At 38.2% G+C, this 58,680-nt stretch overlaps 1 protein-coding gene across 4 annotated transcripts; it reads left to right on the forward strand.

The window, feature by feature from the left end:
* The first annotated feature begins 17,094 nt into the window (after nucleotides 1–17,094).
* On the forward strand, nucleotides 17,095–52,448 carry slc7a14 (solute carrier family 7 member 14). 4 transcript variants are annotated; one of them, XM_012963403.3, is made up of 8 exons: nucleotides 17,095–17,375; nucleotides 32,031–32,501; nucleotides 37,926–38,162; nucleotides 39,485–39,699; nucleotides 40,144–40,290; nucleotides 41,242–41,450; nucleotides 42,454–43,331; nucleotides 48,869–52,448. In XM_012963403.3, the coding sequence occupies exons 2-8, from the start codon at nucleotides 32,198–32,200 to the stop codon at nucleotides 49,183–49,185; spliced, it is 2,307 nt and encodes a 768-aa protein (XP_012818857.1). In that variant the 5' UTR covers nucleotides 17,095–17,375; nucleotides 32,031–32,197; the 3' UTR covers nucleotides 49,186–52,448. The 4 variants fall into 4 exon arrangements, with proteins under 4 accessions (XP_012818857.1, XP_012818858.1, XP_002931595.1 ...); XM_012963404.3 differs by lacking the exon at nucleotides 17,095–17,375 and adding an exon at nucleotides 17,443–17,694; XM_002931549.5 differs by lacking the exon at nucleotides 17,095–17,375 and adding an exon at nucleotides 17,712–18,133.
* Nucleotides 52,449–58,680: the final 6,232 nt, after the last annotated feature.

Below are 58,680 nucleotides of genomic sequence, written 5' to 3' on the forward strand. Positions count from 1 at the left end.
ATAATGTTTGTGCCATAACTACAAAGCGAGACTTTTTAAAGATATTTCCCTGTATTTTGTCCTGGTGACTTTGCCCTGGTAAAGTCTAAAGTGGCCATACATGTACCGATAAAATTGTACAAAACCTAGTTTCATACGATTTTAGGATGGGCTCAGAATTATTATTCTGTTAATTTTAATGGCTATTGGTCATTTAGTTGATTGGCCAGATTAGAAATGTTTGGTCGGATAATGATAAAATCTGCACATGTAGTGTGTACTGGACGATATGCTGGGGGGACCTACAGTCGAAGTCACTTTCTTATGATTGGTGTCTGCCAACAATTTCATATGCAGAACATCCTCCGATTTGTATTTATAATACTGTATCCTACCATTTTAGTCTGAATGTTAGTTTTTGCATTTAAACGCACAACCGATATCCGAATGTTCAAAGGAAGAAGACTAAAATCTGAATCTATGGCCACCTTAAGAAACAGGGAAAAGACTCAGAGTGCCCTGTGTGCCTTTTAATGACACAAAAATCTGTGGAAGATAAAACAGGGTTAGGAGTTTGGAGGTCACTGAAGCATAAATATCTCTTTAAAGGTAATGGACTTATAGCAGTATTGCCTATGTAGTCACGCTACATGGGATTTTTTTGTGTCAAAACAGATTTACTATATGTCCAAATGACTAAAAATCCAAAACCAACAATTGGTCCAGCTAAAACACACACAGAAATCAATGGCAGATGTCCCTTCCCTTCCCTGGAGGATCCTTCTTTTGCTTTAAAATTTCAGAGGTTTTTGTTTTTTTGTGCAACAAATCAAAAAGATACAGTTTTGCGAATTTTCTGCAACTTTTTCCTGCATAGACTTTTTCAGTTCATTTTCGTTCAGACATTCGTGGAAATTTTTTTTTTTAAATCTGCCTCCACGTCATAAGGGTTGGGATCATAACCCTGGGACATATGCTGCATATTGTTGATCAGTTCTGATTTGTGTAGGATATTTTACAATTAAATATGGAGTTGTACATAACTGTTGATGATGGAAAAAAACAGCAGCACTCCGGTTATGTTGAAAAATAGTGTATTTTACTCATGTACACAAGGCATGTGCACTTGAGTAAAAGTCACTTTTTTCAAAATAACCAGAGTGCTGCTGTTTTTTTCATCATTGATACTGTTTTACCTGGGAAGAGGGTTCAGCGTGCATCTGGGGCTACAATAAGCCGTTTTGTCCACCGTGTAGCACACCTCAATTGATTTCATACATAACTGTTTGGAGACTTCTATTAGAATAGTCTCAAAAACAGATACACAAATATATTTATCTTTTTGACCGCTATGTGGCTAAACCAGGAGAGATTACAGGTTGACCATTTATAAACCTTTTGGATGGCCACAGTCCTCTCAATAAGAACCAGGGTGATCAAAATACCTCTCCCTGAATTTAGCTGATTGCCTGTTACTTGAATAGGAAATGTGTTGTCCATAGCACAGACAGATACAGGTAGGTGGATATCTCCTAGGAAGTCACACACCCTAGTAATATCTACTATTTTCCTAGTTTTTTTATTTATTTAAAGTGCAGTATGAATTTGCTTTGTCCTTTTTATTTAAAGGCAGCCCCTACCTTGGGCAGGGCTGGGGTGCATCTCCAGACACTTCTCTCTGCACTAAGCACTTGCGCCCTTTAGTGCTTCCCCTGGGGCTTGTAAATGATCCCTACTGTTTCAAGTCAAGTAACTTTACCGATAGTCTGTGATCTCTGCCTGATTCATTGCACATCAGATGATTAGCTGTTGCTCAGTGAAAGGTTTTCAGTGTGAGTTTTGGCCAGAGAAACTGACTGTATAGAATAGTTATCCAAAATACAGAAGATGGACTTACTCAGTTCTAGGGGTAATGGGGGAAGCATCGCCTGTCACTACTGGGAGCCTAGGAGTATAGAGAGCATGCTGTAATATTTTTGATAAAAACTTGAAATCTATGGGGCCCATTAACTTTTAATTACACCTCTGCTTAAGTACATACGTTCAGTGCTTTCCAATATCAGTTGAATGAAGTTTGCAGTTTGCTTAGCAAATTCTGGCAAAGAGCATTAATGTCTAAATGAGACACCATGTTTTCATTATTCAGGATGCAAGATTGATGAGGAGATTTAGGGGAACAGATGTTTGCCAATGGCCTGAGCAATTTCTTTCTTCTATTTTAATACATGTCTGTCATGGGTAAATGCTGAGACATCTGGGTCAAGTAATGTGATATATTACAATACCTGATTGCGTCATTCATTGCAGGAAATAGACCTAGGAATGATCATTGGAAATATATCAAGCAGTGGTTAATTATACTAGATTTAAAGATCTTTCACAGTGATTATGGAGATGAATAATCTGGTTATGGAACATCAGCATATCACTTTTAATGATGGATTGGTTACCAATAGCAGTTTTTGCATAGGGCAGAGAGGGCACTTTCTCTGGGCCCTAGCACTAGAGGGGCCCCCGTTAGGGAAAAGTTAATATTAAAAGTACAAAAGACATATTGTCAAAGAATAATTTTTCAGTACATACATTAGGGATTTCAGACCTCAGGCCCTACAGTCCGTCTCCTCACACAGCCCACACACATTCTGTATATTTTAAGAAGCAGGAAACTAAATGCAGTGGTTGAAATTTATTGCAGAAAGACAGGTTTAATAACATAAATGTAATAAATATATAGTGAGTAGAGATGGAGGGGTATCCAGCCATGAGGCATGAATGAACAGGCAATTTATATTGTCTGTAGAGGCCTCCGATATCTCCCTTGCCTAGGGGCCAGTGCTTTCTTCATACAACTGATGGAAACTCAGCTCTTTAGATTTAGCCTAGGATTCTGGGAGTTCTACTCCAGGCCAGTTTTAGAGCTGCCAATAAAGTATGACATCCCTGTTATCCCAGTTAACATTCCCAATGACATTGTAAGAGTATATTTGACAGTAATTTGTTATGCTTTAAAAAGTTGAAAATTATTATGGTTTTACATTGAAAAATGAAATGTGTTTTAACACATAACACTTACTGACAGCCATAATTATAGTGGGATTAAAAAATGCTGCGTTTCCATTTATACTTGACAAGCAATAATAACCTACCACAGTGTTAGGTGAAAAGAATCTAAATATTACTGAACAGAATGGGTGGAATGTTGGATAATTATTACCATTCCATAGAGCCACATCCTGGTTTGCTAGATATATAGCCCACTGCTATAGCTTCAGCCTAATTAGGCCTCACTGTGTTGTTAAATGTGGTCTGTTCAGTAGTTTCCCAAGAGACGCTAGTGAGTATACATTATCTGTCTGGTCAGGGAACTACATTGATATGAGCAGACCTGCCTCTCTACAAAACCAGACCATTGCAGCGACTTTGTGTCTCTGTGCCCCTATATTAATCCAAGATTTGCAATAAGCAATTTGTGAAGCTGCTGCTGTCTGTCAAAATGTGTCAGGATAATTCCAGAACTGCAAATGAATGTGCATGTAACTGTGCTGTAGGGGAAGAGAACAATATGTAAAATATAGAGGGCGAACAAAGTGCTCATTTATGAATGCCCCTGGTACTGATGCTGAGCAGCTGTATTTATATACCCTTATGCCAGTCCTAAATGGCACATCTGATGCAACTGTGTAGTTAAACCATTACTCTGAAACCATAATCTTGGTATTGTATTTTATTTATTTTAAATAATTATAATCTAATCTGGGAAAAAAAAATCTTTCTGTAAATTTAGCAATATATTCTAAACCTTTGCTTTGGAAGATGAGATTTCCAATTTGGACAAATGATCACTGTATAGTCTGTCAACTGCCCAGGCAGTACGGTCGAAATCTGACAAACTGGCCAACCAAATCTCGGTGTCATCTTAAGTTCAACCTCCCATGTTTCTAATCAATTCAACATAGCAGCAATACAATGGGAAGGGAGCAAGATAGCAGCTCCCCATAGATATCAGAATAGCACTCAATAGTAAGAAATCCAAGTCTGGCTTGGGACTCCTCCAGTTACATGGGAGTATGAGAAACAATAGGTTACCTGAAAGCAGTTCTAATGGGTAGCGCTGGTTCCTTCTGAAGCTCAGACTCCGGCACAATGCACTGAGATGGCGCCTACACACCAATATTACAGCTAAAAAATACATATTTTAGTTCAAGAATAAAATTTTAAATAGTACAGTGAATTATTATCTATGTAAACAGTGTAATTTAGAAATACGAAGTAAACTTTAAAAATCACGACAGAATGCCTTTAAAGCTTATGATCCTGGCCTTCCATATTTTGTACAGGGGTTCACCATCTTGGATTCAGCTGCTGAGAAGCTAAGCTTAGGGGTTGTCACAAATCATTAACCAGAAAAATAGATTTACATGTCATAGAAGCTGATTCTATGGGGCTGATTATTACATTCTGATGCTAATTGCACAGGTTTATGAGCTGCCATGTACTAATAATTTGAATTAATTACTAATTAGCCTTGTATTTTTACTTATTATTATATTCTATGTATATACAGTATATTGAGTCAGTCCCCAAGCTTTGGTAACTGACAGATGCACTGACAGTGACCCAATCCCATTTTTACAGGTAGTCCTGGCATCAGTAGATGCTTTTGGGAAATATTCTGGCCTCATATTCAGCTGGGAGATATTAAGTATCTTCCTTATAGATGAAGATATTGAGCCTCATGCCTTCCCACATTCTTTTGACTTGGGTTGATCTCTTCATGTACCATGGGATAGTAATAGCTAGGGATGTAAAAAAAAAACACCAACCTAAACCTCATGGCCCAAAAACTAAACAAGAATCATTTGCTGCCAGAAATCACCTCTTTGATCTCCCTCTTTGGGGAAATTCCTACCTCCCTCAAATTCAGCATCTCCAGATATGAGGTGACCTAGAGCCAAGATAAAAACCTTGGGGGTGCAGTACCAGAAGGTCAGCTTGTCACCAGGAAACACTTGCTTAGAGATGGCCAAGGTATACAGGCTATCCAAATGGCTTATTTACATTTAAACATGTCTTCCTAACCCAATTTTCTACAATCCACCCATCCCAAAGTTGGACAGAAATTTGGTAACCTCAGTCCTACCACTCTTCTCTAAAGGTAGGAAACAAGGGGCATGCTCGACCGATATCTGGCCTGAATTTGGCCAGGTTAGAAAATTCAGTTGGATCGGGGACCGCATCGGCTCCCCGAACCGACTGCCCCATTGGCACCAATATAATTTGATTGAATTATAGCCTACACGCTCCCCGATATGGCCCACCCGTAGGTGGGGATATTGGGTGAAGATCCACTCGATTGGCAATCTCGCCAAGCGAGCAAATCTCAATGTGTATGGGGACCTTTAGGCACATCAGCCCTAACAGCGTGATTGGTCAAGACTAACCAATGAAGAATAGGATGGTGCACACTAAAATCTTACTCATCTTACTAAATCTTACTAATATACCATTTTTGACCAGACATGTGTTAATCCTAAAATGCTTCATCACCTTTATACCACCCAATTGCACCGTAACCAAATGGGTGATACTGACAAGGCTGACTGCCCCAAATGTAATGAACTTAGAGCACATTTTGTGGTCATGTCTGAAAATAGATAGGAATTGGAATGGCATGATGGAATTTAAATAAGATAAGACATCTGCCACATATCCTTTGCTCACAGTCTGTTTACCGGGTATAATGCCAAATGGGATCTTGAGGTCTGTACTATTTTACACTAAGACAGCATTAATTATTTAATGAATGAGGGTGAGCCTTCCCTTTAGAAAGCATTGGCTGGATCTGTGCTACCCAAGGGCAAGAAGTCTCCCAAAAATGCCTTTCCCCTTGCTAACCTGTGGATCACGCATTAAAAACATTTACATGCAGCAATCAGGTATAATTGCTGAATAATTCAAACAAAAGGTATTTAATGCCTGATAACCTATCCTGCCCTCCACTTTTGTACCCAAATCCTGGTTAATGTTCAAAATTGATAAACAAAACCGGACCAAAAAACCAACATAAACTGATTTTCTGCACAAAGAAAGATCTTTTAGTTTGAAACTGACAGAATCCCTTTATCTTTTGAAAAGAGGAAAATAAACTTGTTTTCTATAAATGCTGCTATAAACAGCACTTCATAACAAAACTGCTCCTTGTCAAGCATTGTTTTAAGGCTCATTCTCATTTAGGTAAGAGTAGATCTAATGTCGGGTAAGTAATCACTGCTCTTTAGCAGCTTGTTTCAGTTGCTAGGAAATGCTAGACTAGTAATTAAAACCTACTGTTCTGCACTCTGCAAATTGCTTAAGGAAAGTAAATGTGTTAATATTTTATAGGGAAAAAGCTCTTTATGCATATATGGTTTTAAAGTATTCGGACTGTTCTTCACAAAGTCTTGGACATAACCCGTCATTCACCCGGCTGCTCTGCAGCTGGACTAAAACTCCCAGGATCTCAACAACAGCCATTATCGTTGGGATACTGACATTTGTAGTTTGTCAACAGCCACTAAGCTAAGTAAACAGTTTTTCAGATAAAATGTTTTCTATAACAGGCACCAAATGTTCTCCAGGCAATTCTTGGACTGCACTCAGCAAAGCTATCCAGTCCAGCGCACACAAAATTGTATGTTATTTATCAGATTTAGCACAATTTGTACAATATGTATTATTTGTAAAAGATCAAACTTTAAAAAAGTATCGTTTTAACAGTATACCAGAAATAATGAATAGACAGTTGCTCTGTATAATATGTGAGTAAAGGTCTGTGAGCATGCAGTGCAGTGACTGAAGCTACAGCTGCTGTTTAGAAATGTATTAACTGGTGTATTAAATTGTAACAAGTGATAAAAAACAACAATCAGGCCTACTGAGCTGCTACTGGGGAACATAAGAGTAGGAAAATTAAAATAATCTAAAAACAGACTATGGGACAGGCCTCATTTCACTGCATACACTCACACGCTGTTGTGGCCAAATGGAAGACATTACCCAACATCTAGCGAAAATCTTCCTACAAGAGTAAAGTCTGTTAAAGTAACAAAGGGAAGGGTGACTTTATATTCATTTTGTTTTGTTTTCAGAATGAGATGTCAGGCAGGTGTCTGAATATTTCTGGGAATGCAGTCTACCTGTTGCAGCAAAAACTGCCTCAGGGATAAAAATGGCACCATTCCATTGGTAACATTGTTACTTTACTGAACTAAGTACAGTGTCTGTGCATGAATTGTCATTTTCTTTTATTAAATACCAAAGCTTTGCTGAATATTGGAGACAGTCTCATTAGTGTTTATTAAAATATCAGAACACTTATATGTATTTATTGTATTTATTTATTATATCACTTGTCCTCCCTGTGTGTAATTTTGTATTCTGTAAGACTGTACAGCGCTGCGTACCCTTGTGGCGCTTTATAAATAAAGTTATACATACATACATTCACTTGGTAGTATAGTAAAAAAAAACAACAATATTTTGTATGCATTCCTTGTTGCAGGTAAATATATATATATATATGTATATACAGTATATATATATGCAGAACCCTATGGTACACCACTTCTAACCCTAGTCAGGGGAATTACAATAACCAACTACATTTTGTATGTGGTCCTTCAGCTAGTTGAATTTCTCCATATGAAAGCAGCACTTTAATAAACATAAAAAGTAACATAACATAGTAGCTGAGGTTGGGAAACACCAACCTGTTCTATCCTCTCATTCAGCCTGTAACCCAGTAACAATGTGGGATCTTCACAGCAAGAACCCTGCACACAAGGAATCCAAGTAATCTTTAGGCAACAAACTAAAGAATAATGATAATATATACAAATTAAGCAAATTAGGATAATTTGCATGTAATACATGCCAACATAGGCCCCGCTGTATACTCCGTTTGTTGGCCAGAGGGTCAATATTCGTCAATATAGTCAGCCTGATTTGGCCCTGTACATGGTTCTCCAAACTGGTCTGAGAGATCCCCTTGTTTGGCGTAAGCTGCCATTACTTGAGATGGGTGAGATGTGGTTGATTGTGCAGTTTTGCATTGCCACTGCCAAGCAAAGATGTTGAGATGTGTGCACCCAATTCTTTGGCACATCTGCACTGTGACAATTAATGCTGCTGTGGGAAACCTGGAGCTACTACCTGGTGTGGAGGGGGTAGAGCCAGGGTTCCACTGCATCAATAGGTACAATTTGGTTCAGAACAGGAGGCAGTGGCATTAAACTGAGCTATATGGAAGTGCAAGGAACAAATATGGATGCAAGTGCCTTTAATAAACAGAATTTTTCATGCAACTGACTGCAATGCGATAAGTACATTTGTTGCTTTTTAGTTTGATATCACCAAGGGAAAATTCCATGAGTTAGAGATCAGTGCATGCATTGAATACCCTATTCTCTGTACACAAAATCTCACTGTGTATATTAGGAAACTCTATTTACAGCAAATGTAAATTTTCCAATTTTCCAAGACTAATCTGTTTGGGTAATTGATGTTTTTTGTTTCTTAATTCTAACTGAACACACTCAGAAATGTCTGATTTCTTCATTATGCACTTCTGTAAACATTTCATTTTGTAGCTCATTTTAGATGGTGAGAGATTTCTACTGCTGCAACAAATTTGGCATAATTTGGACTAATTTATTAAAGCTTGAATATGCAAATAATATCACTCCAGATGTAGCAGAGTTGGCATGGGTAGGCTGGGAGTTGCAGCTTTATATCATTACAATACAGTGATGTACTTTATACACAAACATCTGTTTCTCTATTTCTCTTTCAAAGAGTCGCACATCTGCAATGTGGGAAAAAAGTAATACAGCAATTATGCTAGATATGTTGAAGGTGCTCTTTGGGCTTTACTATTTGTTCTGAATAGATTCATTAACAGTCACCCAGTCTGTATCCTTCATTGGAAAAGTTTTCCAAATATCTCCCTTTTGCACTCATATTGTTGTTTTGAAGAAAACAGGAATGGAAAATGTATATAATCTATTGTGACCTTTATTATACTGGACATGCTGTGTCTCTGTACTTAAAAGGAAAAAATGACTCAAGCCCCAAACTTTCCAAACAGGAAAACAACCCACCCCCTACCAGTAGATACTGCCTGCTGTATTCCCTTTTGCTAACAACCACTAGTGTTCATTATGAGTCTTCAGTAACAGGTAGAATTAACATGAAACGAAGATTAAGCAGTAATATGCTTTGAATCTGCCCTGTGCAGTAACCCATGGCAACAAGTTATTTCTATTCTTTCATCTAATGTCCCCAGACCAGCTGAAGGAAGTTGCTATGGGTAACTTAGCCTCAGGCAGAAGTTACTATGTAAGAAAAATTACACTACATCACCTATATATGTCTATAGAGGACCCATGGAACTATCATGACATTGGGGCCATAAAAAGCCAGTTATGTTCATTTATAACCTGTGCAATAAGAGTACTAGATCATTTGAAAAATCAGGGAGAGTTCTAATGCATACAGTATAAGCTGCTGCATCTGCATTTGAATTATATGAAATAAGTGAAGCCCTTTTAAGTGTCCCTGATTTTTCACATGATCTGGTAATCTTATTGTACATTAATAAGGCGTACATGTATGTCAGCACACATATTGCCTTGTACTAAGCACAACTTACGTTCTACAGATTTATCAAGAAGGATTAATTTTGGTCATTAGTAGATGATTATAGTTACATAGTTACATAGGGTTGAAAAAAGACCAGTGTCCATCAAGTTCAACCCATCCAAGTAAACTCAGCACACCTAACCCCCAGCTACCAATCTATACACTCACATACATAAACTATAAATACAACCACTAGTACTAACTGTAGATATTAGTATCACAATAGCCTTGGATATTCTGATTGTTCAAGAACTCATCTAGGCCCCTCTTAAAGGCATTAACAGAATCTGCCATTACCACATCACTAGGAAGGGCATTCCACAACCTCACTGCCCTCACCGTGAAAAACCACCTACGCTGCTTCAAATGGAAGCTCCGTTCCTCTAATCTAAAGGGGTGGCCTCTGGTGCGTTGATTGTTTTTATGGGAAAAAAGAACATCCCCCATCTGCCTATAATCCCCTCTAATGTACTTGTACAGAGTAATCATGATTAAGAAATATGGCCTAAAAGCCTGCCCCCACAAAATAACAGGCCTAAACATTTATATTGCATAGAACCAGTTAGCAAAGCATCTGATTGTAAAATATATTTGTGTAGAGAACCTATGGATTGGGACCGACCCATATATGGGTCCCTGTGCTGTTTAGGGTTGGTGCCAATGATCACCATTTCTGCACTGCCTAGTTAATTCTAAACCAAATGTTTGGGCATGAATCTGCCTCTCGGTTTTACTTTGGCTCCCTCTCTAACAAGGTTAAGAAAATCTGACCTAGATTTATGATAAAATGTATGGACTGTATAATGCGGATCTAAGCTGAAGAAGGCAGAGTAAAACGGCAAGATTATGATTCACAGGTTAGTGATGAGGCATCTGTCAGTTTTAGTGGATCAGAGAGCCAAGCAAATTCTTTCCAGTGCATGAGAACATAAGCTTCTGCCTGGCAACAAGACACATACAAGTAAAAAAAAATCCACTATGGTGCTTGTCTGTCTGTGCCTTGTGCAATAACATTTTGGGACTATTGGGATACATGAAAAAGTAAAAAAAGAAAGGTTTAAGATTTAACTAAACAAAAAAACATTGAAACATGTTGTTAGATCTGCTATACTGTTTGACAAGCTAAAGGCCTGGTTTTTGCACTATATCCATTTGTAAATAACCTACACCTAGCCTGAATTTCAGGAATTACAGCTCTAGAACATACATATAAGGGGTCATTTCTAAACACAGTGCTCTAAAATTGACTTAGTAAGGTAATGGTGTCCAAACACAGTCTTGCATTGCCACAATGTTGCCTCCTTTGATGAACGGTGTGCCACCATACCTGCTGCACCTACTGTGCCTACTGATACTGAGGAACCCAGTATCATCCCATCCCAGACCTGGCAGTAGCACCAGGGTTCCCACAGTGGGTTGCATCAACATGTTCAGAATTTTGCTGGAAGGCGGCTAGGCACAAACTTAAAGTAATGATACATCTGTCAGTCTGATGACCATTACTGGTGGGCAAGCACTTTTAGTGCATGTGTTAGTAAGCCAATAAGTAAAAAAAGTTTAAACCTTGTATCTGGTACCTGTTCTAGAAGTGCTTTGCCCACGGACTTTTGAGCCCAGTAAACAGCAGGCTTCCACTTGTACTTTCTCCCCCACTGTTTTATCAATATTCCTGTCTACAATAGAAATGTATCTTTCCATTGTTTGTCTTTCTGCTTGCCTCTGCAGGGGGCTGAAGAGCAATATCATCCCTAAGAGTTATTATTTTATATGTGCTCGTTTCTATATAAAGGCTCAGTTACATTTTTTGCAAACTCCTAGTACTTTTCCAGTGTTCCTGTTGCAATGTCTTAACTGTTAACAATAATAATTATTTTATTCTATACTGTAAATACCAGTCAAAATGGATTAAACCAATCTGTCATCTTTTCCCATGCAGTCTGTAGCTTAACATAGAAGAATAGGGTATTAAAGTGTAAGAACTCTTGTCTATGTTTAACAAGCAAAACATATTTTGAAAACTTGTCATAGATGTTCTTTCAAACTTTGATTTACTGCCCTCCCTGGTATCAGCAGAGTTATTTAAAGAAATGCACTGTATAACAAGCTCTGTATAATGAGCCCCTTCCTTTCGCTCATTGCTGTCCATGACTCAGGCTTGTAGACAGGAGAAAGATGAGTTTATTAGACAGAATAGTTTCACCCCCTTCCAAGAAGATGATTGTAAGTGTAAATTCTTATTTTATTAATTATAAAATCTATTTGGCTCATGTTTAACCTAGGTGTAAACTCTTCCTTTGAAGCATCCATGATCTGAAAACACCAATGAGACTGAATTCCTACATGCTTGGTCTGAACACACAAATGAGACTAAACTCTTGTATCGGTTATTGGTTGCTTGGTATGTAATTCTGCATGTCCAATGTATAAACCCACTGATTGTACAGTACTGCAGAATATGTTGGCGCTTTATAAACACGTTATTAATAATAATAATAATAATAATAATAATAAACTCCATGTTCATTAAAGCTCATTTTCATGACCACGCTCTCTTTTGCCTGATAAAAATCTATTATTTATTCTGAACAACCTTCCAATATACACTAGTCACAAGTTTTCAACTGTAAAAACATAAGGTTATTTATATATGCAATTGCTATGTATACCAGTATCTGTCTGTCCCTTGCTTTTTCTCTGGGACAGACACATGGTGATTTCAGTGCCAATTACATTTACAAATGCAGTTAAAACCATTTTAATTAATGTATATTGAAAAGCTGCTTAGAATGATATTTCCTTTCATCAAGCAAAAAACAATTTGGGGGGTTTATATCCCTTTTAAATAATGAAAATGCTTATCACATTAATTGTAGCATGAATATAATACCTCTCATACCCCTATAACAGGATTTCAGCATGAAGTGAAAAGGTGAGTGTAGAAATAACCTATTTTAATACAATGCCTATTCCACCCAGTCATACAGTAAGGTCTAAGAGGGAGACATCCAAAAGATATTGTTATTACTAGCAGGGTAGGGTAGAATGGCTTTCCATGAGAGAGTGAATACCTATAAAGGTATACAGTATATCGCTGCTGGTCTTTGAGAGGCTCCCTAAACCTTTGTTATTCTGTGCCTATAATCACTAGTGTTCCTATAACACCAGAGTCCCTAAATTACTATTTTATGGAGTAATTGGTAACTTGCAAGGAGATATCTTCCTGCAGCACACATTCAAGAATCACTATATTTATATTAAATAGGTATCAGACCTGTTATCTAGAATGCTTGGGACCTGGGCTTTCCAGATAAGGGGTCTTTATGTAATTTGGATCTCCATACTTTTAGTCTACTACAAAATCATATAAACATTAATTAAACCCAATAGGACTGTTTTACCTCCAATATGGATTAATTATATCTTAGTTAGGATCAAGTACAAGGTATTGTTTTTTTAATACTGAGAAAAAGGATACTCTGCACTAATTGTAAATTGTTTTTTGCATGATGAAAGGAAATATCATTCTAAGCTTTATTAGAAAGGTCTATGTAAATACAGCCATAAGCACTCACAGAAAAGCTGCACTGAGTCCTCTATCAAAAGAAACACAGGATGTCTTCTCTCCTTTTGTGTGCACATGTACTTCCATATCAGACTTCCTCTTTTAGAAAAATCCTTAATTCCCGGGGCCAGTGTCTGTACAGCTCTCTCCTCTCTCCCTTCTCCTGCACCCCCCTCCCATAAGAATACAAAAGAACTCCCTCCCCCCTCCCATCAGAATGTGTGATCTGAGCTACCAATGGCTAGAGCTGCAGCAGGAAGCTACTGACACCACACTAAAATAGCAGCTGCTATCTTAAACGAATGGAGGGAGCATCTAGGGCTCTTTACTCAGGTATGGTAAAGCTTTCTGCAGAATAAACATAATGTTCTAATTTGCACTGTTCTAACTTGAGGCGAATCTATTGGCATTAAAATGCCAAAATTACTTTCCTTCTCCTTTAAGGGATCCCTTGTGCCTGAGTGCACTGTACACTGCCCCTTGTGCCTGAAGTACATCACAGAAAAGTACAAGTATTGCTATAAACTTTGTGCACTCATTGTGTGCCAAACAGTCCTCTGTATTAAAGCTAACTTCCTATAGAGCAGAAGTGTCCTACTCCAGGCCCTTTACCTGCTGCAGACTAACACTTCTACAATACTCTTTCAGTTTGCCTATGATTGCATTTCAGGTTTATATAGCAGCCCCAGGAATGCTGTACAGAAATTATTATAATATTTTAGCAACATTAAAACTTTTATTATAGACAAGAGCCATGAAAATCCTGTAAATTATTTAATTATAAATGGCGGTAAGCGATGTCATCAGTTATAATCAGTGCTTAGTGATATAATTCCTTTCACAAGATTCACTAAAACTTGTGTATTATAATAAAAAATGTATCTCCTATTGTAAAATATGTGGATATAAATGTCGCCTTGGAGTTCCAAGACCTGTATAAAAGCACAAGGCCGAAGGCGAACAAAGGTTAAAAGCTATTGAGCAATGAGACACTAGAGAACTGAATGGTGTTTGAATTTCCACAACAGGCAATCACATTCTACTGAATTTCATATGGTCATTGAATTGCTTGGTAACTTATAAAATTCTTATATTTTACAATAAGGGGTACATTATTCATTATTTAATGTACATTAAAGTGTAACTTTCTGTATTTTTATAACCTGCTTAAAAGAGAAGGAAAGTCGTTTTGGCATTTTACTGCCAATAAATTTGCCACATTAGTGCCACCTAGAACATTATATTTATTCTGCAGAAAGCTTTATCATACCTGAGTAAACAGCTTTAGAAGCTTTCTATGTTTGCTTAAGATAGCAGCGGCCATTTTAAATAGCTTCCTGCCTGCAGTCTAACCGTTATAGCTCAGATCACACATTCCTAAGGGAGGGGGGAGGGAGTTCTTAGAATTCTCATGGGAGGGGGGAGCAGGAGAGGGGAGAGAGAAGAGACCCTGGCCACAGGAATTAAGGATCTTTCTGAGAGAGGAAGTCAGACACTGGAACATCATGTTTACAAAAAAAGAGACAAGAAATCCTGTGTTTCTTTTGATAGAGGACTCATTACTGTAAGTGCTCATGGCTGTATTTACATAGACCTTTCTGATAAAGCTTACTTAGTTTTTACCTTTCCTTCTCCTTTAATAGTTGCTTCTCATGTTAAACATCAAGAGTACCCCTAGCCAACCTGACATTAAAACATATTAGGCCCATTTTCCCATACAGTTGAAGTGCAAAATGTATAGATTGATGCAATATTGTGTCCATCCAAATGCTATTGATAAAGGTGCACATGGTTAGAGGCCATTCAGCTGTAACACGGCAGAGAGCTAAATGGTGTTTGAATGTTCATAGCAGGCAACCACATCCTACTGAATTGATACATCAATTTGCATTGAAAAATGTGTCAATTCAATGAAAAAGGTTTTGTAAATGCTACTTACTTACTTAATAATAGCAGCCTTTGCAACAACGAAAATGCTGGGGTTCAGCCATGAAAATTGCATTCTTTATACATTAATCTCTACATACCACATGTAGTTTGGGTAACTCTTTGAATATGTCTTATCAAAGTATTCAGAAGAACAAAGTTCTTACATATGTGACTCATTCAAAGGCCCAGGCCTAGAGCAGCATTCCCGAACTTTGCTTACTTCTGGGGCATTAGGGTCTAGAGATCCAGCTTTATTTTAGCACCTATCTGGCTGCTAGCAGTGCCGGATATCAAATCCTGATGCCCCAAGGCCGCCCCCCATTCGTGCCCCCCCCCTTGCGTTACCAAACCTCTCTCCACCCCCCCCCCCGCAAGCGTGCATGCGCAGGCTTTTAAACTCCCATATGCAGCAGTGGGGAGAAGTCCCCATTGCTCCGTATGGGAGCAAAATGTCTTATTTACCCTAGCTAACAGTTAGTGGTTTAAACAAGAGATTGCAATATGAACAGTAGAAGGCTGGCATAGAAAGATAAGCAACAAAAAGTAACAAAAATAATAGATTTGAAGTGAGCACTGGAGTAAATATTGATGAAACGAAAGGGAATAGGTTCAAGGGAGCAGGTGGGGTTTAGAAAGGAGAAAACAATGCACGTTTATTTATTTTTTTTTAACATTTTATTGAAGTTTTGCAATAAACATGTAGGATGAATAATGGCAAATGATTTAAATATAGGTTGTACAACATTAGTCACATTCGACAGTTTGTCCTTCAAACAGATAAGAAATGAAGAAAATAGAATACTTACAGAGAAACAAAATAAGTAATTTAAATAGAGAAAAACAAATTAACTAACTTTGCCCAGTGGATAAACTATAAAAAGAAAAGAAAAGTTTCCTAGAGAGCAAAATCAAGGATAATTTTGCTTATATGTTCGTGAATTATTTAAATAAATTCTATTATTACTTATATCTATAGCATTAAAGAAAATGTATTTTTAAAAGGAATCCTGGGTTTAGGTTCACTTGTTTTTGCTTTGATGGCCTCTTGCCAGCTAAGCTGATTAAGATAAGAAATAATTTCTGTTATAGGAGGGGTTTCCTCTTTTAACCAATAATAAAATAATGCTTTTTTAGAGGCAGCCATAAACAAAAATAATAATTTATCAATTTTTTGTGCTAAGGAGACTGGTAAAATGCTTGATAACATCTCCTCTGTTTTAATGTGTAATAGAGCGAAACTAGGAGATAACTTTATATTTAAATTCAACCTGTGGTTCAAGAATCTTTCCACCATGTTCCAGAAGTTACCAATCTTCGGACAAGACCATAGGTAGTGGAATAAATTAACACCTGTTTCATTACATTTGGGGCAAAAAGAGTTTGTTTTAAAGCACTTATTATGAACAAAAAGTTTTCCATATCCTAGATGGACAAGTTTGAATTGCTGAATCCTCCAGCTTTCAGCAAAAATCAGATTGTTGAATTCATGCATAGACTTAACCAATTGCAAAGGGGATATAGAGTGTTGTAGATAAACAGATCACTTAGCAGACACATTATCTAAGGGATGATTATCTTGGGTAAAAACATATGCACGCTTATTTAGTAGCGTGAAGGATGCGTTTCATACATGTACATGCTAATGTATTTAGAACCATATATCTTGTAAGGGAAGCAGACATCAAATACTAATTCAAAGATATTTGGAAAGCTTTCAGTGTCTTGGAAAAACAGTTTTCCCTTTGGTAAAACAGGAACAATTCTAATTTGAAATAGCACAAAATACTGGCACCAGTGCAGTAAGCTCCCATTTCCAGCTCAGCAGCACTGCTGTACTTATTTTGGCAAGCAGCTTGGGTTAGTCTATTATCTGAACATATTTGTTTATCTCTATCAGATGACTCCTTTGTGTGCTTTACTGCATCATGTGCTCTTGGCTGTCATTAAGCTGCTTTTCTCATTGCTCTTGTTGCATGGAGCACCTTTTCCAGGTTGTCCCAGTTGATCCCAAAGCAGCCCAATTCTCCCCTAATCCCCTTCCCCAGGGCAAGATGCTGAATGATGCATGTGGCTGGCATCACGTGACCCAGGTTGTGCCTGAATGATTCAGGACCTGTGCGCTCACATCCTGCCTCCTCCTCCTCCCTGCCAACCGCATAGACAGGAGACATGGATCTTACAGCTGCCAGAGCTGCTTGCTGCTGCTGCTGATCTCCATCACTACTTGGTGAGTTGGCTCTTCTGCCTCTGTTTCTGCATTCCTCCTATGGCTTCAGCTCAGCTACACCTTCTCTTCTCTAATAACCCCCCCCCTGCTGCTTTACACATCCTCAACCTGTGCCTCCCATCACAACCCCCCCTATGCTGCCTGCTGCTTGTGCTGCTGCTTCTATCTGATGTCCCTGCTGGCGAGCAGATTAGGCTTCCAACGCTCAGTGGAAGGGCGGCTGCCTCTATGTTTTCTTCCTGGATCAAAGGGAGTCAGGACTAGTGAGCTCCTAGCCCGGGGCGTTCCCAGACCTCCAGCAGGATTTGTCTGCTAGCTGGTAAGGCAAGTGTAATGGATCTGGGGCATCTCCCCGTCTGTAGTAACAAGCCAGACTATGGGATACTGGGTTCTGAGATGGTGGTGAGGCTAACTGATCCGCACAGAAGACACTGGTCTAGGTAGGGGAGAGAAGTTCTGCCCGATAAGCAATGTAAAATATAGGTAGAAATGCGCTCTCCCCAGACCGCTGCCTTTGCTTAATAACAACGTTTCGGAAAGCAGCCTAGTTGGAAACTGTTCAGCAGTCACATGTGATTATTTGCAATAAATATTTATTGCCTTGAGGTAATCACGTTGCCATATGTCTGTATTTGCTGGGAGAAGTGGCCGGGTAGATTAGATAGCAAATAAATCGATGCCATCCTGTGTCTTGTTGGAGAGGGGACTCACAGGGGAAAAGTGAATGAAGACGGACACATGGGATGCAGTACAGCTGGGTAAGTAAGCTGGGGATGTACCGATACAGCTACTGTATGTGTTACACTGCAATTTCTGCCTTGGATTCATTGTGTTCATTTAGTATTTGTGATCACCCATGCCTAGGAGTGATAGGGTTAATAGTGCTGTCTACGAACTCCTTTCCTTTAGGCTGAGCTGCGGCAGAGACGCGATCATTGGGGGTAGGATGTGGCATTGCTTTCTGGCACAGGCAGCGTTCTGTAATTATCATACATTCTATCAGCATGTTTATCAGTAACACTTTGTACTTCAATCCCCCATTTCCTGGGTGCTCTGCCGTTAGATCAGATGTAGGGGACTCGTGATTCAGGGACTGAGCCGCTGTCAGGGCGCTATGTATGTGCGTCTAGCCGCTGTCAGGGCGCTATGTATGTGCGTCTAGCCGCTGTCAGGGCGCTATGTATGTGCGTCTAGCCGCTGTCAGGGCGCTATGTATGTGCGTCCAGCCGCTGTCAGGGCGCTATGTATGTGCGTCCAGCCGCTGTCAGGGCGCTATGTATGTGCGTCCAGCCGCTGTCAGGGCGCTATGTATGTGCGTACAGCCGCTGTCAGGGCGCTATGTATGTGCGTACAGCCGCTGTCAGTGCGTTATGTATGTGCGTCCAGCCGCTGTCAGGGCGCTATGTATGTGCGTCCAGCCGCTGTCAGGGCGCTATGTATGTGCGTACAGCCGCTGTCAGGGCGCTATGTATGTGCGTACAGCCGCTGTCAGGGCGCTATGTATGTGCGTACAGCCGCTGTCAGGGCGCTATGTATGTGCGTACAGCCGCTGTCCGAGGTGCTGAATCGCCTCTGTTCCCATAGACTTTGCCAGTATGGGCAGACAGACAGCGTGGTCCTGGTACTGCGGGAAGCATCCCATCATCCAATGCTGAGAGGTCAGGGTTTGTGACTTTACAGTGTTCATACGAATGCCAATGTGTATTATTTTAATATCTCCCCAGGAGTATAAGAGGTAACAAAATAGCCCTGCCCTCTTTTTCTTGCGGCATTCTTTCTGCAGAAAATGGAAAGAATTCCATTCTCTTATCCAAATTAAGAACAATATAGTATAGAAATCCAGCACAAGGTGCAGAACACAGGCCAATGATGATGATGAACAGGCTGGGGAGTGCCAGGGGACATATATATAGCACCTACCTCCTTTATTTCCTATACACAGTGCTGCTGAATGTATATGGAATGAGGTGCAAATTAAAATGGCATAAACATGTTGCTTTGTGCACTTTAATTGTACTTTGCAACTTGTCCCATTTTTTTTTATAAATGAATGCGACCATGAGAAACACAATTAACTTTCATCAAAAGTGTTATGCACTCTGCTGGATAGGCCTTTGAGGACTCTTGGTAACTACATAGTTGTTCAACTGGCCTGGCTGCGCTAATGAAGGGAGTAAAGTCGACCATACACTAAAAAATCAGTAATTTAGTTGCCAAAAATAAAGCTTTTTGCCCAAACCCACATGTTGTATAAATCAGGCTGACCCGATCATGGTTTGGTTCTACTACACACCAATATTATTATACAAAACAAGGTTGGGTTGTGTATGGTGGGTTGACGAGGTGAGCGTTATCAGCAAAAGCATTGGATATCAGTTGTCCCATTGAGCGGCCAGGGTGGAAAATTTTGATTGGGCACCTGAACATTGGCAGTAGGTTAATGCTGAATCGTCAGATGGGAGTAGAATTCTATTGTTTCTTCCTGAAGTGGACAAACAATCTTTCCTGCAACCAATGGTCACAGGAAAGATCGTTATTGTAATGTGTATGGCCACTTTAAGTTGCAGGAGTTGAGTTGGCAGCTTCTATTGGCCCTTGTGTAGCCAGTTTAAACATCAGTAGAAATGCTGTTACTCAGCTCAATGAACAGGTAGAAGCTGAAGCCCCTTACTCATACTGAGTTCTTTGCCCCCTTTATAAGGTTTGTGTGTCAGTATTTATTTATTTATAGATCTGGAATCAGTGATTGTGCTGGAGAACTGAAATAGTAAGCCATTAGGATTCCAATTTATTCCAGCTTTGTCTATTATGGTTGTATTCCCCAAATGACATAATATAATGTATTAAGCCAGACTATACATTTGGTAAATACAGTGACCAAAGAAGATTTTTGAAAGAAATTTAATGAAATTCTATATTATAGTATATTTATATTTTATTTATATCATTTTGGACACAAAAAAAATGTGGGCCCGGCTGGCTGGTGATTGGATCTGACACACAAGAAGTACATCATATGATAAACAGAGTAGGTTTGTAAGTGGCACTTACACTGGCCCAGCAGGAATCGAGTATTGACACCAAACCTGCTGTGTTCACGTTTATACATTGGTGTCATATTAAACTCTTCTGGGTAATGCACTTAAGCTCAGTATTACATCACTATTGTCCCACTTTTGATTCAGCATCTATACTTTCTTTTTGAATATTTGGTCTGTTTATAAGACAAATGATAAATTAACTAATCTCTGAGTTAGATTTTCTTACTTAGGATTAATTGGTTTCAAATGATTGAAGATAATATGAACTATTTTCAGATAACTATCCCAAAAGAGTTCAGATATTTTGAGCAATTCAGAGAATCTAATTTAATATCTAATAATCTAATCCCAGTGTCAGACTGGCCCACAGGGATACCAGGAAAACGACTGCTGGGCCCAGGTGTTCTCTATGGGAACAAAGAGACTAAATATAAAGAAGAATAGATTATAGAATCTAAAGATAAAAGACTAGAAAAAAATAATGGTTGAGTGAGGAGCGAGTGAAAAATAGTTAGGGGAGTGGGCCCATGGTCTTGGGTTTTCTTGTGGACCCCAGTCATCCCAGTCCAACGCTGTCTAATCGAATACCTGAGATATTTCTAGAAATTATTTAGATTAGTAGATTAGTGTTTTAGCTTTACATTTTCAAATTGGGAACATTTCTTTATTGAGAAAAACAAAAAAGTCTGTAGTCAGTAGAACACACAGAAGAACAGTTTGAAAAATGCTGCTCAGAATTAATGGGTCTATTTAAAGGGAATTTATTGCATTATAATTTTTTAACAGTGACAATGTAAATATGTAATTATATGTATTTTTAGTCAAGTATTTGTTATTGCATAATGGTGCCTAAGCATATGGGTGCTTGATTTACAGGGATGTGCCGCTTTACATAGTGCCAAGAAGCACCTAAGTTAAGGCAGGCTGTTCACTTAACCCTCTAAGCACCAGCAAGCCTGCAGTGGGGATTAAAAGAGGAATTACTCTTGGCACTCAGCACCTTTGGGGTTAAACCAGTGGTTCTTTTGACAGCAAGCTGTGATCAGTTAGAGTTCACTCAAGCAGCCTGTCTAGCTTTGAAATTGATCATGTACTTATTTGTGTCATAGAGACACCAAGGTGTAATAAGTTTGAATAGAATAACAAATGTAATTAGCAATGGTATAACTAGTGGGTGAGCTTTGGGGGTGGCTGCACAGTGGGTACCCAGTGAGGACCATTGGGAGCTCCACAACACTGTGCTGAGGAACCTGCTGAACCACAGCAACACCTGCTGTGTCTGGAATTTCAGGTATGGGTGTGAAGGGGCCCAGTAAGAAAGTGGTACACTGGGGCCTATAACCCTCTGTTTACACCACTGATATTTAGATTTAGTCGCCTAACTACTATAACACAGGGTATGGTACCAATCCGCAGGGGGCCGGGACTGTTGTGGGGTTTGCTGTATGGTTCTCCCTCCCGAGCCCCCTTCAGATGTTACAGAATGCAACCTGCCTAAATAGCAGCTGCTACAGCAAATGCATTTTTTTTCGTATGTGTTATTATCATTAGGCAAAAAGTACCCAAGGGCTGCTGTTTCAGGTTTGGTTTGGCATTTTTATGCTTTGAAATGAACCCCAGTTCTCCCAGGACCTGGACATTTGGCATCAGGGATAGTTCTCTTTGTTCTCAAGTGATTGGTTTGTTGTAGTCCAATTTAGTGAAATAAATCAAGGCTTTCTTTCCCTTTTGTACGATTGCTGACAACTATAATAATCATTTTAACAGAGTGCCTGATAACTACAATTATGGCAGGTGGTTGCACTAAAGGGCTGGAAACCTGAGCTCTGCTGTTTTGTGTAGATTGTCAACAAGCTCCGCACCCACTTTTCTTTCACCATTCATCGCTAACAAGATCTCTATGGAGAGAAGACTGATTGCTGAGCCTTTCTGGCTATCGTGTATTCGTTGAATGTATTTAGTATTAAGCTGTTGCACATAAACGCCTACAACAATTTATCCCTTTTGAGAGTCGATCCGCCCAAGTCAGTGAGTAAGAAATGTAGGCTGGGAGCCTTTGCAGATAGTATGCAATATTTATTGTAGGGAAAAGGGTGAGAAGAGAAAGGACATGACAACTAAATCGAATAACTAATAATATCTTTTGGTCTCCTTCTAAGACCTTTATCACCACCACGTGGTCTTAATAAAGGTCTTAGAAGGAGACCGAAACGTTGACCTGGTCTGTAATGTTTTAATGTTAATAAAAGCTACTTTTTAAATGGGTCCTGGTGTGCACCAGTCTACCCATGAACTTATAATATATACATCATATATATATCATATATATGATATATAATGATGTAATAAATGGTTGTAAGTTTGTTTGTGTCCAGTAACTCATAGCAACCAATCAGCAGTAGCATTTACTGGTCAACTCTTTGGAAACCAACATCTGATTGCTGTGGGTTACAAGTTAGGGGCAAACTTAATTTTTATACCATCACTCCTTTTAATGAGTTTAATGTCTCTAGACTAAGCTAAAAATTAAATGCATGGAGAAAAGGGTATGATTACATTAGCTGTAATGAGGAAGAATTTCCTTTCATGCAATCAGACAATATTTACTATCTGCTTTTGGCTTAATTGTGCATTGGACATTGTGAAATGTCTCATTGACGTCAAGATGTAATGAGATCAATATCCTGTAATAAGTTTTCCAGCTGAACTCAACCGGTAGTGGCTTAGGTGGCACAGCAAGCGGCTTGTCTCTGTTAACCCTTTGGGCAGTAAAGAGTGTTTGCCAGCAGATTGGTACTCAAGAGAACAAAGCCTGTTGGTACTTCTTTATCTAGTTTGCTTTTGTTTTTTAATCAAGCTTAAGAAGAATGACAAACTTGGAATAAGTATTTAGTAGGTTTTCCCTAAAGGAGCAGAGTTAGGGGCAGATTTATTATGCTGTGTAAAAAACGGTGGCACGATCTCCAGACTTTGTCTCGTAATGAACTGCATAATATCAGCATCATTTCTTTACACGCTTTTTCTTCTGCCGGAACTTACATTAAATTACAGCGTAAGATCTGACATTCGGACGCTGAAGTTCTCCATTTATTTTACACAGCTTTTTACATGTTTGTTTCGGAAAATTTTATTTTACACAGCATAATAAATAGGCCCCTAAGTGTATTGCATTTGATACATATAAGGAGGTCAGACGGCTTCCCTTGCCATCTGTTTATATGTTCTTCCAATGTTTGAGCATCGTTTAGTTGCAATCCCAAACTGCTTAGACTGAGTGAGATGCATTTAACATGATGACACAACATAGTGCTAATGTGATAAATTCCCAAAATAGCAGCAATGCAGTTAATTCAGAGGAAAATATGTATTGGGTGACATTCCACTGCAGATGCTTTTTGTGCTGCACTGGGTTAGTTCATTCAGAACATTATGGGCTCCATTCAGTTTCATAAGGAAGACTTACATCCTAATTTTTTCAATCAAATTCAATCTGACCCTTAATGACAAAACACAATAATCCCCAGAAAGCTTAAAGGAACTGTAACACTAAAAAATAAAAATGTTTTAAAATAATTAAAATATGATGTACTGTTGCCCTGCACTGGTAAAAGTTGTGTGTTTGCCTTAGAAAGACTACTATAGTTAATAGAAATAGCTGCTGTGTAGCCGTGGGGGCAGCCATTTAAATTGAAAAAGGAGAAAAGGCACAGGTTACATAAGAAGATAACAGATAAACTGTGTAGAATACAATGGGAATATATGCTACTTATCTGTTATCTGCTATGTAACCTGTGTCTTTTCTCCTTTTTTCAATTTAAATGGCTGCCCCCATGGCTACACAGCAGGGTATTTTTATGAGCTGTAGTAGTGTTTATGAAGAAAACACACAACTTTTACCAGTAATTTGCACACAGCATGGTGTGCACACCACTGGCACACAGCATAGTTGAGTTGTTGGGGTAGGACAAACATATTGGATTGTGGAAGCACATTAATTAAGTTAATTAATTAAGTTATTTGTAGCTGCATGCCACCCTTTCCTTTTATAGGTGCAACTGGTACCCATTATAGGCCTTTTTTAGTCTACTAACTGGCACAAATCTTTGCAATTGAATGCGCAAAACAGTTACACTGGAATTCTTTCTGGGGGGGGGGCTATTGCATTATGGTTTAAAAACAGGGTGAATTGCTCTGATTTATTAGCAGTTCAAACATTCATATCATCAAAATGTACTTATGAAAAAGAGATCAGGGAATGCCCAACAAGCCGCCGTTAATCTGCAGCTTCAGTGGCTTTGAAAGGGGGCACTTGGTATTCCAGTACAAGAACACAGCAGAGGTTAAACATCCTTTGACTTTACATTTTCTGTTACATTTTCTGTTTTGCTGTTTTAAGAGACTATGGAATTTAAATAAACACTGTATATTGAATCATATTTGCCTTCTGGAAACCCACAGTAAATAAAATTGTACCTGTAATTTCATTTCTTACTAGCAGATGATGTAAACCAGCAGTATCTTAAATTAACTCAGTGTGTGAGATAGCATAAGGAATAATTAATGCTGTATGGAAATGTGTTTCTTTTTTTCTAACATCTACAATTTAATTACTGCGCTTTGAAGCTTTGGGCACCATGCAAAGCAAATTGCTAGCTGGGTATGTCAGCTAGGTTTAAAAAGAACCTATAATTTTTGTTAATCTGATTATTACTAATTGATAATTAGTATATATTGTATAGATGGAGCAATGCAAGCTTCAATTGAAACTGCTAATTTTTGATACCTAATCTCAGGATAAAGATATCCTTAATTCTAGGATATAATCAAGCAAAGTATACAGATCTACAAGGGTTATAGGGATGAGTTTTTCCTCATAGTGTCTACCAGTACTTAGTATTACAGAAGAATGGCATTATCACCATTATCAAGTTCGGAAGGGAATCAATATGTAAGGGATAAAAGATCTGTCTTTTGTAGGTTTAGTTTAAAATTTGGTTTTATGGAGTAGTGAAGTTGGGACATTCCCACACAGAGATCCCACTAAAGGCTGTATCTTTCTCCTGGGGCCGACAGCGTGTGAAGGCTTTCCAACAGGTTATTGGACCACAGCCCACTCAGCCCTGAAATTTGCAGCCTTTAGTATCTGGCTTCAATCTGATCAGCAGAAAACAATCCACTTTAATTAATCAGTCTGATTGCAGTATTTCACTTGCTTTGCAGACAACTCATCCAAATGTAGATCAATACATTTTATCATTTTAATGGGAATGGCCCCCACCACATATCTGCGGATTTACAGTTATTGTTTAACAGATGATTTGAAAGGTTTGGTGCTGTATTCTGTTAATGAAATTCATTGAAAAAACATACATTAACCCAATTATCTCCATTATATTGTTGTGCTTTGTTACTGCTTATAAAGAGTAGGCACTGTTTTATTGATAGAGCATGTCTAGTAATTCTCCAGATTCCTTCCGCCATAATGTACCAAGGGGATTTTTATGTTTTTTTTTTTTTATTATAGGATATATTGAAATGGTTTCTATATTTAACAATCTCATGGTTACAAACAGCTCTGAGACTTGGTGTTATATATGTATGTATGCATAACTTTATTTATAAAGCACTACAAGGGTACGCAGAGCTGTTACAATCTTACAATATACACAATTACACACAGGGAGGACAAGTGTTATAAAAAATACAATAAATAAGTATAAATACACAGGGAATAAGTGCCATGTGGTATAAGACACAGTAGAAAGGAGGTCCCTGCCCCATAGAGCTTACAATCTAAGTGTATACATATAATACATATATACATATAATACTCAGTACAGTAATGTGTTAGAAGAAAGAATGGCTGCACCATTAAGCAGTGGCAGATGTCTGCTTTCATTATTCAGACTGCAATAGACAACAATAAATGCTTATTGGGTTCAATGGGCTGCATTATCTTGACAAATATTGTTATTTGATTAGTTCCAATATGCAATATATATGTAAGATGATTATTGCATCTATTCATAACTTATTAGCTAATTGTTACTCATACATTAGCAGTAGTAGGGGGACATTCTTGGGCAATTAATATGATTTAGAGCTGCACCTCCAGAATTTAAAGGGAGAAATGGCCTGGTGTCTTATTAATGTTCTTGATGCTAATTGGTGATTCAACATACAGTTTTAAAGATTATAAAATTCACAGACCAATATACAAGCACTTTTTCCTATTTCTATAATAAATACATCAGACTAAGGAAAACATGGTTTGCACAGTACAACAATTGCACCTACCCTTATTGCACATTAAGCAGATACACATTACAATACCCACCAACCCCCTAAATAATAAAAAAAAACCTATATATTATAGTTTGTAACTATTTATTGTAGGTTGTGTGTAATTTATTATAGGTATCTGTGAAAATACTGATCTTTAGATAGTTTAGCACAATTTGCATTTGCATCCTAGATATGGGATCCCTTATCCAGAAACCCTTTATTTAGAAAGCTCCAAATTACAGGAAGGTCAGCTCCCATAGACCATTCCATTTTAACTAAATAATGCTTTGCTTTTTCTCTGTAATAATAAATCAGTACCTTGATGGTAACTAAAGGTCCCCATACACGAAGCGATTTCACTCGTTGTGCGATGAACGATTATATCGACAAACGATTGTATGGCGATCGGGTTTCCATACGATATGCCATCCACGGGCAACGATAATTTGCAAAAGATTTCATCGTATCATTATCGTAAAATACGTACGATCGTACATCTACGTACGATCCAATGCCGTGGCGGAAGCGGTATTTATTTATTTATGTTTGTTGACTTCTGCTGCTGGCAGTCATGACATGCGCAGAGAACAATCGTTTGAAGACAAATGTCTGGCACTCACACCAACTGGCAGATTTTATCGTTAAACGACTAAAATTTTTAAACCTGGCCGATCGATTTTGGGGACGATAATGTTGGGTCGATTAGTGGGCCGACGATCGTTCGCACACCATCAACTATACAATAACTTAACGATAGTATCAGATAGTTCGGGAATCGGTCGTTTGACAGTAAAAAATTGTCCCGTGTATGGGGGCCTTAAGCTGCATGACTCCATATTGGTGGCAAAACAATAAAAATGTGTTTAATCGATGTTATAATGATTTTTAGCAGACTTGATTTATGGTGATCCAAATTACCGAAAGATCCCTTAACTGAAAAAACCAAGTTCCTAAGCATTGCGATTTATAGATCCTATACCTGTAGAAGGATTTTGCAGTTAAAGTGTGGTGCTGCTCATTCTTTGCCAGAAACATGGAGTTCAGAACTTCTGGCAAATCTTTTTAGACTTTTTAGTAGTTTTAAAAAAAGTGTGCATTTGCTAGCATATGTGTGTGTTTATTTATATAGCATCACAGAGAGATGTGTGTGTTTTAAAGGTTTAACCACAAAAGGACAAAAAACAGTTGGTATCAAATTAAATATTTATTAACAGGGTGGGGTGTATTGCAGGATTCATTAATTAAATATATCATAAAAGGAAGATGTAAAATACTGGTTGCTCTAAAGAGCATCATCAATAGCTCTTAATGCTCATTTTCCGCTGAACATGGGAATGGAATACATTTTGAAAACTGCATTTGTCAGAGTTGGGAGTGCCATTGTGTTGAGATGCAGCAAGGCAGGTTGCTTTCATAAGTTTATTTAGAAATAGTTTCTTGGTTGGTTATGAACAAGCTTTATTAGTCCGCACACAGTGCCTTATGTATTTACCTCCTGACATCCATTAAAATGGCTTTAAGTGAGATTCTTACTGTTACATGTATAGAATAAACTTTTAAGGTGCAAAATATATTTAACTGTGACACTCGCACACACATGCACTCACATCTTGTATCCCCTTGGGCTTTTAGTGGACAATTCAGGTTCTTGGTTTTAATTGCTCCTGTGTAGCTTTAGCAGTCAGTTTATGGTTGTTGTCCTACAGGAGGGGAACCTCCACCCAATATCTGGTCTCTTGCAGATTGAAAAAGGTTTTCCTCTCAAATAGCCCTGTTATTTGGCTCCATCCATCTTTTATTTTAAAACCAAAAGTTTAGTTATGCTCTCATAAAAGCAGAGAGCCTTAGGTTTTTCAGCAAAGACTTTCCTTACATCATTCTAACCCAGCTTTGTGGAGAGCCCAGGCTATAGTTATCCCATGGATGTTTTTTCCATTGCAGCTATAGACTTTTCCAGCTCCTTCCTACCCAGTCACTAAATATTTAATGGTTATTAAATCCATTCTTAATCCATGTTGCAACACAACAAAATTTAAATAAAGCCCATGGGTCTGAACATTTATGCAAGGCACTTTAGGTCTTAAAATGATGAAGTACTTCTGTCCTAGGAATCAACCTTAGGAGAGACAGTATTCAGATGGGGTTTTGCTTGTTCTACCAACTAAGTACATTTTAAGTGCTTGTTGAGTGTATGTAATAACAGACACAAAGTCTGCCCAGGTGCAGTAACCCATAGCAACCAATCAGCACATATAGTATTTACTGATTACCAGTTTAAAAGAGCACATCTTACTAGTTGCTATAGGTTACTGCACCTGGGCAAATTTAGTACCTTTTATTACATATATGGGGGATATATATGAAGCTGCTATACCTGTTATCCGTTACATGAATTTCTGTCCACTTCAAGAAGGTTAGAATTAGAATAAGCCATATATTAGCTTCTGGGGCACAACAGCATATGTCTATTTGGATGATAAATTCAGAAGTCAAAGGCATCCTTCCCTCTCAGTATCTATGGGGTGAGAGCCCCACCTCAGTATAAATGCTTATACTGGATGCAGGCCATGCCTTTCTTAAGCTTAACTTAAAAAGCTTCAACAGGAATACGTTACTTTTTTAATGCTTTAAGTGGGTAACATGCCATGTACTCATTCATCTTTGGAAGAAGTGTATCGACAAAAAGCCAGGAAGAATATAATTGGGCATCTGTTTTCAGACAACATTTTTTGCTAAATCAGATCAATAACCTATTTGCTTGTTTCAGAAAATGTGTTCTTACTGCTAAGCAAGGCCTGGTGATAAATTTACGGTGTCATAATGGTTTCATTAAGCATCTTCATGTAATCCTGGTCTCATTTTTCTTGGAAATCCACAGGAAAAGAAAAGTCGAGAAATGGATTTTAGGTGATCACAAATAACTTTTATTATCACATTTGTAAAAAGTAAATGAACTATACATTAGATTAGTAGCAGTGATCTTACTCAATGTCTAAATCATGAATAACTGAAGTCTAGTAATATTCTGTCACTCAGTGTCTTTCTGCTTGGGGTACTTAGATATCAGAATACCTGTGTACCAAAGGCCTATAGGACAGTCACTGCTTTTTTTATATTAGAATATATACATAATGTAATTTTACTATACTATATTTTTTCCCCATAATGTAGAAATGCATCATTCCTGATTAATTAAATATAAAGGTGTCTCTTTCTATAGGCAGTCAATCTGTTCCATAATCTCTGTAACAATCCATTTGTCTGCATGGCCCAAAATATCAGCTCACACAGTGTGGCCAAATTGCAATTGATGCCACATGTGCTTTCCCAAAGGTTAATCCAATATGGGGTCAACTTTAGTTTATAGCAAGCCATAAAGTCCGGAAAGTTTTTACCTTTACTTCTCCTTTAAGTTCCTAAACCTGACTGCTTTGCCAACCTGACTTTCCCTACTCAACCTGTCAGTTATAGCTACAGTACTAATGCAATCAGATAGGTAATATAAAAGTATCAGGCAAATTCTTTTAAGGCAAAATTATAAATAGCAGACAAAGACAATGTTATGATAGATGTAAAAAGGTTTAATTTCTGGTTTCAGTATCTCTGTTAAACATTATTAAAACATTACCTCAATACTCAATAAACCTCAATAGGATTGTTTTACCACCAATATGGATCCATGCAGCTTACTTACAGTCAAGTACGAGGTACTACTTTATTACAGAGAAAAAATTATTTATGTAAAACTGACTTTTTGGAAGATGGCCTTCATTTGATTTGGAAATTTCTGGATAACAGGTTTCTGAATAATTGATCTCATATCTGTATTATGGGTTTAACAGCAGCAGGGAATTATAACCACTAAATGAATTAGTCTCACTGAAACAGAGTTAAATAAATAGATGGCTTTTTGAGTAAGTAGAAAAATATAATAATAATCAAAAACCTCAGCACTTTTCAGCAGGTTTCAGGTGGCCTATCTTTTTGGCCTATGGTAACCATTGGTAACCTACAGCCTGACCCAGTACATCTAGTACTGGAACTGAAGCTTGCACTAGCTTACATCCAGGCACAGCAAATCCTTTATGCCATAGGCTTTCCCTGGAACACCTTTGTTATTCACTGTTACTGCGTCTCACATAGATACCGGCAGATATTATTGGCTAGGTTAGTCACTAGATGTTCTCAGGGGAGATTTAATTTACTGCGTTAGAGTGATAAGAAAAGTAAACAAAATCAGTCCAAGCAAGAAAAGCAAACATATAATTCCATGATAACTCAAAATTTTATGAAGGGAAAAATGAAAAATAAACAATTTTTTTTTTTAGAAATATGCATTGCTCCTATGTAAGAGATGGGGCTCAACAAAAAGTTTTTTAATTGTCATGTGCAAAATAATTTTCCTTTGAACATGAATATTCAGATTTGGGAACATTCTTTTTGGCTAATTTGGGCTTAATTTGAAGTGTCCTGCCATTGTCTACATTGTATTAAAATTAATTTTAAGGTTAACACCTACTTTGATATAAATGCCTCTTGCGTCGCTGACTTGTGGCTTGTAAAAAGTGTTAGGGCCAAAATGCCTTCCCACTGGCAACTTTGGCGAAAAACAAAGTGACATGTATGTCATCCCACTGGCAAATGACACTGTTTTCGGAGGGAAGGCATTTCGGGGAGATTAGTCACCCATGGGAGGAATTGTGATGAGTGGGTGATAAGATTGGGCAAATTGCATTGTTCCAAATAATAGAGAATACTGAAAGCTCATTATTTTTTAAAGGTGAAATATACCCAATTTATATGATATATAATGGTGGATGTTATCCAGAAACCTGTTATCCAGAAAGCTCCAACTTACAGAAAGGCCATCTCCCATAGATTCCATTTTAATCAAATAATTCAAATTTTTTTCTCAGTTATAATAAAGCACTACCTTGCAATTGATCATTACTAAGATATAATTAATCCTTACTGGGTTTATCCTATTGGGTTTATTTAATGTTTAAGTTATTTTTTAGTAGACTTAAGATGTAGAAATCCAAATTACAAAAAAACCTAATCCAGAAAACCTTGGGTCCCCAGCATTCTGGATAACAGTTCCTATACCTATATTCATATAATAAATTTAAAGACGGGGATACAATGTTCTTCATTGCAAACTCATTTCTATTGAACTCGGTTCAATTCAGATGAAATGATCATGATTTCCTCATAGACTTTAAATAGATAAACCCCAAGATAAGTTTTTATTACAGCACTGAATCTGGCTGCAATGTAATGTTATGGACTTGTGTTATGCTTTGTCTACATGGCTTGTTTCTTGTTACAGTTTTCCAGGTACTAACTGAAGAAGGAAACAGGATTATAAACCATGAAGCATATCACTGAATTCTAAAAAGTGATACAACTTAACATATACAATATTAAACTGAATGCTGGAAGGAGCACGCAGGAACCTGATCTTACCCTCAACATTGTTACTACTCTGCTGAAATAATGAGTGGAGCTCTTTCCTACCTGGACCCACGGAGGATTCCGTGGAGAGCCACTTGGCATGCATTTAGTTCAAGGACTTTACGCACCAAACCTGTAGAGTCAATGCTGGAAGGGACTGCTGGAACTTCTGCCCATGGAACCAAATTGGCTAGGGTCCTGACAACATTGGATCTGGTCTCACTTGGAGTTGGAAGCTGTGTTGGAACTGGGATGTATGTCGTCTCTGGAATGGTTGCTAAAGAAATGGCTGGACCAGGAGTAATTGTGTCTTTCATAATTGCAGCAGTGGCATCTATCTTGTCTGGTAAGTAGAATTTCACTCTTTTCTTCTGGGCTTTACTAAATATCTTAAAATGCTAAATTACCTAAACAAAAATGGAATTTTGGTCAGAGGGGAAACATTGCCTTTACTCGGATAAATTTGTGCAATAATACAAGTTTTTTAATATTTCTCTTGCTGCAGGTCATCTCCTATAGCCAAATAGCTATGTAGCATTACTCTTTGTAGCCAACTGTGCTGTAGTTATTATACATAAGCAGAAGAAAAGAGAAGGGGCCATTTACTGAGACCCTGAATGGAAATGCCCTATGGGGTCCAAAAGCATGCCTCCTACAAAAATGTAATAAGCTCTTGTGTCAGGGGGTCTGGCTGCTGTCTGTTCCTCAAGTTAGAAGATATGTATAGGCAGGAGGGGGAAAGTCTTCACAAATGTCCTGCATGCCCTTCATGAATACAGTGTTGCCAAACACAGGCAGTGCTGTATCCATGGGGCGAATGTAGGTCTCTGTACTCTGGTTTGGAATTCTTACAAACACGGTGGATGGTGCCTGTTTTTTCCACTTTGCTCCCTGCCCTGCATATAGTAAATGATCCTTAGAGTCTCTTTAAATGTTTCCACATTGATTTGATATAGCCTGCCCTCATTTGCATTGGAAAATATTTTTTTTTGTAATTAAAGCATAAATATGTGTATATTCCACTTTTTCAATACAGCAGAGGTGGGATCTATTCTTTTGTAGAGTCAGTACAATGATCAGTGAAGCTAAAGATGCTTGTACTTTGCAAATAGCTGGAAACACATACATTCAAATAGAAATTCTATGTTATAAGCAGACAGAAAATCAGCCATTTTAGCAAATTATCTCCTCAGTCCTATGTTCAGACACTTGAAAGCAATATTCAGCCAGGCCTCTCTGTCAGCTGTTTCATTATTTCCATGGCCATACAAGGACTGAAAATGGTTGTGCAACACAGTAATTGCATGCAGTGCAAGGGGCCCAACATTAAAGGCTGTCGGCACAACATGTAAGGGGAGCTCTATACATACCATGTGGTCAAAGAAGGTGTGTGGTACAGGGCTCTCTTGCACCTAAGCTGGCTGTGCATTGTGCCTTATACCTCAGGTGGTAAATTTGGAGCAACTGACAAATTTATATGCTTCTATGGAGTACAAGTAGGCCCAAGAGCTATGTGCATTCTATTTAATCAGGTGCAAGTGACTCTTTGTAAATAAGCCCGGGATTAGATTCTCTTCTTTATACCTTACTGCTTTATTTACAACAAACTCCCTTATTTTACTGAGCATTTAGATGGTATTTGACTTTCCTGCCCCTTCAGAGAGTTACAAGGTTTGTAGCACATAAGGGTGACAGAATCTCGAATGTCTCTTCTTATCGTCAAAGACTTGCTGTCATAACTCATGTGAGTCGCATATAACATTGCGGAGGCCATAAAAAATTTGTTTTGACAGTGTTCAATATAGGCTGCAAATAGAGAGAAATCAAAGGAGACGCTTTAGCTATAAAAAGTGACCTTTGAGCAGGATTATATTAATCTAGATATTTCCTTCACCAGCCAAAATCTGCAGCTCAGAGCCTCAGAATTATTCTATTTAGATGTTAATATACATTTTTTTGTTTTTTGTGGCTGAACAAAATGTTGGCTTTTTAGCAATGTATTGAGAATTCTTTGGGAATCAATAAAGATATTGGGAGTCATTCATTTCTGCCACAAGTTCAGGAGGTAGGGGCTCATTCAGTGTCAACATACAGTTTTGCCCCAGAATTAGGGGTAGGGAGAAGCGCCAATATCGCTTCTGTCACAGGTACAAGGCAGCCCTGTAAGTAAAGGGTCACAATCCACTTTCATTGCCTACAACATACAGTACATACATTTGCTGAAGATATACACTGCAGGGGGGTATAAGTAAATTTTGTGGCTATCCTGGAGAATCTGGGTCAGGATTTTCAGACTTTTAAAGCAATATTGTCATGGGAAAACATCTTCTCCAGCAGAATCCTGCATTGAAATCCATTCTTTAAAAACGCAAACAGACTTTTTTATATTTAATTTTGAAATTTTACATGGGGCTAGCCATATTCTTCGTTTAGCAGGGTGCCACAGCCATGTGACCTGTGCTCTGATAAATTTCAGTCACACTTTACTGCTGAGCTGCAAGTTGGAGTGATGCACCCTCCCAGCAGCCGACAATGGGAAGGTAGCAAGATAGCCGCTCCCAGTAGATATCCGACTAGCACTCAATAGTAAGAAATCCAAGTCCGACTTGGGACTCCTCCAGTTACATGGGAGTAGGAGAAACCATAGGTTACCTGAAAGCAGTTCGAATGTGTAGCCCTGGCTCTTTCTGAAATATTACATATTGAATTAATAAATAATATTAAATATAAACATCAAGATCAAGAAAAACTATAGGACATAACCGTCTAATTTCATTCTTGGTGGTCATATTTGAATTCAAGTAACTCCACATTATACATACCTAACTTGGAAAACATGTCTGCAGATGTACAAGACGTACCTTTCGGCACATAAAAGAGATTGAAACAGGCTCAAATTGATAAAACACCTGACGTAAGGCTGATGGCACATGGGGCAATTTCTTGCTGGTGGTTCTCGGCCTGATGAAAGGGAATTAAGATGGTTTTTGGAAGGATCAATCGTGCTAGATAAGGTTTTAAAGTGGTCAACTTAAGCAAAGCAGTAATAAAAAAAGAGTTTAGGAATAACAGGAGATACTGACCTTGGTTGCAGATGCTGCATAGGAAAAAATGTTAACATGTCTAAAATTTGATTTAAGGGATGCTACGTTGTCAATGTATAAATCACAGGTTATACAGCACCTTGGCTATACCTTTGGGTACATATTCACAAAAATGACATTGCAGTAAAGGAAATATTTACTCAAAGCTACTTAAATTAATTAAAAGAGTGGTTAGTCTAATATACTTGACGAAAGGCTTGATGAATTGGGGTTATGCTTCTTAGGAAAGAGAAACCTGCCAGGGCATATGAACAACATGCACCAATAAACGATTATGATATATGAGAAGTCACTATGAAAGGGGTTGACCCTTTTGCTCCCTACAGAAAGGCATCAGATCTGTCAAAGCCTTAGGCGTAAATATCTTAAGCTCTGTGGGACAAGGACTTGCTGTGCCTAAAAATAAGGATAAAGGGCTTTTTTTAGGTACTTGAATTATTAACAGAACTGCTGATATTACTTTAATTTCTAATATTTCTCATTTATTTTCTTAATATAGAATCAAAATGAGTTCCAGTGCCAAATCCTGCGGATCAGTGTTCCACTTGGAGAATGATCTGTGGGGTCCAAATTTTATATTTTAGTTCAAAGAATAAGCAGAATTATTTGCAAACACAATCCCCATCTATTGCCAAGGGACAGCACTAATGCACCACCCTATCATATTAAACCTAACCATATAATGTATGCACACCTTTATTTATAAAGCGCTACTAAGATATGCCGCACTGTACAATCTTACAGTATAACAAAGTATGCACGGGGAAGACAAGTACTACAATAAATAAGTATAAATACACAAAGAGTAAGTGCTATTTGGTATGGATTCCGTAGGAAGGAGGTCTCTGCCCCATAGAGCTTACAGTCCAAGTGGGTGGATATCATACAGGCACAAACTGAAAAGTGCATAAGGTTTGGGCATTGGCTGTTAAGTGCAGGAATAGACTAGACAGTGAGAGAGTGCTGCTTATGGGGGAATTCCAGATGTAAGGAGCTGTGAGATAAAAAGGTTTAAGACAAGAGGGCAGGAGGGCACATAGGCATCCTCTCTCCCACCCCCTACCTGCCCCGTACCTTGCACGTCATTCATAGGCACGAGGTACAAAGTGGCAGGACACACAGCCCATATTGGGGCCCTGTCCTAAGTCTGTTGGTCAATATCCCAGGCAACAATACCCCGAAGAAAAAATTTGCACTCATTTCCTAAACCTTGGCAAATTTGCCCCAGTGTACTTACTCACAGCAATTATCAGAAAAATGCTTCTGTTATCAAAACTAATTGCTGATAGTTGCCCATTTGGTCAGTGCTAGTAAACAGGGAAATTGTGCCCTACATTGCAGCAATTTATCACAACCAATCATGTTTTTGTTTTCATTGTTTTACTTGCAGCTGACTGAAAAAGCTTATCACTCATTGGTTGCTATAGGTTACTGCCCAAGGCCATATTTTCAAAGTGTTTATATGAGCCCCGTTTTATTTAAAGCTTTATAAAATGCAATGGGTTGGTGGAAGCATTTCTATCAGAGTAGCCAGGAACAATACCAAATGAGAGCAGAGCATTTTTAGGAGAGGGAATGATCAAGTGCGTCAGTGTAAAAATATTTCCTTTCAGGGCCACCTATTGTATGAAGATTTGTAGTTTGCTGTGTGGGAGAAGCAACACAAAGATGTTCGTGGTCAAACTGTAATTTGTGTCATCGCATCAGTCTCTAGGCAACCCAGTGAGCAGTGAGATCTCTCTCTAAATGTGGCAGATTTCCTGCCTGATAGAACTGGCCTCTCATAGTCAGCCAATCATTTTAATTGGAGATTAAACATATCTTTTCCCTTTCTGTTCTCATTTTATAACTGACAGAAGAACGGAAACTGTATTTTAAAACCACTGCTTAGGAGTCATCTGGACACTAGACATTAAGGGGCAGATTTATCAAAACATGAGTTTAAAGCTTAATACATACATAATACATCCATAATACACCCATGTTCTACTCATTCCTATGGGATTTTTAGGAGTGTATTTATCAAATGGTGAGTCCATTTTTAAAACCCATAGGAATGAATAGAATGTGGTTGAGTTTTTATGTATTAAGCTCTAAACTCACATTTTAATAAATCTGCCCCTATCTGTCCAATATATATATATATATATATAGTAACTGAGGCAGTATAGTAGATCGGCAGTATTACAGTCACCAGATGACCCTCAGCTATTGTTTCCCCTTGAGCAGTGCTAGAAGACTTGACGTCACTGTGTATTTCTCAGACTTGCAGTAACAGCATTAAACTCTGCCAAGTGTATGCTTTATCTGCACAACCATTCGTTTTATTTGCGAACAACACTGCCTGGCTCCAATTCAGAAAATGACGATGGCTGGCGCCATATGGCTGCTTTGTGGTACTTGCGCATTTCTGTAATAATGAAATAAGAACTATTTGTAGCATCAGTAGTTACAGATCATTACAGCATGCTCAGCTTAACACATAGAACAGGGGTGTGTTACTTGGTGTTCTCCTTCAAGAGCTTTAATAAATCAATAAATCATTCAATTAGTCTGGAGCTGTCATTGTTAACTCAGTTGAAATATGTACAGAAAGCTAAACCAGGTAGTAAAATGTTTAAATGTATAGTGTGAGTGTTCATATCTATTTCTTTTTGCCTATATAGGTGTTTGCTATGCTGAATTTGGAGTGCGTGTACCGAAAACCTCAGGCTCTGCTTACACATACAGCTATGTGACTGTGGGGGAATTTGTGGCTTTCTTTATTGGATGGAATTTGTTATTAGAATATCTGATTGGTACAGCGTCAGGAGCCAGTGCTCTCAGCAGCATGTTTGATTCGCTGGCCAATTACACTATCAGCCACTGGATGATTACCAATGTGGGAACATTAAATGGATTGGGTAAGGATTCCTTTGTATGTCTTCTCTTTAGATTTCAATATGTACAACACTTATGCACAACACTTATTTTCATTTGCAACATGGAACATAAAATTTATAGTTCTTTGGGGATATTCTGTGATTCCTGTGTCTGATTATTGTACAGAATATTTTGTGTTGATATGAGTTTATACACAGCAAGCATTGAAAACAGGTTTTGGGGTAGGGCAGAGGACTGGGATCACAGGGGCATCAGATGTTGGTGGGGGGCATGTTGATAAAAGCAAAAAAAAGTCATATTGTGGCTTTTATTTATTACATATGCTTTGATGTGTACGTTAGTGATGTCCTACCTTCTGCCCTTCATCTTCTGCTGCCCAGTGACAGCCAAAGGCTGTTGGGGGGTTGTATGAGTTGTAGTTCAATAACAGTTAAACATTAGGTATGTTTTTCACTTCAGACTGGAGCTTGCTTCAATTCCTATAGCCCACTGATCTTTATCTCTGGCCCTGGTTGGGAAACAATGTTTTCCTAATTCTGTTGCAGTCTTTGTGATTTATGAGTCAATATACCTCAGAGTCTGAAGTGTCTGTAGAGCTGCTATACTGCTAGCCAGTAGTAAATGATGACATCTTAAGGACAATAAGCATTTATGTCAGTGAAAATATTATGATCTCAGTGGTTCATACTATGTATATAATTGATTCCCACTACTTTTTCATTTCAGTATGGGGGTCACTCTTACTTAGGGTTGCCACCTCACCCCTTTAATACCGGCCACATAATGCATGCTGCATGGCTGCACATAAATTAGTTCAGTTTTCAGCATGCATCTTAACTAATTGCTAATTAGCCATGCAGGATATGGATTTGATATGTGGCCTGTATTAAAGGGGTGAGGTGGCAACCATAAGTAAGAGTGACCCACGTACTGAAAAGAAAAAGTAGATGGGAATCAGCATAGTATGTACCACTGAGATCATGATAGTTTCACTGACATACAGTAAATGCTTATTGTCCTTATGATGCCATCCTTCCTTCTCTAAATATATAATTGGTTTCTGTTTCTAAAGGAAAATATGGAAGTTCTCAAGAGACAATAAATGCAACTACACTGTTTACATAGCCAGGAAGGAGGTCCAGGATAACTTCTCCCCTGGACTGTGCCCTCCAAATATGCAAGCGTGCCCACTACCACTAAACTATGAAAAACTGACGCTTATTGCTCAGAAATTGGCATATTTGCCCATTTAAGAAGAGAAGATGCAGCTCATGATTGCTGTATCTCCCCCTTGCTTTTCCATATACCTGCACAAAATAAACCCCATTTTCTTTTTTCCTAGGAAAAGGAGAAGATTCCTATCCAGATTTTATAGCTTTGGTTATTGCTATCATCGTGACAATAATTGTAGCCCTTGGAGTGAAAAACTCAGTTGGATTTAATAATGTACTCAATGTTATTAACTTTTTAGTATGGATCTTTATCATGATAGCTGGTCTTTTTTATGTTAATGGAAAGAACTGGTCTGGAGATTTTCTTCCCTATGGATGGTCTGGGGTAAGTAGTTTGTAATATTTGATGGCTGTAACAATCACTTGCCACTAACATATTTATTCTTGATAATTATATAGATTTTTCCTGTAATGCCCATATTATTGTTATATCATCCACACAAATAAGCAATATGAGTGTGTGGCTTGCAAGAAAGAAGGCAGCATAAGGGGCTGTATACAGGAGTAATTCCATGGGTTGCCTTTGTGTGCCCAAAGAGCCTCTATTACATTTAGAAAATTCCCTTTTGCTGCTACTGATACAGACAGATAGGCAGGCAGTCATATAGAGCATATGCTGATAACCATATTATTTTTCTGAGTAACTTATCCTGGTCAATGGCAGATTTATCCCATTAGAATGAATATCAAACACATCTGGAAAGAACAGCAATAATGTGCCCATCACTAAAGCCCTTCTGTGCATTGAAGCTAATTTTGTGTTTTGCAGGTGATGACAGGTGCAGCAACCTGCTTCTATGCCTTTATTGGCTTTGATATCATCGCTACCACAGGGGAAGAAGCTAAGAGTCCCAATACCTCTATCCCATATGCCATTACTGCTTCTTTAATCACATGTTTGACTGCTTATGTGTCTGTAAGTATTGCACACTATTCTAGCCTTTCTTGTATTGTTAAAGACTCATGTTTGCATTAATTTAAATTTAAAAAAGTTCAAATTTAACTTATAGATTGAATTTTTAGTTTTGCCTCGCCTTGCGGGTATCCATATGTTCCTATCTTGATTACATCACTGAGAAAGATGCTGTATTTGCTGCTTAGGACACTCTATACTGCCAATGTACATAGTCAGCCTTTTTTTAGCCCAGTGCTGGAGATTAGCTAGCCCAAGTGATAGATAGCCAGAACATCAGCTGAGACTGCCCTGGGACTCGACGGCTGACACCCTTGCCCACCCTATGCTTTCTGAATGCCTCAATGCTTGTAGCTTGTCATTATTATCATTTCCATAATGCTCTTCACATTTTGGGCAGCTTCCCATGGTTTTTAATAGCTACTCTGTAATTGCCTTCAATAACATTAGCCATTTCAAGCAAGGATATTTCATTGGTGCTATAGAATCCCATTAGTCACAAATCAAGACATAACGGATAGAAATCATAATAGATGCAATTAATGCAATCCCATTTTGGGTATGAAATTGCAGCTTTTTGCAGCTCAGTATGGAGTGTATATAGTTGCAACTGCCATGTTGACAGGAACAGGTTCTGTCCACCAAGAAAGGGGTGGCAGTGGGCTCTTTAGGTTTGCCTGGGAGGACCTGCTGTCTGTGATAATAAGCACGTTTTTACTGTATATCTCATGTCCTAGAAATGCTCTCTAGTGTTTCCTCAAAATGCTGCCGTCTGCCAAGTTGCTTGTGGTACACAAGGTATAATCTAGTAAATAACAGCTGAAAGAAATGCCACTTCACCATTTATCCCTGTAATTTATTTCACAACCACTGATTTCTGCTTGGCATTCTGATCGAGCCATTAGTGCAACTTCTTGTATACTAGCTTGACTGTGCACCTTTGTTTTATTCCAGGTGAGTGTTATATTAACATTGGCAGTGCCATACAACATGATCGATACAGAATCCCCACTGATGGAGATGTTTGTAGTTCATGGATTTTATGCTGCAAAATTTGTTGTTGCCGTTGGATCTGTAGCTGGGCTCACTGTGAGTCTCTTTGGCTCTCTGTTCCCTATGCCTAGGGTCATTTATGCAATGGCTGGTGATGGGCTTTTGTTCAAGTAAGTCCCTGCTCTATGAAACCATTTCTCATACTCATTTGTTTAACAAGCCTAACTACACCTGGATTAAAAATATTATCAGTGTTCCCATTCATTATCACAATTATTTTTTGATAGGAATAATTAGGATTTAAACAGTAATTTAAAGAAAAAAAGGCTTTATAAAAATGCAACTATGACCAATCCCACTATAAATAGTATAATAAATACAACTTAAATTTAATTTGTTTTTCTGCTAATGTATATTCATTGGTTTTCATTTAATAAAGGCAAAACGATAGTTGTGCATAAGTAATTACTGAATACATTTTGCATGGGAATTGGACTGGAATGAAAAATGAGCAAAATGAAAACTGGAGAACAGAATCAAATAAGTTATTCCCATCTTCACAAAGAAAGAGGACAATGCATGGGATAAAGTAATTAGACGTTAGAGTCTGCATAAATGATTTGCCCCTTTAATCTGATAAAGAAGAATATAGTTTTTCCATGATGTGTATATTTCTAATCAGTCTCCCACTGAAACACAATTTCTCTCTTATGCAAAAAGATCATATCTCTTAGGTAGTGAAGTGGTAACTTCACCCTGAGCAAAACTTCAGTTATTTTTTGTTCTGAAAATGTGAATGTTTTTGTGCAATAAACTGTTTGCACACAAACTCCAAAGCCTATACTGCCTTGATGAAACAGAGCTCATGAAAAGGGACAAGACCATGCAAACAGCGTTTCATGCAGGATTTTTATTTTACTCCAATTCATGGTGTCACTTTATCCTTACCAGTTAATAGGGGGTTTTGATAGGGGTTATGGACCATAATGCAAACATAAATTGACACTATCATCAAACTCTTTCGTGTCTGAGAACAATACTGAAATGTGTGTACAGTGATAAAAAGCCATATTGGAAGAGATGGTAAGTTATAGCTAATGTGCCTTTGATTATATTTTACAATACAAAATATCTTTACCTGTAAAGTATAGCAATTATTTTGTGTTTTTTTAGGTTTTTGGCCCATGTCAGTTCCTATACAGAGACTCCAGTCGTGGCCTGTGTTGTCTCAGGATTCCTTGCAGGCCTTCTGTCTTTGTTGGTCAGCCTTCGTGATCTGATAGAAATGATGTCCATTGGCACTCTATTAGCATACACACTGGTGTCTGTTTGTGTCTTACTACTGCGTTACCAGCCTGAAAGTGACATTGATGGCTTTGTTAAATTTATCTCAGAAGAAAACACCAAAAAGAAGGAAGGAATCCTGGCTGACTGTGAGAAGGATGCATGCTCTCCAATGAGTGATGGAGAGGAATTCAGTGGCCCAGCCACAAATACCTGTGGTGCAAAGAATCTGCCTTCTCTTGGAGACAATGAAATGCTTATTGGCAAATCAGATAAGTCCCACTACAATATAAACCACCCCAATTATGGCACGGTTGATATGACATCAGGGATTGAAGCAGATGGGTCTGAAAATAGGTATCTTTTTAAAATAAAAAAATTTATAGGCCCACGATATTATACCTTAAGAATCCGCCTCGGATTGCCTGGAAAAATGGATCGTCCAACTGCTGCAACTGGCCGCACAGTCACCATATGTGTCATTCTGCTTTTCCTTCTGATATTAATCTTCTGCTCTTTCATTATATTTGCTGCTGACTATATCTATGAACAAGCATGGTGGGCTATCCTCCTGGTTGTTTTGATGGTCCTGCTGCTCTTTGCCTTGGTGTTTGTAATCCTACAACAACCAGAAAACCCCAAAAAGCTGCCGTACATGGCACCATGCGTCCCATTTGTCCCTGCTTTTGCCATGCTGGTAAATGTGTATCTCATGCTGAAACTGTCATCAATCACATGGATTCGCTTTGCTATCTGGTGTTTTGTTGGTAAGTGTTTCTCTTTTTGTAATGGTTATTCAAATTTTTAGGTATGATAAAAGCCTAGTGTACCACCACTGTCCTAAATGTTGGAGACGCTCACTTATGACGGGTAAGTTCTGTATAAAGGGACACATGACATCCCCCAGTGCCCCCTATAAAGACAACCCAAGGCAGGTGAGGTAAAGTATCTAAATATGCCATATATTTAAAGTATAACATATTAGTTCAATATGCCATCTTACAACATCATAAGGACCTGCGATGATAGTGCTGACTAGCTAAGGCCCCACATGTACTTTGCTGTAACAGCTGTAACCACAGAAAGTTGTAAAAGGGGTATCATTTAGTTTTGCGACAAGGTATTCTATCATCTATAAAAGGCTAACCCCCATATGTAATAAGAGCGAGTAAGTTTGCCCAGGAGCAGTAACTCATAGCAACCAATGAAATGCTTTTAAACAGTTGTCCAGTAAATTCTACCTGCTCATTGGTTGCTATGGGTTACTGCTCCTGGGCAAACTTATTACATAACCCCCTAAGACTTTTAGGGTCTCACCTGAAGCTGTTTGTGGCCCATTTCAGTTATTGTTCTGTGTTGCTGAAAGCTTCCATAAGACTCTGTCTTTGTTTCGTAAATAAAACATAATTTATGCTGAGAATCTTGTCTCAGAGCCTTGTTCTATAATAAGGCTCTGGTGAAATAAAAATGACCAACTTAATTGACTGACATTCTAACAGTCAATGGGGTTATGTTATAATAGTCACTATCTTTGCTTATATGCTATAACCTATAGCAGCCAATCAGCTGTTGCATTTTCTGGTCAGTAGTTTAAAAGCAAACATCTTGTTGGTTGCCATTGGTTACTGAACCTGGTTCAACTTAGTGCCTTTTTTTACATGTAGGGGCGAATATTTTAAATGTCTCAGTATAATTTTAAACCGAGCAATCTTTTAAAAGCCAGTGACACTGCACATGCTCAGTGTGTTCTGGGCTGCTATTAAAAATCTAAGGGGCTGAAAATGAAAATAATCAAAACATTAGCTGAATGTGAGTTAACGGCTCTCATAGGAGCTGATGCTAAATGCGTAGGAGCTGATTGTTAAAACTGTAGTTACTGTATGGGATAATATCATTTCTTTAATTAGTTAATCATAGCAGTGTTTCATTCAAATTGTAATATTACCTCATTCTTGTCTGTTTCAGCACAGACGTTTCTGTGTTTCCTCAGGTTTAATCAACAGCTCCATTGGGAGAATGCAGGGCATCATTTTGCCAAATAATGAGTGTCTGTTTTGTTTATAAGTATAGAAAAATACATCTCCACTTGATCTGTTATTTGTACCAACATAGGGTTATGTTTACTATCTCCTCTGTATTGTGTCAGTCATATTACACCTTTACAAGGTTGTTAGTTTTGTAGTCAGTGTAGTTAGTGCTTTTCCTGCTATACATGAAACAATAACTGATTTCGTTTTGGGCAATTAGTAACAGAGATATGTTAGCTACCTTCTTTATGATGACCTTGGACTTAAGCTGGGCAGATACCACTTTCCATATATAATCAATCAATTTTTCATGTGTAATCAAAAAAAAACCCCAAGGACCAGCAAAAAATCCAGGAAAATTTAAAATTAGAGCAAGTAAACTATTCTTCAAGTACTCAAAGGATATTGAAATACAATATATATATAAATAAATATATATAATATTATCTTATAACTCTGGCCAAAAAGGACATGCAATATACTATATGATTCTGCCAAGTAGGTCCTTTTCTGTTTATGCTTTGAGATATATATATATATAATGTACAATGTTTGCCCAGGTGCAGTATCTTTAATAAGGCCATCTCCCCTAGAGTACATTTTAAACAAATAAGTCTAACTTTTAAAAAATATTACATTATATTTTGTAATAATAAGATAGTACTTGATCCCAACTAAGCTCCATGAATCCATATTGAAGGCAAAACAATGCTATTAAGTTTATTTAATGTTTCTAATGATTTTTAGCAGACTTAAGGTATGATCCAAAGAACAGAAAGATGACTTATCCAGAAAACCCCAGGTCCAAAGCATTCTTCATAATAGATATCCTATGGATCTCCATATATTTGTTGGGGGTAGCAGGTATAATACCTGTTATCCAGAAGGGATCTTTCCATTATGTACTAAAAAAATAATTTAAATATTAATTATACCCAACGGAATTGTTTTTCCTCCAATAAGGATTAATGGTATCTTAGTTGAAATCAAGTACAAGGTATTTTTCATTATTTAAAAAAAATTTAATTATTTGAGTCTATAGGGTTGATTCACTAAAGGTTGATAAGCGTTATCGCATGTTTTTCTTCTTTAAAATTTACGTGAAAAACGCGCGATTCGAGTACTGTCGCATGCGTTAAGTCGCATATAGCGTGCATTAAATAGCGTGCAACCGAATGCGTTAATTTTAATGCATTGCGTTAATTCTCGCGCAGAAATAATACTAACGCATGATTCACAAACACTTAGACGCGCTAAATATCGCATTAGTCTATGCGAAAATTAATACCTACTTGGGGAAGGCGGTAATTTAGAAAAGTACAGTTCATGAGCTTTTGGCAACACAATGTTGGCCCTAGAGTGATGCAGCCTCCAGTTTGCAGGGAAATGGGCATTTTCAGAACGGTTGTTTTCCGAAAGTAATGGCGTGTATGGCTAATATGGCGTGCGGTTTTTCGCGCGCAGCGACAGTTTGTGCGTGCTGCGTTAATTAGCGCACATTGCGTCAAATACGCACGAAAATAGTCTTCGCGACTTAAATAACGCAAACAGCATTGCGTCTAAATTTACGCAAGTATCATTTTAGTGAATCATGCGCTAAGACGCGAAAAATAAGATGTTAAAATTTTTAACGCATGCTATAAATAGCGCTCATTTAACACACCTTAGTGAATCACCCTTATGGGGGATGGCCTTCCCATAATTTGGAACTTTCTTGATATGGGGCTTTCGGATAATAAATCCCATACATGTAATAAGTTTTCCTAGGATTTTTTTTTGTGTTGTTGGTTTTTTTGTGTTTGGTTTTTTTTCCGATATATTTGCAAACTTCAGGGTTACAGGTGTAAATGAAGTTAAATATACATTATTGGTTGGCTGTTCTCTTGCAGCTGTGAATAATCAGCAGGGCATATCTCATGCTACATCAAAGAAGGCTGTATGTATGAAAGCAGTTAAAGTCTTTCCCTCAATAGTTTTAATATCGACAGGTTAAATGGAACTGTTGGATGAGCCCTCAGCCTGTCGGAGCATAACGTTACAATATTAATTGGGCCCATGTAGGGCAAGACTCCCCATGACAGGATATGCTGGAGAGTCATTAAATTTTTATGAGTAAAACTATGCACATTCACCATCTGGCTCTGAGTCCTGAGGCTTCTATCCATATCAAGAGATTCCTGTAACACTTGTCATGCATTTTTTATAGGTGAAGCTGTTGGTAAGAAAATAATTTAGCATCACAAATAGAATGAAATCTTACTGATAAGTGCTAATTTCATTGGAAAACTAAATCTATTGGCTCATGTACAAGCAGATGTAAGAACAAAAATGTATGTATTTATCATAGAGGAGAGTGTGAAAGGGTTGCCAAATACGATAATTAAGTTATTCTGGTTCATTTCCTGCAAACTGTAGCAGTTCAGAGACAGGACAAGTTGCACAGGATCCTTCACTCCATGCACATTTAGAAATCTGATGCCGAAGTAAATGACTCTGGTAACAGTGCCTAATAAAAGCCCCTTGGGTCTGATTCCCATAACAAGGGTGACATTGCTAGGTCAAGGAACATTTAAATGTAACATTTCACTGTTAGCTGGAAAAGTTCAGTAATAGAATGCAGAACATTATAATCAAGTAAAGTTAAGTGATATCACTGGTTAGAAGACCCATTGTCATAATGAAACCTCCACCACCTGCATATGTCTGTGTTGTGCATGAGCCCCACACACAAATATATAATTTCAGGAAGGTTGCACTTACTGGGCTTATAGACTATAATTAGACCTATTTCCAAAGAAGGTTTTATGGGTTAAAATGATGGTTATGTTACTGAACTATGTGCTTCTATGGTAAGTTTTCATGTACGCTGATTTCTGTGTTTGGCCACAGATTCTGACACACCATTCCTAGAAAGAATTTTCTTTCATTTCCTCATCGTAATTATTAATGTCTCCAGCTGAAATCTAAATTCAAAAATACATTAGCAGTAAAGTCATGTTCAAGTATGGGATCTATTATTCAGAATGCTTGGGACCTGGGGGCTTTTCCATAATATGTATCACCATTCTTTTAGTCTGTTAAAAAAAGTTCAAACATGAAATAAACCCAATAATATTCGTTTACCATTGATATAGATCTGTGCAACTTACTATAAAGTCAAGGGTGTTCCGCTCCCTAGTGCAGACCTGACACGGCCTATGGTATGCCACCCACCCTCACCCCTCTGTGCCTAGGCTTTTGGAGTCAGAGGGGGCCAAGGGGGTCCGCATTATTAGTGTAGAGAGCGCACTTTAAGTTACAAGGAGCAGCTGTTTGCCCCCCGGTAACTTGAGGCATAAATTACAAGGTACTGTTTAATTATTACAGAGAGAAACTCTGTAGGGCAAGGGCTTTTCCTAACTGAGAGCTTTCTGGATATCACATTTTTGTATAAGGGATCCCACAGGTGTACTACAGAACATGTACCCAGTAATATACAGGTATTAGTATAACAAGAATACTTTCCACTTCTTGTGGAACTGATACCTAACAAAAGTAGTCTGTGCTGTGTGGCCATGCTGATAATTTGGTATACTGAAATTTATGCAGCCCCCTAAAAGGTATCTTCCAACATCTTCATTAATTTGAAAACTAATAATAACTTAGAGTGGACCTTTAGAGTTATAAGAGTATGTTAGGAACTGGTGTTCCAGATCAGTCCTTTAAAACTGGACACATGCTTAGAGGCCTATTTGTAATTGTACGAAACATATTTTCTTAAAAATAGACCCAGTGTGCATCTGAACTGATTATAAAGATACCATTTAACATGCCTCAATTCTTGGTGTTCAGTTTAAACACCACAGCATGTTCTGCCAACCCAGAGCAAACCATTCACAGGAGTTTATATGTTCTCCGTGTGCTTTTGTGGGTTTCCTCCTACACTCTGGAAACATTCAAGCAGGTCCATTGGATCCTGATCAGATTCACTGTAGTGTGTGTGTATGTGCGAACATGATAGGGACTGATGTGATCTCTGTAAATGTGTGCTACATCAATGTGTATAATAATAATAATATTATTCTGGAAATATTGTTACTGTTGTATGGACTTTCCTTAACAAATCAAGTTTGTGCATATGTATTTTATCACTAAATAATACATTTAATAATATTTGTTTTTAATGCCATAAAACAGATCAAATAGTTTTTGCAGTGAATATCATTTTGTTTTATGTGTCAACCTCTTACCTAATTTGTACTCTGTTAGCACTCAGAATTCTTTTCTGTATCTCACAGGCCTGTTGATTTATTTTGGCTACGGCATGTGGAACAGCACCTTAGAAATCAGCGCCAGAGAGGAGGTTCTCCATCAAAGCACATATCAACGCTATGATGTTGATGACAATTTCTCAGTGGATGATGGGTTTTCCTACCCTTCAGAAGAAAACTTCCAAGACTGGGGTGGAACGGAAACAAAAGACAGCTACTATCAGCAGGACCCAAAGACAGAAGGCAACAGCCAGATGAACAGCAGGCCCAAAAGTAAACGGAAGCACAAACAGGATTCTGATGCATTGATTGCCAATGACGAGTTAGACTATGGTGCAGAATAAATCCAAGCCCATTACTTTGTGCTCCATCTCTGTATGAATATGACAGCTTCGTCGGCTCCAAGTAGAATTTTGCTTGTTTTCCTCACAAATTCTGCTGCTTATGTTATTAAGTTGTAAGCAAGTGTTCAGTCTGGTGTAATTTTTCTTCACGTTTTATGCACCACTTCCTGTCTTTGAATACAAGTGAAAGGGTAACCATAAGATATACAATTCAAGAGCATTTTGTGAAACATATATTTATACTTGTATAGAGTCTTTATATAATGGAGAATCCCTGGAAGTAGCTGATGTCAAGTTGAGAGTTGTAATTATTTTCTTTTTGCATTCCTCCTTTTCTGTGCATAGACTATGCCTAGTAAATGAGGACTGTAAGCAAATGTTTTTTCAAACTATTAAAAGTAGCATACTGTTTTATTGGCTACTAAGTTTGTCATGGTAGGACAAATATGTTTGGTGGGACAAAATTTGTTTGTGTGTTTGGATCTGACAAAGGCAATGTCACCTCTTGCCCCTGTCTGTCCCTAAGCACACATAAAACCAGGCCCCACTGCCTTAGGTTGTGGTCAAGGGCTGAAATTGACAATCCTTTGTCTGTCAACGAATGGAGTAACTTAATCAAGATGTCTAGCACTTAAATCCCAGAGTCCTGCTTACAGTATGATGTGTTCATAGACTGGATGACAGGATACAGCAAAACATGGGGATGAACTATTATAACCAATCTGCTTATCTAGGAGCATACAACTAAGGTTTCCTTTGCAACACATGTAATTCAAAGTAAGGGATTGTGTGTGTTTGTGTGGCTAGTTTCACATTCTATTACCCATTGTAAATAATTCCTTATATTTGTACCTTCTTCTATCATTCACTGACTTGCTGAGAGTCATTTTCCGGTGTCACTGCTGGCATCACAAAAATCATTTGACATTATGTGCCTCTTCCAGTTGATCCAAAGAAGGTGCCCATGTCTCTATGGAAGTATTCACTAGCAAGACTGTCTTAACATTTGTGGTGGCATGGGAACCATTTAGTGCTGTTTTTAGCAGGGTGCAAGATGCCAGAGTCTTGGTAGGCACCCTAGAACAACAGTTGTATGCAAACCTTAATTATAGACGTCTATTGCAACCCAAATATCTCTGTATCTTCTTGGAAGTAGCTGCATATGTGGATAGTGACTAAAGAAGGATGGTAAAAGGAAAGCTTTGTACTAATTGTAGTCTCTGGCTGTTGCTCCACTACAGCTTCCAACAGCCACAGCTCACCAGTGCCTATTAGGGCATTCTAGGAGTTATTGTTCAATAATAGCTGGATAGCTGCAGGTTGTGGGTCCCACACAGGTTGTTTTATATGGACAGTGACAGGGAGGCCTGAAAAGAATTTTAAAATATAAAGAAAAAACATTTTTATGTATAGACTATTTTCCTGCATATAACTGAAATTAAAATTTTGTAATCCTGGAGAGCCTCTTAAATTGTATTTCTCTTCCTTTAGAAAAAAACAAAAATTATATTTCTGATTCACCTGGCAGTTTCTTTTCCTTATTGTCACAAAACAGTGGTTTACCCAGAATCCATATGGAGCAAATTATTAGTTTCCTACTACCTTCAGTCAACAGGAATTCACAGAGCAGATATATGAGTGTGCAACACATTTCATACACATTTTCAAACACATTTCATAGCTTTGCATGAAGTAATCCTCAGAAATGGCAGAGCTTTTGATTGGAACAATTGTTCCTAAGAGATCTTTCTCAAAAAAAGCTAGTATATTCAGAAGAGACTTTTCCCTTATGGTGTCCGTATAGAGAAGTACATTGCCAGAACTAGGGGAAGACAGAGCAGGCAGGTTCTGTTCTTTCAACATTTAAGTGCCTAAACTATCCAAGTATGGCGAACCCTGGTCCCCATTTGTACAATGATCCAGCTCTGCCATCACACTTACCATGCACTGCACCCACATAAATTATGCAGCATCCTCGTCCACCTTTTTATTACAGTGATCTCTGCCTGCCCCCTCTGATATGTGGCATATCAAATCACCTGTACATGGGTGGTGCCCTATACCTAGTTTGCCTAGGGAACCAAAGCATCTAGGTCCAGCAATGATTAATTACCTTTTGCTTTATTTCAGTTCTGTGGTTTATGTACATATATACATATACAGTGGAGAGGTGACTGGAGAATTGTAAGGTATCTATCATGTGACTTGATATAGCCCGCTAGGCTGTGGAACTGTTACCAGCTCTCGGGGTATTAGGTTGAATGTAAGGAAAATCTCATGCATGATGTTTTCCTGCGATCCAATAACCAGAATGCTACTGATTTTCCTCAAGGCCTGCGTCAGTAAAAAGGAACTGATTGTATATTCCTTTTAAGATACAGACTGTAATTCTGCTTCTCTTTGTTTCCATTTAGAAATGTACTATAACATTTACTATCCTGTGTGCCAAATTGCCTAGGCCATAGATCATAAACCCATGCTTCTCCTGATACTACTAAATGCAAGCCCTGCATCCCAACATCCTGTCAGTAGATTCTGAGAGCTGACATTTAGCAGCAATGGAAGAGCTACACACTGTAGATCCATGCCTGGAAAAACAGATAAAAACATAAAATATAAAAACATACTACTGGTTCTTGAAACTGGGAAATGTAATTGCTGCACTGTGAATATTTTGTGCTAGGTATCATTTCGGTATTAATCATTTCTTGGAGTTAGAGGTATAAAGCTATCTATTCCGAAGGCACCTGGGACAGAAATATACTGTTAGAAATTATTCTAGATAATGTTTGGCTGCAGATTTCTGCATCTCATCTTGGGCAGCTTAGAAAGGATAGACTGGATGCTACAGGAATGCAGACATTCCCCCCAGAGGAACCATAGATGATATCACTGAAGCTCAGCTAATAAATCATGTCTTCTAATACCTCATGTCAGCACAGAGCCATGCAGGAATGGTCTCTCTGCATCACTTTATAAAGAACACCATGGGCTGAATTATCTGGAAAATACACATCTTGTAACTTACAGAAGCTTTTTATCTGTGAAATCTTCCAGCAGAAACATTTTGCTTTAAGAGTTTCACACAATTCTCATTGCTGTTCAGTAACCAAGTTCATGCTTTTGAGTCGTTTAGCAAGTCTGAAGCTAGAGATGTATTTTAACTTGTCATCTGCATGTTGATTTTTGTATTTGCCTTTATTAGTGTGTTGGATGTTATTGGGTTGTTAGGAGTTATTATTAAAAAAAAACTGCCATTTTCAACAAAATTGGTGCAACTTCTTCCTTGTGTGTGCCCAATACTTTTATCAGAACAAATTGGGGCAAGTAGGAAAATGTGTCTCTGTTGATCACAATGACCCGTGTTTGCAATTATTCTCTTTTTGTGCGTTCCTTCACTGACCAGTTTTGCAAATGGCCATTTATTCGATTTGAATCCATCAGTCTAGGTGAATGGTCACGGTCTCCTTATGTGTGGCAAGCCTCAGTCAATAGAAATGGTCCCCAGCTGATGTTTATTATCCTTTATGCTTACTCATTTGTTTTGGCCCCATTGTAAACACACTGCACTCTTAGGGGCACATATACTAATCCATGAATCCAAATCCCGAATGGGAAAAAATTGGATTGGAAACGAAAATTTTGTGACTTTTTCATCGCCGTCTCGATTTTTCCGTATTTTGCGCGACTATTTCGTCGCCGTCGCGACTTTTTCGGATTGAACGATCGTGAATGGCGGAAAAACCTTTCCGACTTTGCATCATTTTGGAAGCCTTCCATAGGAATAAATGGCACTCTGCAGCTCCAACCTGGCGCAAGGAAAGTCACGATACCGAAGCTTGAATGAATCAGAAACTTTCGTACTCGTTGTGACAATACGATTTTTTCGCGCCGGCTACGAAAAAGTTGCGGAAAATATACGACAAATTCTTGACGGCGACAAAAAAGTCGCAAAAAACTAAAAAAAAAACACATTCGGATGCTTTCGGTCCATTCGTGGATTAGTAAATCTTCCCCTTAGTAAGGCAAAGCTTAAAGTAAGGTAAAACAGTGTTAAGGGTATAAGGATTTTGTGTTACACACTTGCCCTTGCTCTTGAATATGGTGGATATGAACGCAAATATTTTTATATGAAATCTTCTGAATGGACCTGATGTAAATAGGCTTCCACAATGACAAAAGCTATTACATGGTGCATGATGGTTTTGTTTCCTCTTGTTGACATTTGCATCAACACAAAAAATATCACGCTTATAGATCACCTTGTTGACTATTGTCTGCTTTACTTATTTTAAACGATAGTGCCAAGACTTGCTTGTTTGCATTATGATCAGTTCAAAAGTGTGAGCAAATGGAACATCCAGACATGAATGCTTGAGTCTTAAGCTCTAGCAATGCGATACGATTTCTAGACTGTGTGAGCAAAATGCTGTAATACTTCATGCCGTTAATAGACAATTCCTTACAATCAAAATAACAATCCATAGGATGCATTGTGGCAATGCCGAATCTAAATAAGAACTTGCCAGAATATAAATTACTGGTGGCCATACATACAGTATGCTTACATGTACATGCATGCCCAATTTAAGTCAAATGTCTGGGAAAGATGCAGAAAGTAAGGAAATCTATATAGCTGAGAAGCACTTATAAGCTATTTACATGAATAAGTTGCATGAGTTTTCTATTTATTATAATGTTGCTAATTACTAATAATTTACTAAACAATACAATTTACTACAACTATGGGCAACCCTTATTAAGTGTCCTTGACATTCTCATGTTGTATTTTTGCACTTATTCTGTATAAAGGGGAGGAGGATGCTGCTGCTTTGTTTTTGTATGTGATATACTGATAGCAGCATAAATTTATCAATATTAGGGTTTTTTTACAGATAGCGTAGTGTTTACCTTTACTTGCTAAGCCAGTTTTTTACCCTCTCTTTAAAGGGGTGGATCACCTTTATAACAGTTTAAAAAAAAAAAAAAAAAAGAGATATAGACATTGACATGATATTTGCAATTTGGTTTAAATTAAGAAAAAATATAATTTTCATATATGTACCTGCACTGGTAGAGCTGCATACAGCATCTTCACTCTGCCATACAGGGGACGCACATAGCAGGGAAGAGCAGGCACCGAACGTTACTGTACACGCCCCTTTATTGATCTGATCACCTGAATTGCGTCAGCCAATCATATCATGCATGTGCAGCAGCAATCTATTCTGCAGGGGGCCCAGCAAGTGGGTGGCAAAAATCCGCTCTTGGTAACTTAAAGAGCAGAAATTCCAATTTTTAAAGTGGAATTTAGGCTCCTCTAGTGCAGAGAGTGATATTACGCTACCCCTCGCCCCCCTCTGACGCAAAACAGGTAAGAGCGGGGGGCAAGGGGGGCGGCATCAACTTGGTCGCCCCCTCCCGATCCAGTTGGCTTAGGCAGAGAGGAGAGACCCAAGGATCTATGCAGCACTACTATTGTAGGCAGAAACTTTGAAAACAATCAATTTTTCTTAATTGAACCAAATTGCAAATATAATGTAAATGACTATACGTCCTTATGTTTTTTTAAACTGCATTAAAGGTGAGCTGGAATGAAATGGTAGAGTCTAACATAATTGTGTTGTATTCCAACAATAGATTGGAACAACTCTTTGAAGTTAAATCTGGATGCTTGTCTTTTTGTAAACCTGAAAATAATCTGTTCAAGTAAAAAGGAATATACCCTATATTTAAGTAAGGCTAATCTTCCATTCTTTTTACTTTAAAGGAAAGTAAATTATAATAGTAGAAGATTGATTGTGTGCACATAATTTGCACTGCATGAATCATTTTGTAGATGTTACTGTGTGTGCTGCCATGTTGGTTTAGATGGCACGGCATTTTCCATAGATTCATGAATCTTTTGTGCTACTGTATTCTGTTTAGGAAAAGAAAAAATAATGGAACAGCTCGTTTACAAGTGATTAGGATATATTTTCCTTTAGCCCATAAGCTGCATTCACATATGGGACCGGCATTTCCACAGCCACTACATCAGTGGTTGCATTTCGTTAGAATTTATGCAGATTAAGCAGCAGATTTATCAAAATGTGAGTTTAGAGCTTAATACATAAAAACTTACCCACATTCTGTTCATTCCTGTAGGATTTTTAGAAGCGCATTTATCAATAGGTAAAAGTTCACCATTTGATAAATCCTATTGGAATGAATACAAGGCAGGTGAGTTTTTATGTATTAAGCTCTAAACTCACATTTTGATAAATCTGCCCCTAAATCTAGCACATTTACGTATGCCATGAAGAACTTCACCAGTATGTTATTCTCTTGAGAACAGACTATTGGGTAATACAATAAAAGGCTTTCAAGCAGATAAACATTAAATGCTGCATGACAATTGCAAGCTCTGGGTACTAGGACTGGAGAAACGATGCACCTTTCATTTTATAATCCCCACTAATTCTCATTCTCACAACAGATCTCACTCGACACTAGGGGGCCCACAATCGGAAAAATTCAGAGTAACCATGATAATTTCTGATGTGCGAAAATGTCACTAAAATTCTTTTCTCGGTCGTATGAAAATATTGTGGTTGCACTCCGAAAGTCACAAAATTTTCGAATACGGATGTTTGTGAACTGCGCGAAGACCTTTCTGGCTTTGAAGCCTTCCATAGGACTCAATGGCACTCTACAGATCCAACCTGGCCAAAGATAGTCATGATAGCAAAGCTTGAATTGATTCCAAAATGGTCGTAGTGGTCGCGAAAAATACGACTTTTTCGTGGAAGTTAACGAACCATGAAAAAGTCATGGAATTTTAACGAAATTATCGTGGACATTACGAAAACTTCTATAAATTAATAAAAAGAGGATTTTTTTCTAAAAAACATTAGTGGTTTCATGAATGGACCCCTAGTAGTCTAGTGGCTTAAGCCTTAAGTACCTTATGGATTAAATCATTTATTATTTGTAGAGGTTTTGATGTTCATGTGGCCTAAGAATAATCCCCAGCTGGATCAAAAACTTTCTAACAGTAGGCATTAACTGGTTGATTCTATAAAAGCTGAACCTATGACACCTCAAACAACTTTTTTCTAAAAGGCTCAGAATTTTGTTACTTCTAGTTTTGAGCTAAATTTTTAATGTTCTGGTAGATAGTATACAATAAGCGCATTGTAAAGAAACGCATATATTTTATATACTATGGCAAACAAATGTGCCAGGTCAGGGATAGGAATCCTTCACATCTTCCAGCTGTTAAATAATTGGTATAATTAGGACTTGTGGTGGCTTGGGGCGGTGCAGATCTGTAAGGGCTGGGACACTGAGGGTTGCCTGTGCCTGTACCTGCTTTCCATTTTTGTACATATATTTATAAAGATACTATATGGGTGTATATAGGTAGGAGTTCTAGATATTATATATATCTATTTTCTCATTCAATATATTTATCTCAATATAACTGTAAGGCTCTTTGTAAATCATCCTAATGCATTATCCCATGGAAAAGGAAAGCAACTAGGTCGGGTTTCAATTCTTTGGACTGCCTACCAGGAATTCAGTATTAAAAATTTACAGGCAACTCTATAGAAGAATGAAATTACAGCTGTAGCCTTCCAAGGTGTACAGTGAGATATGCACCAGCCAACTAGATTACGGATCATTGTCTTTGCATTGCATAGCTTAGGGGCTGTGGTGCACAAGGTGTTTTAAATGCTATACTAGCATGGAATAGAAATCATATGGATCTGTGCAGGTCAGTTCCCCTTGGACTAATGGGGACTGTTGTCAAGGCATCTGGCTCAGCAGCTCTCTGATACTACTAACATTGCAGCAGGCTGAGTACTGATCATTGCAGTAGGGTTGGGCGGTACTAATAGCAGAAAGCCGAGCACTACTCACAGTGCCACAGGCCGAGCACTACTCACAGTGCCACAGGCCGAGCACTACTCACAGTGCCACAGGCCGAGCACTACTCACAGTGCAACAGACCGAGCACTACTCACAGTGCAACAGGCCGAGCACTACTCACATCGCAACAGGCCGAGCACTACTCACAGTGCAACAGGCCGAGCACTACTCACAGTGCAACAGGCCGAGCACTACTCACAGTGCAACAGGCCGAGCACTACTCACATCGCAACAGGCCGAGCACTACTCACAGTGCAACAGGCCGAGCACTACTCACATCGCAACAGGCCGAGCACTACTCACAGTGCAACAGGCCGAGCACTACTCACAGTGCAACAGGCCGAGCACTACTCACATTGCAGTAGGCTGCATGATACTAGGGGTAACTAAAAGGGCATCCAATTGCTGTTTCTGGGAGCTAACTGGCAATCATGCATGTTCTGGTCACCACTAATCTGTATCTGAAAAAAAAATGAGTTTAATCATTAGGAAGAGAAGTAAATTCCATCTACCTCAGAGTTACATAAGAAAAAGTATTCTGCCTTTAACATTTTTATTGAGTAACTGCCACCCGGGCTGGGGCCCCACCAGAGGGGTAAAAAATGATATAAAAATATCTAAGCTGTGGTGTACCTGCTGTTGTTAAAAGGGTGGTTTACCTTCAGCTTAACTTTTAGTATGTTACAGAATGGCCTAATCTTAGCAACTTTTCAATTGTTCTTAATTTTTTATTTTGCATAGTTCTTCAATAATTTGCCTTCCTCTTCTGACTCTTCGCAACTTTCAAATTGCGCCAGCAGCAAAAAACCTGAGGCTACAATTGTATTGTTATTGTTTTTCATTTTAATTACTTATCATTCTATTTAGGCCCCCATCTATTCATATTCCTGTTTCTCTTTCAAACCACTGCCAGGTTGCTAGGTTAAATTGGACCCTAGCAGCCATATAGCTCCTGAAATACCTGGAAAGCTGCTGAACAAAAAACTAAAAACAATGTAAAAGCTACAAATAATGAAACATAAATACCAACTGCAAATTGTCTCAGAATAGCACTCTTTGCATCATACTAAAAATTAATTTTAAGGTGACCAACACCTTTAAGCTGAAATTCCCATAATCTCTTAACTGTGGACGGCTGTCTAATAAATGTAGGACCGCAGGCTAGACATGCTTGATATATACACTGAAAACATTTTACAATTTACAGTAATGTTCTTTGTATGTTTATCTGTGTTATCCCTAAAAAATGTTCTTCTCCTGGAGGCCTGAGGCTTATGCCCTCTCTGCCATACAGCAAGGCTGGTAAACATAACTATTCCTGTACTAAACCAAGCCGGCAGATGTTCCTACATCTCTTGAGGTTGCCCACGCCCATGCTCAGACCAACCCAACCCCCTCAGAAGGGCATGGGTTGGAAAAGTCACACATGCAGATTTTGCTTGGGGTCCTGCAACTGTACTTTTCTTGTTATACTGTTGTAAAGTTGATGCATCAGCTTGCACTTGCAAATCTGTTTTATATTCTTTTTTGTTGACGTCTGTAACTTTAATTTGCAAATGGCCTTCCTACTGTGTGACTTCT

Source organism: Xenopus tropicalis, chromosome 5 (genome assembly GCF_000004195.4).
Source record: "Xenopus tropicalis strain Nigerian chromosome 5, UCB_Xtro_10.0, whole genome shotgun sequence".
NCBI lineage: Eukaryota > Metazoa > Chordata > Amphibia > Anura > Pipidae > Xenopus > Xenopus tropicalis.

Coding starts and splice junctions, on each gene's coding strand:
- slc7a14 (XM_012963403.3), top strand. CDS start 32,198: ATGAGTGGAGCTCTTTCCTACCTGGACCCACGGAGGATTCCGTGGAGA. Junction 39,700..40,143: donor TTCCCTATGGATGGTCTGGG/GTAAGTAGTTTG, acceptor TGTGTTTTGCAG/GTGATGACAGGTGCAGCAAC. Junction 43,332..48,868: donor TGCTATCTGGTGTTTTGTTG/GTAAGTGTTTCT, acceptor TGTATCTCACAG/GCCTGTTGATTTATTTTGGC.